Here is a 71671-nt window from a genome sequence, read left to right as displayed (position 1 = left end):
TATTGTGATGCTTCAAAATTAGGATTTGGATGCGTGTTAATGCAACGCAAGAAGGTAATTGCGTATGCTTCCAGACAATTGAAGAAGCACGAGGAAAACTATACGACTCATAACTTAGAATTAGGAGCTATAGTTTTTGCCCTTAAGATATGGAGACATTATCTGTATGGAAGTAAGTTTACTGTTTATACAGATCATAAAAGTTTAAAGTATATATTTGGGCAAAAAGAGTTAAATATGAGGCAAAGAAGATGGATGGAAATCCTGAGTGATTACGACTGTGATATTCAATATCACGAAGGAAAGGCAAACGTAGTCGCAGATGCCTTAAGTCGTAAGGATCATGAAAAGCCAAGGCGAGTCCGTGCTCTTAGAATAAATCTACAAGTAGATTTAATGGAACAATTAAAGGAAATTCAGGAAACGGCAATCAAGGACGATGCCGAAGGAATGAAAGGTTACATAAAAGAATTAGAACAGGGAAATGATGGAATTTGGAAATTCCACAAAAGCAGAATTTGGGTACCTAAACAGGGAAATTTAAGATCAAAGATTTTAGAGGAAGCTCATAAATCTAGGTATACTGTACATCCAGGAAACAATAAGATGTACCAAGATTTAAGAAAGAATTTCTGGTGGATAGGAATGAAAAAGGATATAGCCGAATACGTATCTAAGTGTCTAACCTGTTCACAAGTTAAAGCCGAACATCAGAAACCTTCAGGTCTACTACAACAGTTAGAAATGCCTGAATGGAAATGGGAACACATAACAATGGACTTTGTTACTAAGTTACCCAAAACCAGAAAAGGTAACGATGCGATTTGGGTAATTGTGGATCGATTAACCAAATCTGCTCATTTTCTACCTATGAAAGAAACCTTTAGCATGGAAAGGTTAGCCAAGTTGTATGTGGATGAAGTAGTATCCTTACATGGAGTCCCACTCTCCATTGTATCGGATAGAGATAGTCGTTTCACTTCCCGTTTCTGGACAAGCTTCCAAGAAGCAATGGGAACCCGACTCAATCTAAGCACTGCGTATCATCCACAAACAGACGGACAAAGTGAAAGGACGATCCAAACTCTAGAAGACATGCTCCGAGCATGTGTAATTGACTTTGGTGGTAATTGGGATAACCATTTACCATTAATCGAATTCTCCTATAACAATAGTTATCACTCAAGCATCGAAGCCGCTCCATTCGAAGCACTGTATGGACGCAAGTGCAGAACTCCTGTATGTTGGGCAGAAATAGGAGAAAGTCAATTATCAGGTCTAGAAATCGTGCAAGAAACCACAGACATGATAACACAAATCAAGGAAAGATTAAAGACAGCCAGAGATCGTCAGAAAAGCTATGCAGACAATCGCCGCAAACCACTAGAATTCCAGAAAGGAGATAAAGTACTATTGAAAGTCTCTCCTTGGAAAGGAGTAGTACGATTCGGTAAGAAAGGAAAACTGAGTCCAAGATATGTTGGACCATTCCCAGTGATCCAACGAATAGGACCAGTAGCTTATCGCTTACAACTACCAGAAGAATTAGCTGGAGTACATGATGTATTTCATGTATCCAATCTCAAGAAATGTTTATCAGACGAATCACTGGTAGTAACTCTTCGAGATATAGAGGTAAACGAAAAGCTGAAATTTGTTGAGAAACCTCTTCAAATTGAGGATCGAAAGATCAAGTTTCTCAAACACAAACGACTAGTTTTAGTCAAACTCAGATGGAATTCAAAGAGAGGAGCTGAATATACTTGGGAGCTAGAATCAGAAATGAAGCGGAAATACCCTCATCTATTTCAGTGAATCTCGAGGACGAGATTTTTCTTAAGGTGGGGAGGATGTAACAACTCTCATTAAAATCCGTAATTAGAATGATAATTACTCAATAAGGAAACCCTAATTGAGACACCCAAGTAATTCTACACTAACCCTAAAATTTTCGAAACAAATAGAATCAGGATCAGGGCCCCTAAAACTAAGGGGGGTGGGGGGGGGGGTAAACCCTAGTCATAATTATCTATAGAAAACGTTGTCAAAAAATTCGAAATAACATGAAACCAACTCAGCAAGCCTAACTGGGACACAAGGCTACCCTAGGGTAGATTGCTACCCCAGGCGAGTCGCGACAGGACCAGAGACATCTCCCGCGACACGCGGGAGGTACCAAATTCGGGTATATATAGGGGGGTCTGGGATTGAATCAGATTGCTTACTTCGACGTTAAAATTATAAATGTTCGCTGAGATATAGTCGAAATACTATAAATACACACACTGATCATGAAGTGCTACCACAATTCAGGGTAATAACTCGATCGCTATTACGATTCATTTTCCGACTGATCAATATATCCAATGGATGTTTAAGTGCCGCCCACATAGGGTTATACTTTGTCGTTCGTCGTTAAATCGATGGATGTTTAAGTATCGCACTTTGTCGTTCGTTGTGAGAATTTGATCTCGTGAGTTATCGTAACTGCTGTATTGATCACTAACCCGGTTTTGTGTGCATTATTATTAAATTAGGTTAACAAGGCTAATCCATATTCTGTTCGTGTTAAATCTGCAATGTGAGTCATTCTCTTTTTATCAAATGTTTTACAATACTCCAAATTATTTTCCAGAATTATAAATTACAGTGATTAAGTTTATGTAATCACCAAATTACAGCCAGTATGTGGGGTATTGTGCACATTACTACTGTTTTAATCACATTAGGTGGGCGAACCTAAAATTAAGTGATATACGTCATTCATTGGGGCAGCCAATGGTGATATGACCACAGTCACAGATCCGGTCGAGTGACAAATACTGTGGGTAGTTGGTAGATATCAGAAACATATGTAAAAACTCTTAATACTGTAAATTATAATAAACGAGTCATTTCAGTAAACTGAATGATTCACTCAGTATTTCCCGCTGACAAAACCTTTTTCAAACATGTTTCAGGTAATCTATTGTAATTCAGGAAAAGTGCTGGGGAGCATTTCAAGCTTAAGATAGTGGCTCATTATAAAATAAAGAAATATGTTTTGTAAAAATAAAGATTTCTCAGTAAAATCTTGTTATTGTAAATTATCGGGGTTTTATCCCGAATTGTGAAATAAAATAATCGGGAAAAGTTTTTAGCTTTAAAACGATCCTAATAATAAAATTCCGCTGCTAAAATCACATAAATAAATATCACGGGATTTCTGTCCCGCGGCTCCTGAAACGGGTCAAACCGGGTCGGGGGCCGTGACAGCACTTATGATGTGGCCGAGGAATTGCACCTCTCATAGCATTGGCTTGCAAACCCGATTCATGAGGTCCATGAAAGCCGCGGGTGCATTTGTCAGCCCAAATGACATCACGAGGAACTCGTAATGTCCGTATCGCGTGCGGAAAGCCGTCTTCGGCACATCTTCCTCTTTGACCTTTAGTTGGTGATACCCCGATCTAAGGTCGATTTTTGAAAACCAGTTCGCACCTTGTAATTGGTCGAATAGATCATCTATCCTCAGAAGCGGGTATCAATTCTTTACCGTGAGTTTGTTTAACTCCCGGTAATCGATACACATGCGCATGCTTCCGTCTTTCTTCTTCACGAACAGTGCCGGTGCACCCCAAGGAGACACACTCGGCCTTATGAATCCTTTGTCGAGCAGGTCTTGAATCTGTGACATTAATTCTTGTAATTTTGACGGCGCGAGTCGGTATGGTGCTTTAGCTACGGGTTTTGCGCTCGGAATCAATTCGATTCCGAACTCTACCTCCCGTTCGGGCGGTATCCTCGGTAAATCTTCCGGAAACACATCTTCGTAATCCCGTACTACCGGTACATCTTCAATTTTCAGTGATTCTTTCTCAGGCTCATTCGCGTATATCATAAAAGCCTTGCATCCTTGCTTCATAAGCTTCTGAGCTTTCAACATCGAGCATATTATTGGGTTACCTCCTTTTTCGCCATAGATAGTGACGTGTTTCCCGCTCGGAGATGTTAGCTTTATCTCCTTACAAAAACACACGACCTTTGCGTGGTGCTGAGATAGCCAATCCATCCCAACGACTACTTGAAATTCCCCCATCGACATCGGGATTAAGTCTATCAGGTATTCTTCATCATCGATGCTTAATTTGCAGCCTCGACAAATATCACAGACTATAAAACTTTTGTTGTCCCCTATTTCAACTTCTAAGGGCACATATAATTTCGTCAACACAAATGAAGGATGTCGAATAAATCCATGCGAAATGAAGGATTTATTCGCACCCGTATCAAATAATACACGTGCAGGAATTGAGTTTATCGTGAATATACCTGAGACCACATCGGGTTCTATCTTTGCTTCAGCCGCGGTAAGTTGGAAGGACCTAGCCTTCGCCTTTGGAGCTTCCATTGGAGATTCTTTTGTGTCTCGCTTTCCAACCAATTCAGGGCATTCAGACCTTTTGTGGCCGGGCTGATAACATTTATAGCAAACGGAAACTTTTCCGGGACATATCGATGCAGTGTGCCCCGTCTTCCCACATACTGGACACGACTTGTCTTTGAAGCGGCACTCACCTTTGTGCCCCCTTCCACATACCTTGCAACTTGGCGACCCGCCCTTAGCATCTACTTTCTTCCCCGATTCCCCAGTTCGAGCTTTCTTTGTAGGGCTTGGATTCACATCCTGTGCCCTTCGCTTGCCCCTCTCAACTTGTTTCTTCAACTCTATTTCCCGTTCCCTGGCGATGTTGATAATCTCCATGAGGGTTTCGTACTTTGACGGAGTCATAAACTCCCGGTATTCAGCACTCATCATGTTATAATAGTAATATATCTTTTGCTCTTCAGTTGTGACTAACTCATCACAGAATCTCAGCTTATCCATAAAGATGCCCGTGATCTTATCGATTGTTTCACCCTTTTGTCTTAGCTGGATAAATTCTTCCTTGATTCTGTTAATAACTGCTTTGGGACTATGGTGTTTAAGGAACGGCACCTTAAACTCATCCCAAGTCATAACCCCTCGCCACTTCGGCTCCTATTTCCTTCTTTTTATTGTCCCACCAATCCTTGGCTTGACCCCTCAATGGACCCATTCCGTAAGCAACAAAGTCACCTACTTCACAATGGGTCTGTTCAAACACCCCTTCGACATCACTTAGCCATCTTTGGCATATTATCGGGTCGACCTCCCCGTTGTAGATTGGCGGTTTACACGCCATGAATTCTTTGTATGAACATCCTTTGCGTTCTCCCGTTTTTTCTTTTATAAGGTTGACACTATCTTCCAACCTTTTGACTCATTCTTCAACTAATGATAACACCGTGTTTTGTATTTTGTCTAAAAATCCGGATAGACTACCTTCAATTGCCTTCCCCACTTCTTCGGCAATGATCTCTTTCATTTGTTCGGTGCTTGTCTGCACCGGATCATCATCGTTTCTTCTCGACATCTTGAAACTGAAATGTTTACACTAAATGTTAAACATTTCATTTATAACTTAGCTTTATTTACTTCGTTTAGCCAAGTTCATAACTTGCTTTGGCCGTTCACTTTTGGTGCACTTTCCGGGTTTGAGTGAATTAACACACTCTTCCCATGCACATCAATTTACTTCTCATTTGTTACAATGATATAATTTATTAAAATAATAAGTTAATTCTTACCGGACGATCGATCAAGCTTGAACCGAACACTTTGTTGACAACCTTAAGCTCTGATTACCAACTTGTAACACCCATCCATTTAATTCATTAATTAATCGTATGAAATGTGAAATTCATAAACAAAATATTTAACTAACAAAAACTTAGTTAGTAGACTAAGTTATACTTCATCATAGTGTTTAACATAGTCAAATAACTAGTTTCAAACATAAATCATTTAGTAGTGTTTACAAAACTACATAATTTAACTAGATTCATTTAGTGCGGAAGCGTTCAAAAGTTTCGTGTTCGGTTCTTGGAGCATCAACTTGATCGTCGTCCACATACTTGTAATACCTGAAACTGGAGATTTTAACAAAAATTTGTGTTAGAGTTCTTAGAAATATTGCTTAATCGAAACTACGCTTAAAACGGATTCGATTAGCTATGATATGCAAGACTTAGCAAAAATGTCCAGACTCTACCGTAACTTACGGTATCTACCGTAAGTTACGGTAGTCACTGGAAAACTTTGGTCTGCCGTAAGGTAGTAGAGATCTGCCGTAACCATTTTATCTCTACCGTAAGTTACGGTAGTCTCTGGAAGTTTATATTTTGATTGATTTTGATTATTTCACTCAAAACCCAAATAATGGATTCCTCATTTTTATCGCCCACGCTCCCATCACCGGTTTGCGTGTTTAATATTTCGCTACCCGTCGCTCGGGCTCAAAATCTACAAGTAAGTTACTACCGTTATTCGATCCATACCTTCTCTTGGTGACCCGTTTAGTTCACCCTTATGGACTTCATTATTCTAACAAACCAACACTCTAAATCCTCATATTCTAATATGTCATTTATTAAAAATCACAAATGACCAATTTACCATATTACAAAGCATTAGCAACACATTACTTGGTTATTCGACCCGTTTGGCTCATCTACGGAATCCTCCATTATGATGACTACCAACGAGACCTAACCAATTCTTGAACTATTTTTCAGTATAACGAACATTATCGCTTTAAATCAACACAACTTTTATTCTATAATTCAACTACACATATGCTAATTATCAATATTCACCCAATGTAACAAATCAAGTTACATACCTTCAAAGCGCGCCCGTCAAACGTAAGTCGCCATCGGCTTGTCCACTCGACGCTCCGGTATCTTTTCCAATAGAGTTCAATCACGATACGTTTAGAACCCCTTTTTCCTCATATGTCGCATAATTTGCCAAAACATCACAATTATGCGTTTTAACTCTAAATTTCAGTTTCGAGCCTTCTTTGAGGCATTTTAACGAACACTTTAAGGGCAAAATTATACATGATTACATAGCAAGTCCCTAGCTTATCATTTGGCCCGAATTCACATCAATCAAACCATTTTACGTAATTATTAGCTTCTGTAATTCTGAAATTGCTAACAAATACTAGAACAACCACTACAATCCTAGTGTTTATCAAATTTCACAAATCCCACTTATCACCTTTAATGGTGATTATGGATTTTACACAAATTAGGCGAAATTTCATCAAGTAATTGACTAGGGTTTATCCCTAGTTATTATCTCATTCCAAACAACTAACATGCAATCACCAATTCGAATTTCTTATGTTCATTCATAAATTTAAATTAGAATTTTCTACGAAATTAACATACCTTATGATCCCTCTCACTGAGGTGATTACAAATCTATGTTCGGATTTTGATTTGGGATTGAAATTGGCCTTCAATTGATCAATTATGTACAAGTTAGGGTTTGGTGAAGGGTTTTGGTCGCCCCCTGCGTTTCTGATCGACCAGACACACTTCTTGTATGTTTGGTTTTTATTTGTTTTATTTTTATTAATTTAAGTTTCAAGTTCTACAACATAGGTCACTCCACTTTTGTGTAACTTAAAGTTTGGTCATTTTAACCCTACTATCAGTTACTTCTAGACTTGTAGTTAACTAGATTAAAAATCCCTAGTTAGTAAATTCTTGTTTACTTATACTTTATAATTCTAATATAAAGTTTTATATTTTCGGGGTGTTACAGTAACATTCCGACCGTCGAAACAATGCTTGTAGGAATTTCTTTATGTTCTCTCGAATAGAACGCAAACCAATAATTGTGAATCTAATATTTGGGATTAGGGTTTTAAAACACTAAGATGGATCTTGGTGGCAATAGATGCAGGTGGCAAGAGAAAACTAGGCTTGTTCCCTGATTGGCACAAAAGACTTTAACGACCACTGATTCGTCTTGGCAAATGAAGGTGATCATGCGTTCGACGACAGAGCGGTTTAGGTGGCGACACGCTGCTTCACGAGACTGGTAGGGACTCACTGGTGGCTCGGAGTTGGTCTGCGAAGGTGTGGTGACGGTGGGTTGGTGGTTACTTTGATTTGAAGGCTAGGCATTGGTTGGGTTTAAAGTGGTGGGATGGCTAGGGTTTCGTTGCGAACCCATTTGGACGGCGGTAGGGAATGGTGGCGAGGTTAGGGTGGCGGAAGTGGTTATAATGGTGGGGTGGTAATGATACGGTGGCAGTGGTGAAATTGATGGGATAGTGGTAATGGTGTAGAGAGAGATGTAGTGGTGATAGATGGTGGTTGTGGTTGTGGTGGGGGGTGGTGTTGTATGGCGGTGATGGTGGTTGTTTTCTATATATATGTAGAGAGAGAGAGAGAGAGTAAAAGGGAGAGAGTGTGTGTATTTGATTAGTGTGTGAGAGAGAGAGAGAGTAAAGGTAGGTTTATATATTATTTATTTTATTTTTATGTTTATCAAACGTTTGGGGTATTTTAATCTTTTCACAAAAAACTAATATAAAATTTAAACGAAATTAAAAAATTGGACTCAACGGGTTAAAAAAAGCGTTTAAGGACTCAGGGCATTAAACATATTGATTTTGGACTAAAGTGGTTAAAACCCCTAAAACACAGGGACTCAAAAAGTAATTTTCTCTTGATATTTACATTGAGAATTCTAGATACTCAAGGCTAAATATCTTGGATATTTTCTTGGAATTCTCTAGGTCTCCTTTGATACTTTTGGGCCATGTATCCAGAAAATTTCTAAGTATAGAGGAGCCTTGAAGCTGGTAGAAAATTTCTGAATAATCAACATCGCGGTCTGAATTTTAAGCAAACTGTGACGTTTTCCCCACCTAATTCGTCGACGTCCTCGTCGAGTCTTCATGGTACTTCTTAATCTCGTCCTGGAACTGCCATAGTGAATCTTTAGTTTCCCAACTAGTTACGCTATCTGCCAAGTTCTTCCACTTGATTAAGTACTCCTTGTAACTTAGCACTCCTTGACGTCGGATGGCCTGATCGGATATGATCTCGACAACCTCTCGATCAAAATATGTCACAACTGTCCCCACGATCTAAGTCTTATACGTCGGCATGATAAGGCTTACGATAACTAACATGATAAACTTGATGATTTTTAACTTGGGTTGTAATTGAAGTCGGTATATTCGAAGGTGAGTTTCGGTGGATGATTTTAGGAAGTTAAAATAAAAATAACACAATTGTCTCCGTGGGAAGTTCATCCGGATCATTACAGAGTAAATGAAAATGTAAAGAACTTAAGATTGTTGTGTAATCAATCAAATGTCGTTTATGTTTTTATCAAAGGCTGTAAAGTATAATCATCTGTAACGTTGTTTGTGATTTGTAAATTACCTGTGCTAGGGTTTCATTTTCTTTTCAAGATGTTTATCCATGTATAAAAAATTTATTTATGGTTGTATGGAGTTTCAGGTTTTGTGGATATCCTTAATTTTATTTTAGAGTTAAATGCCATTTTAGTCTTTGTGATTTGGACCATTTTGCTAGTTTAGTTCAAAGGTTTTATTTTTCGTATGTGGGTCCAAAAAGGTTTCACCGTTGCCATTTTTCCACTGGGTTAACGTTATCCATTATTTCTATTAACGAGAAGGGCATTTTGATCATTTTATATGGCCGAATTGCCCTTCTAGTTAACAGAATTACATATAAAATGACCGAATTGCTCTTCTCGTTAACGGAAAAAATGGATGAAGTTAACCTAGTGGACTAAAATGGCAATGGTGAAACCTTTTTGGACCCACATGCGAAAAATGAAACTTTTGAACTAAACTGGCAAAATGACGCAAACCACAGGGACTAAAATGACATTTAACTCTTTATTTTATTTAGTAAATATATATTACCCCTTTGATTTTAGCAGCTACTCCTAAATATCTTGAATTGCTTAAAACTTCCATCTTCAATCATGGTAAATTATATTTCTAAGATAAGAGTCCTAATTTTTTTAACTGTGAATTTCATTAAGAAAACTAGCAAGAAACTAGAAAAATCAACAACCAAGATTACATGTTAAGGACACACCAGTCTTTCCATGAAAGATTCTTAAACGGAGACCTGTTTTTAATCCAAAGGTAAACTAAAGACTTTATATCCTCCAAAACTTTTGCTACACTTGCCTTCTTACCCGCGAAAATCACTTCATTTCTCACCTTCCATATGTACCATATAGCCATAAGAATCATACCATGTATCACTTTCTTTTTACGAGCTTCCATGTTTAGATTTTTATGTGCCAAGCAAAAATATCGAACATCAAATGCATATATAGGCGGAATACGACACTACGAGCTCACTCCTAATTGTTTGTCTAATCCTAATCAAAACTTGAACAATAAGTGATAACTAACAAATCTGGGTTGGCTAAAACTAAAACTTGATGTAGAGTAGTTATTTGTTCTTCCCTTTTTTTGTTACGGTTTAATGTAACTTTTCAACTATGTTGACTTGTCTATTTTCCGTCCTCAATCCTGAATGCAACTAAATTTATAATCATAGGCCTTCCTTACCCAATGATTCGTGTTGTGTATCATAAAATGTCAACACGATAGTATGTCTCGTGGATGAAACCTGTAATGTAGCTCTGGAATTTAGTAGAATTTTATTATATTTAACTTATGTTTGATATTCGAGACCCAATGAATCAACTATTGTGTCATACTATGTTTATAAAGGGTCGGGTTCCGCTACAAAGTCTATTTTTCCTACAAAGTGTACAAAGTTATAGAACACCACAATTTCAGCCATAAGACACACTCAAAACCCACAACTAACAGAGTGAAGATCACTAAAACACAATATCCAAACCCTAACAGTCCATAAAAAATTCAAACACACCGTCGCAGAGCTATGAATATAAAACACAACATGATAATCAACAGAAAACACACTAATGTTAGTCATTCGATAATCAAAGCCTTATCATCCAAAATACAACACAAAACCCACAATATGTCATTTTAGTAATTTTAGCTTTGTTATTTGTGGGTTTTGAGTGTGTTTTATAGTTAAATTATGGTGTTTTATGACTTTTTACATTTTGTAGGAAAAATAGACTCTATAGCCAACTCCCACACGTTTATAAATTATGTTAGAAACTCATATTTATACAAGTAATAAAATATAAATGCATCAAACAAACAAAAATGGACTTGGTGCTCTCATTGATTGGCACTTGTCTCGTAACATTTTTATTTATAATATATAGAAGATAGAAGATTATCAAAGCACAACATGATCATGGTCTAACACTTGCAACTTCTTTGTTAAAGTCGTGTAAACTGAAGATGGATATATGGTATTTAAGTAAAAAAAAAAACTTTTGGCCTCCTTACCCCAACGTTCGAATTTTCAACGCGTGAAGAGCAGGGTGATGGTCATTTCTAAACCACAAACTTGCTGGCTGAGAGAGAGTGGCACAGTATTCCTTATGTAACGCGCAGTCAGGTCCCCTCCCGGCTCCCGCAGTATAACGCTTTGCTTTATTAAAGATGGTGTTTAGTATTTTTAAATTCATATGCGGAATTCCAAAACATGATAGTTTGTTTTTGTTTACACAAATTATGATGTTGGTTTGTTATTTTCAACTTAAGCTATTATTTGTTAACCATTTTAATTCACTAGTACAAAATCAATTGATTTTGGGCGGTGTAAACAACATTTTAGGGGGTTTTAGAAACGCCCAGAAAGGTATCGCTGGAAAAAGGTAAAATGTATTTTGGGCTCTCCCTAAAACCGCCTAAAGTCAATATAATGTATTCTGGGCGCTCCCTGAAACCGCCCAAAATCAATTTAAACCGCTCAAAATAAGTATCGCCCAAACGAAGCCAAAACCGCCTAGACTGACCAAAATAATTGACTGACCAAAATAATTTTATTATGCAGCTAAATAATATTAATAATCCAGCATTACCTCAAGCACAATTCAAAATAATTAATCTGAAAAAAATAAATAAAAAATGAAGAATCCCAAATATAACTTAAAATATATAAATGCAGCCAAACACCAACATGAGTCTCATACTCAGTTTACAGAAAATGCAGCCAAACACCAACATGAGTCTCATACTTAGTTTACAAAAATTGTTCAAACTACAATACTAAGGTAGTCTCTAATTCTTGCTTTTATCATTAAACACAGCTGCAAAAAACCGACACATGATGTTTTCAACCAGCTTGTCGATTTCCACTCCAGTTATCTCTGTTGTGTCGTTCCACATCTAAAAAGACAAATAAAAAATAAGTGAGATACATACAAATATATATATATATTTAGAGAGAGAGAGAGAGTAACAAAGTCGATATATATTAAACCTAAATCTGCTAACATCCAAACCCGCGTAACCGGAAGAATATAAAAGGATTTAAATTCACATTGCAATATCGATTCACATTGTAAACCCAAATCTCACACTATTATTTCTCCTTTAAGCTTAACATAAATCTATTAAACGTGTAATTTAAATTCTGTCATTTAGTGACTGGAAGATCACGGTTTTGAATCACAAGGACAGGTCTATTTTGCATAACAAAAACAAAATAGCACATACAAAGAATCCCCCTTTAAATACCATTTCTTTTCCTTTATCGGGCTTTCGCGTCTGAATTAGAATGCCATAAAAATATTTTCCATTTAAAAAGTGCTCATACATAAGAACAGCCAAACAACTATACCATAACCAGTTAAGCACAATGGAAATCTGATGATGTTGTTTCTTCTCTAAGTCAAATAATACAATTGTAAACCTAATTAACACGAACAACACGCCTAAGTCAAAGAACGTAAAAAAAATAGAAAACTTACATTGTTTGGAAAACCGAACTGCCTTGAAATAACAAACTCGAACATGTTTCTAACTACTAAGAATCCACACTCCCATGATCCTTCTTGCTGCTTACACTACATTAAATTAAAAGAAAAATCAATTAATAAAATAACACTTAATTTTATAAAATGAATTATGAATAACATACTTTAACCATCTTCCAAGTAAAACGGCCTCCAAATGAAGTTTCTATTGCATTTGTTAGAGAATAATGACTTTTATTCTTCTTGCCCCTCAAATAAGTTGAATCCAAAATCCAACCTTTACGTTCCGAAGGGGAGACGATAAACAACACCCAATGACGACTTCAAAGAAGAAAGATACGGTCATTGCAAAAAAATCAGTAATAAAATAGGAAAATTAATTATTATACATTAAAATAAAATTATATATTACCTATATAAGAATGGAGCAAGAAAATATTTCTTTCCCTCATGAAGTTTGTAAACCTCGACCAAGTGTTCTTTAACACTAGGCAAATTTTCCTCACACTCTTTCCCGGTAATTCGTTGAGTATTGAAGTAGGCGACTTGAGTAGCATTTTTTAGACGATGGCCGAACAAAAACCTAATATCAATAAAGTAAATATTATTAAGTTGTGAGATAAAAATATTATTAAGTTGCAAGATAAAAATAATAATAATAATAATAATAATAATAATAATAATAATAATAATAATAATAATAATAATAATAATAATAATAATAATAATAATAATAATAATAATAATAATAGTAACTTACATTTGACACCAATGTATAAAGCTGGCATCAAGCAACCCGTTCGCTAGAAATTGCAACATACCCTCATATTCAACGTTCTCAACTCGAGGACTGAACTCGGTTTCTGGGTACATCCCATGAGGCCAATTAATCTCAATGCTCATATCGCCGTCATAGTGTTTTGTTAATCGGGTAGCCAATGAAATCATACTTTGAGGGCGCAAATTCTCGATATTCCACAAGGCGGTTTTTATGTCTTGTTCAAGCTTTGACAATGTAGGAGCTTGAGGTTGTTCAACAAGAACCTCATGCTGGGAAAACTACATTATTTGAAAAACAAATTTTCAGAAAAAAAAAACAATACATATATACGTATGATATATCAGTTTTTGAATACCATCTCATCCAGTTCCTCTTCTGATCCGTCAACATCATGTTGAGTGGAAACATCATGTGCGCCAAATAGAAACTACATTAGTTAAAAAAAATAAATTATTACTACATTGATTCTTTTATATATATACACACACATAGATACATATTGAGAGAAAGAGAGAGAGTTATGAAACAGATTATTAGTACATGATTACCTCATCACCAAAACTTTCAATCATAGTCGCATCAATTTGATAACATTCATGACTTTCGTCTTGTTCAATGGGAACCTCCAACTATAAGAGCCATTAAAATTGTTATATTATAAACCAAAATTATTAGAAATTATCTACTACCCGGACCCGAGAAACCCAACCCAACACCAAACAAGGATCCTAACCTCAGGCCGATAACATGTGTTGTCCTGAGCTGGTTGCTTCAATGCTGGATTCTGAGAAGTTGCTTCAGTGCTTGAAAGCTACAATTTAACAAACATATTAGAAAAGTCTTACTAAGAATAGAAACAAACTATTATATAATTTGTATACAACAATACCTTTACCAAAGAAAGTGGCCACTGAATAAACCAACCAATAGCATCACCTATATATTTAAGTGCATCATAGCGTGAAAGTTCAGGAAGAGACGTTTTCTTGTACAACTGATAGATTTCAACTACTTGTATTTTCACGTAGCCCTCGGCCATAGGTCCCGTATGTATAGTCCTACTTGGACTAGGATGAAGATACGCCGTCCCGACTATTTGTTCTCTTTTAGAAGGGGATGGGTGTAACAATTCACATAATGTTGGCTCCTGCAAAACGACATTACATTTTTAAAAGAAATATTATATATAAACCATTTTGTATACTAAACATCATACAAATATAATCACCTCAATTAATGGATATTGAATATGACATCCACCAGATGTATCATTCTCGCCACAACTATTAGGGCTAGAGTCCAACCCACTGTAGCTTCTTGTTTGATTGGAAGGCATGTTATCTTGATGTTGTTGTCTACCGCCTTGAAACAAGCCTTCCCGAACCTGTGTACGTCCTGTAATCGATATAAACACCTAAGTATGAAATGGGAATAATATTCCAATCAAGTGACTAAAACATATATTCAAACATGTTGAGAACAAATTATAGACATAAAAAACAAGTTGTGTTTTTATATTTACTGCTATAGACATAAGTTCAGATGCTATTAACCATAATATAATGTTAAAAATAATATCTAAATGTATATGACGTCCAATCAGCCAGATTATAAAGTCAAATATGAACATTTAGCTATTATATAATACAATCATTATATCACAAATAAAATTACCTATAATATTAGAAATCGTACGCGACCGGCCTCCGTGCTCAGGTCCTAGTAACCTGGTTAGTGGATCCTCCTTGTTAGAAAAATAACTACCATCATCAATCATTTTTCTTTCGAAAACAGCCTACAAAACATATATACAATTATTAGAACATTTGACATTAATATATATTATTAAACAAATAAACATTACTTACTAGTTTAATTGACTCTGCTCGCGTGCTTGCACATAGTGAATACAACTTAGTTTTCCGATTTCGTTTTGCTCTACTAACAATATACCTTTTGGAGCGATAGTCTTGAACATTTTTAAGGAAAGAATACACAGGTACAAGTTGCGACCATATTTTCTCAAGGCGAGGACTCAAAGCCGCAAACCCGGTGCGTCCTAAGCGAGTTGGGTTTTTGTTTGCCTTCGCACTTGCTCTTGCTTTTCGACTTTTTTTCTTCACATTAATAAACAAATTGTTATTATGTTATAGTTACATATATATAACACTAGTTATAAATCATAATATTATATGTAACTCACATATACCTCAAATTCCTTCCCACTCCTTTGGGTGACGAATTCCTTCCAATGCTCTGAATCGAGATTCTTATACGTCTCAAAAGGAGTTAAGCCTTTCCTTACGAATTCTGTTGTAAGGTAACTCCGCCAATTTGTATGACGTTTTTTAGCATTTTTTAGTATGAATTTTTTAGGAGCTTCGCTACCAATATGCCATTGTCTCTGCATATTTATAAAACAAAAGATTAACAATTATAATTCATATATCTAACAAAATATAAATTTATATACCTTGATATCTAGCCAAAGTTCTTCCCATTTTTCCTTTCCAAATTTACCAGACGGGATGTGATAAGAAAATTCAGCTTTCAATTTCACTCCTAACCATGAAGTGAAGTCATTGGCATTTCTGCCAATTGGTTGCATTAGCTGATTGAGTTCAATTGTGAACTCACAATCCTTCTTGGAAAATGTGGCTGCCCCACGTTTCCCACCCTTCCCACGATTTGACATCTTTGATAAATTATACAACAAAAAAGAAATTAACAAACTCATTAGTATTTTAACAACCTAAGGGATAAAGAAATTATAAATTGTTTTGTTAATGAAAAGGTTAATATGTAAAACAAATGAGTGAGACGAATCTACTTGTAAATAGAACTTGTTTTGTTGTACATATAGCAATGCCAGGTGTACGCGATATTAGCGCCTCGTGCCTTTGCCTTTAGAACCTAAAGGCATCGGTCTCATACTTTTTTGACAAATAGACTTACAAAACAGTACACAAATAGTAATCTATAAACAGCTGTATCATAGAACGTACAAGGCCGCAAGAATGAAGTGTTCAAGTTCAAAGGGAGATGTATCAAACATATCTAGAAAAGGGCAGATACAAACTCATCATATATCAAAGATGGCAGCCTACCTTAAATGCCCAAAAAAATATATAACCTATCAAATATGCAACTTACAGAAGGGTTCAGTTGGTCAAATGTGAATTTATTATAATATGTCATATTTAACACCTCATCTATCTATCTGGAGAGTTAAAGTCCAACAAAATATATTATTAATCACAGTGGACAAGGAGAACCCAAATACACAATCGACAAATTCACATTAACATACATGGAATCAAGGGACCACAAGATACTCTTAAACCCCACAAAATCCAACATAAAGACACCACACGTGGAATCACATTCAACAAAATCTAACATATATTCAACTTTAACTACTTCTCAAAGAATATGAACATAAACATGTATATTCAAAAATAGTGAATTTTAACTAAAAGCTTGCAAAAAAAATTGAAGATTTAAGCAAAAAAAAAAAAACAAGGGTTCTTACTGAAAAAAGGGGAAGACGTAATCTGTAGAAACTGCGCGATGGAGATGAATGACCAGAAAGATGATGGAGGTTTTGTCGATGGAGGTTTATTTCATGGGTTTGATGGAGGTTTCCAAGGGGTGGGGCGGGCTGGATTTTATGATTAGGCGGGCTGGGTTTTGCTAAAATTTCGATTTTGGCGGGCACTAATTTTACTAAAATTTCGATTTTAAGAAGAGAATACAAAGATAAACAACAACATTTAAAAGCTCCCTTAGATTTGTCTGGAACTTCTTTGAAGAAGAAGAAGAGTAAATATTAAGTGAAGGAAATTAGAAAAGAGGTTATAGTTGGGGTGGTTTTCCATATTCCCAAAGCTATGTGTAGGGTGGCTTCATGTTCCCAAAGCTCTGTAGGATGGCTTGAAAAAAAAAATGAATTAGTCTATTTAGTTGGATAATACATAGACACAACAAAAGTTATTATGCCGTTCAAAAAAAAAAAAAAAAAACAAAGGATAGCTTGAAAATAACTTGGTATTTTCATGAAATATATTATGAGAATACAATAATTTTATATGAGAATTATAGTAAAAGTAAAATTTTAAAAGTGTAATTTCAAAAAAAAAATTTAATGTCGGATGAATGAACTATTGGGAAAGTATAAAAAAATTAAGTAAAATTTTATTGTGAGGTTTTAATTTAAAGACACATGTGTGGATAGGGGTGTGAACTTTTGATACGGCCTGAAAACAAGACACGAACCTAACACGAAATTCGTGGATTTAGGTTTAGTCTAAACGGGTTCGGGTCAGTTTCAGGTTGAACCCGCGAATCTGTTTAGCTAAACGGGTCAGGTTCGAGTCAACCCGGCCGAGTTAACGGGTTGACCCGTTTAACCCATTTATATTATATTTTATTGTTTATAGTATTTTTATGTTATAAATCAATTTGGGTGTGTATTTTATGCATAATTATAACTTAAAAATAGAGATTGACATAATGTTTTATAATTAAATGCAATTTTATATGTATATATTTGTGTTTTTTAAAGTAAAATTTTAATTTTAACATATTAATTTGCGAAAAGAAAGTTTAAAATTCAAAATTCGGGTTGAACGGGTCCGGTTCGGGTCAACCCGCTAATATTCGGGTTATGGTCGAGTTCATATGTATGGCAAGATAGTTAAAACATAGTTATAAAAGTAACGATCTTTGCAGCGACACTGTTCAACCGAATAAAAAGTAGACATAACAACGTTGAACCAGGCATGCGCATTGCGGCTTGTTAAATCGCAAAAATTAGACTAAAACTTAAAATAAAGAAAAAAAACAACTAAGTCGATTTAGGACTCGTGCTTTACAACGGGATCGTCAAACAACAAAAATAAAAATATTGATCAAAGAAATGTCACTAAACGAAAAATTCCTAGAAAAATTGACTATTCTATCCCGTATACTCGAGCCACGTCCACTTCCACGTCTTGATTCAAAATCCTACAATTATTTAAAAAATAGAGTTAACGACTACAAATTAAAGTTATCATAGAAATAATATATACATATCAAACCTTAATCATTGAGTTTAACTTGGTGGGTCAACATACATCCCATCGGTGTGGTCGGATCGTGAGTAGGTGGCGCCCCTAATTGGCTCAACTAACGGTTGAATACCAACAGAAAATGGCGGTAGGTCGTCAAAATGGTCGTATTCTTCCTCGTCGACGACATTATCAACACCAAGGATACGTCGTTTGCCTTGTAATACGATGTGGTATCTTCGTTTACTCGGGTCATTTACATAGAACACTTGTGTGCAATGTGAAGCGAGAATAAATGGTTCAGATGGATAGCCATTTGTTGCAAGGTCAACAAGTGTAAAGCCATATTTGTCAACTTGAACACCTGTACTGTTGTTCACCCACTTGCATTTGAACACAGGAATAGTGTAAATGCTGTATTTTAGCTCCCAAATTTCTTGGATGACACCGTAATAAGACTCTTTGGCGATTTCTAACCTTACATTAGGATTCGTCCTATCGTATCTACTGGTTGATGCTATTACTGTAACCCCGCTGTTCTGCATTGTACTTTTCCCGTCTTGATCTTTTGTGTAAAACGTATACCCATTGATGTCATACCCTTGGTAAGATTTTACTCTATAGTCCGGACCTTGCCCCAATTGTTCCACAAGTGTTTCAACAATTGATTGACCATCAGTTACCTTTTTTTTCATCCATGAAGAAAACTCTTTGTTATGCTTAATTTCATGCCACATTTTGCTCTTGTGTGGGTAGGTTGATTGTATTAACTTCAAGTGTTCATTAACATACGGAGCAAGACAAGTCATATGATTTAAGACAGAAAAATGTGCAAGTTCTAAATCTTCCTTACTTGGGTTCAATATTTTCATACCCACGCCTCCTACCCCTTGTAGTTTACCGGAGTGACGAGATTGTGGGTGACCAATACTTTTGACACCTTCCAAATAACTTGTACAAAATTCAATCACCTCCTCGTAAGCATATCCTGTAACAATACTTCCATCAGGCCGATTATAATTTCTTACAAAAGATTTTAAGACACCCATATATCTTTCAAAAGGGTACATATAACGCAAAAATACAGGACCACAAGCCTTGATTTCTCCAACGATGTGAATCACCAGGTGAACCATAACATCAAAAAAGGACGGCGGGAAGTACATCTCTAGCTCACATAGTGTGATGGTAATTTCTTTTTGCCATACATCTAGTTCCTCGGGATCAATAACTTTTGAGTGAATCATGTTAAAAAACAAACAAAGTTTTGTGATTGTGTGTCGTGTGCTCTCTGGTAACAATCCACGGATAGCAATAGGAATCATATGTGTCATCAAAACATGACAATCATGAGACTTCATACCAATTAGTTTACGGTCTTTCAACGACACCAACCTTTTAATGTTTGCAGAATAGCAAGATGGAACTTTAATATCATGTAAACAATTACAAAACTTTGTTTTCTCTGCCTTTGACATTGTATAACACGCAGGTGGCAGATAAATACGATTACCTTTTTCTTGGGGGGCAAGCTCTTTACGTATACCCATTTCTTCCATGTCTTTACGAGCATTGATACCATCTTTAGTTTTTCCAGGAATGTCTAATAATAAGCCGATCAGGCTATCACATACATTCTTTTCAATATGCATAACATCTAGACAATGTCTAACTTGTAAATGCCTCCAATATGGTAAGTCCCAAAAGATTGACCTTTTTTTCCAAATGCCATCTTTATCAACACGAGTTCTTTTTCCCAAAACAGTATCTAGATTTTTAACTCGTGAAAATGCATCAAAACTCTTCGGTGCTTTTCCAGTCTCGGTATTTCCATTAAAGTTCGTCATGTTATTCCGATAACTATGACCCTGCGGAAGGAATCTTCGGTGTCCCATGTATACCATCTTTCTGCAGTTGTTTAAATACACCGAACTTGTATCGGCTTCACAAACTGGACAAGCTTTTTTACCTTTGGTAGTGTATCCGGACAAATTACCATACGCTGGGAAATCATTTATGGTGCAAAAAATCATGGCACTCAATCTAAAATATTCCTTCTTATAAGCATCATACACATTTTCACCAGTATTCCATAGAAGATTTAGATCATCGATCAAAGGGGACAGATAAACATCAATCTTATTACCAGGTTGTTTCGGACCCGGAATCAACAACGACATCATTATGTATTTTCGTTTCATGCATAGCCATGGTGGAAGATTATAAATGCAAAGAAGAACCGGCCACGTACTGTGACGACTGCTAGCATTTCTGAAAGGATTGATTCCATCAGAACTAAGCCCAAACCTTATGTTTCTAACCTCATTACTAAATTCTGGATATTTCCTATCAAAATTCTTCCATTGAAGTGAATCTGCCACATGTCTTAATTTCCCATCATTTATACGCTCGTCTGAATGCCATCGTAATAATTTTGCTTCTTTCTCGTTTGAAAATAATCGTTTTAGTCTCGGTAGAATTGGAAAATACCATATTAATTTAGCTGGTGGTCCATTTTTTGTCACATCGTTATCGTATTCACCAGTTTTACTTTTTCGCTTGTACCTAGATTCACCACACATAACACATTTATGACTGTTCTTGTACTCATTTCTATACAAGATGCAATCATTCGGACATGCATGTATTCTTTCAACTTCCAATCCCATTGGATTCATCATTTTTTTTGCTTGGTAAAACGAAATTGGTAACTCATTATCTTTTGGAAGAATGTCTTGCAAAACAACTAATAGATCTGTGAAACTTGTATCACTCCATCTATTTTTTGCCTTCAAGTTAAACAACTTTAACACAGCTTCAAGTTTTGAAATATTAGAATCGCTATATAATGGTTTATCTGCATCTTCAAGTAATTGTTGTAATTTTCCTTTATCGCCGATATCATTCTCTAAATCATTAAACATGTCATCTAAATTGTTATCATTTGAAATGTCCTCATTTAAATCGTCATCATTTAAATTGTCCTCGTATTGGAAATTTTCATATTCCTCATTGTCTAAATTAACCGATGTCGTGGCACCATCAACCCGTGATTCCCCATGCTTTGACCAACAAGTGTAACTAGGCATAAAACCATTTGCAAGCAAATGATATTCTATATCTCTAATATTTTCGGTTTTTTGAAAGGTTTTACAAATCATACAAGGACACCAAATCCATTTAGAGCCAACATTTCTTCGATGAGCTTCAGCAACCCTAAGAAAAGTAAAAACGCCTTGCGTATATATTTCAGAAGGACGCCCACTTTTGTACATCCAATATTCTCTATCTTCCATCTGAAAATTAAAATAATCAAATAAGTGATATCCAGTTTATGTACAAGTTGTTAATAGGTACTCTAAGGCGGTGGATCCTAACCCACTTTTTGAATATTCTATCTCATATGTATACATTTTAACGAGTTAACTATTTAAGAAAAAAATCGGCAGCGTTTCCCCTTAACTCCCCAAGTATGCAGTTAAACCGCAAACCCGAAGGAGTAGGGGAAACAACTGTCGATTCTTTCCTTAAATAGTCAACACGTTAAATGTACACATGTCCTAATGAGATAGAATATTCAAAAAGCAGTCCCAACGGGGACAATCCAAAATTTATCTCTATTAGATAAATTTTGGACGGGTATACTCTACAAGGTTATCTTCAAATGCATAGGTATTCATATATGCACACACACTCGCACAAAAATATCCAACATACTAGGGGTCTTCACGGTCCGGTTTTGACGGTTTTTAGGTCAAATCGTGAGCGAAACCGTTAGTAACGGTTTATGAAAATCAAAATCCAAACTGTTGAAATTTAAAACCAGACCGCTACTTACGGTTTGGGTGGTTTCACGGTTTTAAACCAAATCATGAACACCCGTAATACATGCATATAAATAATCTTATAAAAATAGAATACATGAATATAACTTTTTTTTACCTTTACTTCTTTGAATGATGAACAAAAAAGGTCAGAATAATTCAGTTATATCTACAAATAACAAAAATATAACCAATTAATATATTATAAATCAACAATATATATACATGTATAGATATGAATAATAAATATATGTAACTATACCTTGATATTGATGGAGGATTGAACAGAGAAAAAGAAAATGATGAGAGGAAGAAATTAGGGCACCTGATTTTGATATTTTGTTTGAAAGTGGGAGGTGGAGAGTAAGATTCGTAGGTAGTTTGTTGTAAATTCGCCTAAAGTAAACAATAAAAAATGATAAAACGTTTTTTGGGCGATTTTACACATATTCTAGGCGGTTTTGTAGTGTTAACCGCCCAAAAATGATTCAATAAACAATCAAAAATAATAAAAAAGGTTTTTTGGGCGCTTTTACATATAATCTGGGCGGTTTTATAGTAAAAAAAATATATAATAAAGATTCTGGGCGGTTTTATAAAATGAACCACCCAAAATACATTCACAAAACGCCTAAAAAAACTAATTTTCTACTAGTGATTCAAAATAGGAAAAATTACAAGTTTTATCCTTTATCTTTATACCACTTTTCAGGCGGTGTCCTTTTTAACGAATGTTGATAGGCGGTGTCCTTTACTAGGTATTTTGTTGCAAGTTTAGTCCTTTACACCCAACCCAGTTAAAAAACCCTGTTAATTTTTGGCACGTGATAAGCACATGAGGGCATGGTTGTAAAACAAGGTTTACAAGGCCAAGTACTCCCCGAGTAGTCGCTACAAGGTATGCTGCCGAGGCGACTTTCTGCAACTCCGACTAATTACTCGGAATTGATCAAATGCGGTCAACATTGGACAAAATCAGATCTAGTTGGTCAACTCGGGTCGAGTTCTACTTAAAATAAAATAAAATATAATTTCTGTGCCTATCATATTAAAGAATGAATATCAATTTCATGTATTTTGTTATAAATATTAGTAAATTTATGTTATTTGACATATATTTAATTTCCGAAAACTAATTTCTTTATAATTTGGCATCTGCGAGTACTCCCCGTGTACTCTTCGCCTAGGCCGAGTACTCTCAACTCCCCGGTTGACCGACTAGTGAGCGCCTGGCGACTTTTACAACCATGCATGAGGGTAATTATGTCTTTCCCCCCTACCACTTCATTTCCCCCCTTTTATAACCCCCAGAAACCCTAATTTTGCAATGTACAGCATAAAGTCTTCAAATTTTAGGGTTTCTCAATGTGAATTTAGGCGATTAATCATAGTGATCTGCCAATGTGGGAAAGAGGCTGTGATCGTAACATCATGGACTAGCAAGAACCCTGGTCGTCGATTTTATGCATGCCCTGAACCCGTAAGTACTCTGAATTTGAACTCATTGTGATGGAGATCATTTATACATGTTATGGTGTGTAATATAGGGCATCAATTGTCGATTTATTGGCTGGTACGATCAAGAAAGGTGTCAAAGACGCATCGATATCATACCTGGTTTGCTAAGGAGGAAGAACACATTGGAAGAATCTAACAGGTTGCTTCATCAGGCCAACATAGTTGTTGAAGGCAAACATAAAGAAAGTGAAGCAAAAGCTATCAAATTGAAGAAGTTTTTGGTTCTCAGTTGGGTCTTGTTCATACTCTATGTGTTGTTTGTTTAAGTGCAGTAGTATTTAATACTGATGTAAGGACATGATGTAATGTATGTTGTTTTTTTTTATGTTAATGAAGTAGAAAGGTATTATGTACTTTTGAAATCTTATGGTGGTAGATCGTTAATGCATTTTTTTGATGAATGTCGAAAACATTACGACCAATGTCGAAAACATAACGACCAATGACCAAAACATAACGAGGACCAAAACAAAATGACAACTTCATTACCTAATAAGCAATGACCAAAACTAAACGACCAATGACCAAAACATAACGACCACTTGAAAATACCATAAACCACATCAAAAACCATTACCATTACAGTTATAATCCTAAATATAATGCTGCATCAGTTTGCATACATAACCATACCATTACATGTTCAAAATACATAACCATAACTGCTTACATGTTCAAAACACACAAAACGTGTAACCCTGCAAACAATAAAGCGTAGTCTATCAAGCCTTTCCACCCTTTGCAGCCTTCACATCCTTGGCAACCTTCAAACCTTTTCCAGTTCTAGCCTTCACACTTGTTCCAGCCGTCGTACTTTTCCCCTTGCAGGTCCTCGAGTTGTGGCCTGTCTGCTTACACTTGCTACATGCTCCTTAAGTGTGCTTTTTTTGTCAAATTTCCGGACTGTGTCATGTCTTCAATTTCAGCCGCATACCTCTTCCTTAACTTCGTTGGTCTTCCCACCTGATTATTGATTATGATGCTTTGGTGGTGTGATAATTGTTGGAAGTTCAATTTTTGTCCACAAAGCCCTGCCATTCAATGGGTTTATCTTGTGAGAATACACCAGCCTCCATCTTTCCATTGTGTGCACTGGATGAGCCCAACTCTCTATTGCCCCAACCCTTCCTCCGTTTTCAGCCATACACCAAAGTGCAGCGACAGCATGTCTACAAGGCAACCCTGTGAAAAAGGCATATAAATTATACCATACACCATATAGTTTGACCCATGAAACTATAGCAAACAGTTTCTTACTTGTTATTTCCTAACCCCTGCAACTACATGTTCTTGTAGCCAAATTCACACCGATTATTGTATAAGCAACTGGGTATATTCCATTGTTGCTGTCCACACTGACTGCAGTTAGCATCTGGCCTGGGAATGGCCCTTCCATAAAAGCCCCATCCAGTCCCAATAAATCCCTACTAAGTGCCTCAAAACCCTCCTTTAAAGCTGCAAAACATATATAGATTCTTCTAAACTGTCTTTCTTGGTCCCTGGGATTTTTACCCAACTCAAGCTCTATCTTCACAGTGGCACCTGGGTTTTTATTAATTAATCATTGGCATAGTCCCTCAGTAAAGAATATTGAGTTGCATGGTCTCCTTCAACATTTTTCTTGGCTATTACCTTAGCTCTATAAGCTTTCATCCTAGAAATCCCCATAGAATATTTTCTTTGAAACTGTTCTTGAACCGCCCTCACAGGGATGTCTGGGTTTTCTTCAAGCTGATTTACCATTTCTTGTGATAGAAACTTTGAGGTACAAGCATAATGTTTTCTGGTTGGTACACAAGTATGGTTGGTATTAAGTGTTTCACCAACCAAGTCTTAGATTCTCTCTCTCTTTTTTTTTTTTTTTTTTTTTTTTTTTTTTTGAAATAAACAGGACAAAAGGGCATTGATATTGATGTGGGTTTGTCTTTTTTCCTCTACCACCCAGATTTACAGAACTGCTTTTTTCTTGGGCCCCTGATTCTTTTGATTTTTCCAAAACAACCCCTTTAACTTTTTTTCCTTTGATTTTGCCCTAGTTTCTCTATTTATTCCTAAATCAGCCTCTTTTCCTTTATCTTTGCATGTAGATGTCTGTGCTTGGCTGGAAACATGCACACCACTATCATCAACCTCAAAATCTGTCTTTGAACCATGACAATAAGCCCTTACCCTCCTTTTATCATCCTTGGTTATTCTAATTACTCTTCTGGTCTCTACAACAAGTTTTTTTATCAGTTTCTTTGCTTCTTCTTTGGTTCCAAATACTTGTCCAATATAGAAGTTTGCCAAGTTTTCATTTGATCTCCTAAGTTGGTGCAAAAGGTGTTTCCTTTTGCCAGCCTTATCACCATCAGAATCAGACCCATTGTCAAACCTATCATTATCTAGCACATCCCCATCTTCAGTTGGTTGGTGTGGCTCATCTAAGACATCCTCTACTTCAGTGTCAATATGCATCCTATAATCACTCATGTCTACTTCATGATCAGACATGGTATTCTCCTCATCTAAAATATAATCACTGTCACTATCATCATTTGCATCCATGTCCTCTCTTTCACCCTCAGTTTCATCTAAACCATCACCCTCAGTTTCAAGTAAAACATCACCCTCTGTTTCATCTAAACCATCACCCCCCTCAGATTCATCTAAACCATCACCCTCAGTCCCACCATCAACTAGTGTTTCAACCCACTTTGCATTTTCTACAACACCACTAGATAACCTAACACCACTAGATGACCCAACATCTATATTCTAATTAACTTGAATACTTATGTTCTGCCCAACATCAAAATTCAGTTTACTAGGGACAATAGCATATGGCCCAGCTTCATCTATTTCTTCAATAGCAATAGTAGCTTTAGCTTTACTTGGTGAGGAAAACAGTTCTTTCATATTTTTTAATCCAAGTGTAATATAAACATTGATGATCTTATGTTCTCCCACATATTTAGCCAAGTTAAGACAATCCTGATTACTGCTTAGGTGTTCAAGACCATTGTCTAAGTCCTTTTTAGGGTTTAAAAACATATAATACATGGGATTATGCTGTTATATCCTAACAGGTCCAACATAAGATCAAGCTCAATCACAGGAAACTTATCTATGTCGATCAAGTCCATGTAATCTACCCTGCCTCCTACATACTCACGTCTTGGAGGTACTGTCAGCCTACCACCATGATGAATCCAGAAACTGAGGATATGGGGAAAACCATCTGCAAATAATCAACATTCAAAGCATTTATCAACTAATACACTACTACATTGCAAAATGCACAATTTTTAGCTCAAAAAATAAAAATAGGGTTTCAAATTTAAGTTGCAGCACTCACCATACAGACCAACAACCTGATCGTTGTCTAGATGGTCTCGAATGTACCATCCTTCATCGTCCTGCAACATCGTCTTCTTTGATCAGAACTTTTGTGTGGTAGAAACCCTAAGAGTGAAACCTGAGGGACGATTGGGGGTGAAAGATGTTATGGCAAGGGTTTCTGGGGGTTATTAAATGGGGTTGGTGTAAAGGGATGGGGGAAAAGACATAATTACCCTCATGTGCTTATCACGTGCCAAAAATTAACAGGGTTTTTTAACTGGGTTGGGTGTAAAGAACTAAACTTGCAACAAAATACCTAGTAAAGGACACCGTCTCTGTCAACTTTATTAAAAATGATACCGTCTGAAAAGTGGTATAAAGATAAAGGACAAAACTTGTCATTTTTCCTTCAAAATATTCTGAATATATCCATACCATCTGTCTATATCTATAATTTACACAGAAATTTTTTTTTTCAATCAAATATTAACTGAATATCACTATTATTTCGGTTGGTAATTACCAAATCTACCCTTAGACCTTGTCTTTGGATTTGGATATGGATTTCCTCACACTCAACAAACACCCACTTCACTTTCAGCAACCAATCATACAACACATATCATATCTTCCTCTCCCACTTCAGTTTCTTGATATGGGTTTACTGTTTCTTGCATAGTGAAAAAAAAGATATTTTTTTTTTTTATTTTCAAGATATGCTTTAACTGCAAAAGTTCTTCTAGACTTCTAGTTCTGATACCTCACATGGTTAGTTGGTTTCTTCTTAATCTGATTGTGTTTTATGATTATTTTTTCCTGCTTAAACATGTGTCACTTATTGAGTTTTGCATCAAATCTGTTTATTACTCAGTTATTTTCTTAACTTCTGGTTTCTTGGATCTAGTGATTTATTAGTGTTTTATTAGATTTATGCTATCCAGGGTCCTAAATTTTAACTCCACAAATGTGGGAAATCAAAAAAGTTTTCATCTTTAGGGTTCTTGATGATTTAATTTATTCAAACTAAAAGTAGGTTATATGATCTAATGTACCCATTTGAGAAATTAAAAAAAGTTTTCATCTTTAAGGTTTTTGATAATTCAGTTTGTTTAAACTAAAACTAGGGTTTATAATTCAATATGGGAAATCAAAAAAGTTTTCATCTTTAGGGTTCTTGATAATTCTGTTTGTTTAAACTAAGGGTAGGTTACATAATTCAATGTACCCATTTGGGAAATTAAAAAAGTTTTAATCTTTAGGGGTCTTGATAATGCAATTGTTTGTAGTGTGTATTTCATTTAAATATGGACTTAATTATTATTATTATTATTATTATTATTATTGTTGATTAACTTGCAGAATTTGTGACTGTTTATATAAGTTTCTTGATTGGTTCAAGCATGGGTAGGGGTAGAGGAAAAGGGAAGAAGTTTACTTTAACAAACAGCAATGATGATACCGCAAGCGGAGAAGACGAAAAAATCCCTTCGCAGAAGCGAAGGGGGAGGCCTCAAAAGCCACTAATGGATGAAGTTGAAGAAGATGTTGAAAAGATTGAAGAAGAAGAAGAAGATGACGACGATAATGATGACGAAAGTGCAAATTCTTATGTGAATGGGAAGAGGAAAAGGAACAAAGAGGGAAAGGAAAGGGGCAAATTGGTAAAAGACGAAAGCCCGAATGGAACCCAGTCTAACGGTTTTCGCCACACGGGGAGTAGAAGGAAAAACAAACCTCATCGAGCCGCTGAAGCCGGTGTCGAATGCAAGTGAGGAGGAATGACAAATTCACACCATGTTTGAGGCCTAGTGTCGGTTTTTGTCGTGTTTTGTTAATGTTATGTTTGTTGTTTTTTGACCAAATATTTAAGCCTAGAATCGGGTTCTTGCATCGTATTGGTACCACATATGTTGGTTCCTATGTTCTTCGGGTGGATGAGAATCTCCCATTATTGTTTCGGGTTTTTCTTCTAAAAAATCTTGTGACATTATGCATGTTCTTAGTCCGAGTCAAATTTGTTGGATATGAAATATGGGCACGATAACATGGGCCCACCTTTTATAATATAGTTGCTTTCTTGTTTAGAGCATTGCCAATCGCAACCTTCAAAAACGCCACCACATCAGAGCTACTGGATTGCACTTCAATAAACGTGCTTGGACGCCCCTCCCCCCCTTTCTCATAGAACCCATTTGAGGGTGTTTTCCTCACGAATGCCTCTCCTCTACATCAGCGGCATCTCTTCCCTTTCTCCTTCTCATGGGCTTGAAAAACCCTCAAAACCGGATCGTCAAAGATACTCTATAACCTTACGTTTGGTCAAAATATATATATCTAAAGTCATGAGTTGTATGATAAGTTATATGTTTGGTGATTAAGGTTGTAATTTAGGTGTAGAGGTGAGTTAGTAGTTGCCAATTGGCACTTAGTTGATGTGGTTGAGATTTCATACTCAACTATGGCCTAAACTAGTGGGCTGAGGCCCTGTTAGTGATGTGGGCCAACTTGAGGTACTTTTTGTCGCCTAACCCATAATAGTCGTGTGGCCCTTGTCGAGTAAAGTGGTTACAGAAATTATAAAGTTTTAATGAGTTGGTTGTGTACTTCCATAGTTGCATGAGGCTTTAGGCTCAAACTAGTGGGCTTCAGCAATTATGGGGTTGGTTGCATAAGGCTTGTATTTTAATTTTCTTACATGCAAAATTTAGTTTTAAAAGTACAATTGCAATTTCAAAAAAAAAAAATTATATTTTAAACTATTTATTGAAATGATGTCATTAATAAAATTTAACTCGTTTAAGAAAAAAAACATGTCATGATCGAGTTGATATGTTTAACTCATTTTATTAAGAATGTCATTCCTTTTGATTAACAATTTAATACGTCAACCGACCACCCCATTTATAGCTTGTTTAATCTTATAACATGTCAAACAATTAATGACCCGTTTAACACGTTTACATCTTGAGTAACTCATCTACATATATAAAATGGTTTCACTCGTCTAAATAAATGGATTAAAAGGATAGTGTTTAGGTTACACTAAATTTAAGTGCGTTGGAGTTAGGGTCGTTGCTTTTGACACGAATAAATATATAAGTAGTGGTCGTGATTAATAATTCAAACATGCAACCTGAAACTGTTAACCTAAAACAGACTACCGCCACTAGTGATTACTTTTCAAATCCTGAACATTTTTTTTAAATAACTTATACACATAAATAAAGCACACACACATGCACATACATAGTATATACGATTATACATAATATATACATATGCGGTTCTACACACATATACACAAATGATAAAAAGTAGGTAGAGCATGCATTTAACTAAGGTAGATAGGACATGCATTCCATTGATCACAAAAAAATCCCACGTTTCCTGAGCTTCTATATCAATAATTACTACTTATATTTTGGAAAACAAAACTAGCACTAGTATTTCTCTTTTGACTTAATTAAATGAGTTATTTGTTATTTCCAAAATTAAAATTTATAGTTAAATCAATGTACAACCACTACCAGAAAAAAACAATTTGAACTTGCATAAGTAAATATTATTACCATACATGCTAAATTTGAAAAATACTAGTATTAGTAATTAAAATATGAACAATAGTAATATTTTAGCATACATGTTGGATAATATAACCCTAGTTAATACTTACAAATAATAAATACCATATGAATATTCATCGAATCACTCGATTCATTGTTTACAACTCAATGTTGTGTGTTAATAGTCGGATTAAAGTTAATGACTTGTTTTTTAAAACTACACAACTGACCTAAAAACGAGCCTAGAATTCCATCCTGCTATATGTGAGCGATCGACAATCCTCAGACTCCATAACTCGTTAAAAACTCAATACGGGCTAATCAAAATGTCATGCGTCTTGGTTGTCTAATAGAAAAAAACACTATAAATATGACATAACCTCCAAGCATTTGGTCGGCTATAGATACATATTCTAATTAAGGAAATTAAACCAGTGATTAAAAATGCATTTGGAAGCCAGTGTTGTGTTCATAACAACAATTATTTATTATGTGTCTTCAATTATTAAAGGGTTGGAAGCAATTTCTAGTGTTGGGTTACCACCCAATTGGGCTTTAGCTACTATCAACCGGTCTAGTTTCCCTAATGATTTTACTTTTGGTTCTGCCTCTTCTTCATTTCAGGTGATTTAATTAGTTTTATATCTATGAAATATTAATGATAATTATATAGAGTTATAACTATTTATATATGTTTATGTACAGAATGAGGGTGGAGCAAATGAGGATGGTAGAGCTCCAAGTATATGGGATATTTTTGCTCGAAGACATCCTGGTTTTTGTTATTCATATTTTTTGTTTTATATATATGTACTGCGCCAAAATATATGTATTTAACGACGAACTTATGTGTTTGTTTTAACGATTTTAATTTTAGACAGGATTGCTGATCACAGTAATGCGGTTATGGCCACCGATAGTTATCATCGTTACAAGGTTTTCCCCCTATAAGTCTTTGAAATAGAGTTAATTATACGCATTTATTAAGTGTTTTGAAAACTGAACCGGTTTTACTCTGGTTTTATTTGTTTCAAAGTTCAAACAAATTCTGTTGGTTTAAATACACATGACACCGACAGTTTTTAGTTTACTCACTCCACTCCACACCAAGCAGCCTATCCGGTTTTGGAAACACTGGATTTTATATACGGAATTTGCTGCGTTTTTTTTCTTTTCTTAAAATGCGGTATTATATGTGATTTTTTTTTTGTTCTTAAAATGTAATATTGTATTTGAATTTAAAGGAGGATGTGAAGATGTTAAGGCAAATGAGCATGGATGCATACAGTTTCTCAATCTCATGGTCTCGAGTTATACCACGTAAGCAAATGATATTATGATTTCTATTTAATATTTCTTATCCACTTGGGAATAGCCCAGTGGTGTTGGTGAGTTTAGATAGAGCTTAGGATAGGAGAGGTCAGGGGTTCAATCCCCATGGTGTGCAACGTTAGCCATTCAAAAAAAAAAAATTAATATTTCTTATTGTAATATTATTTTCTTGAATATATACTTTAAGTGAAGTGTATGTAGACAAATGGATCTTAGTGTGCTAAACGGGAGAAGTATAATAATTTTATTTTGTTAATTTTTTTTCCATCTATTCAATCATGTTAATTGTTGAAAAAAAATAAAATATAGTTTACTCGAGTGACGGATCTAGCCCAAAGATTCAGGGGTATCCAATTTTTTTTTTTTGGTATAAGGGATATCCTTTCTATAAAACCGAATATTTTTTTACACTACGGAAACGGTACGAAGACAAGGTGGAGAGGTAGCGCGGCAAAAGGCAAATGAGTTGGTGATACATTGGCAAAGACAAAACCTTTAAATACTTACGTTTGTAAGGGGAAGATTTTGGATTTAAGTCTCACAAAGGACAGAGACTAAAAGAAATTCGGCGTTAAAAAAATAAAATAGTAATTATATATATATTTTTTCAAGTTTTAGAACTAAAAAACCTGTTTGACTAGATGGAAAAAAAGAATTCCCTTCACCTCTAAGGTTTAACACATTAAGATCCATTTATCCAATAATCTTACCCTATATTTTTGTATTAAAAATGTAATGTTACTGTTATGTTGCAGTTGGGAAAATAAGCAGCGGTGTTAATGAGCATGGAATTTCATACTACAATAATCTCATAAACGAATTACGCTCAAATAGTTACAATTTCAATCCTTTTTTATTAAAAAACATTATTTAAATTATTTATATCATAACCATATAATTAATTATTGTGTTCTTCGTGATACATAGATATTGAACCCTTTGTTACTCTATTTCACTGGGATCTGCCTCAAGCTCTTGAAGAAGAATACGGTGGCTTCTTGAGTTCCCGTGTTGTGTAAGTATTTAACCTTTAAAAAAATTATTTGTGACATGAAAAAAATAAAACCTTAAAAAATCATGCTTTTGAATCGATACTTAATAAGTAAGTAACAAGTGAACATGTAATATATAAGAGTTAATTACATAGTTAGTCCTTGTGGTTTGCATAAAGTAACATACTTAGGTACTAATAGTTTAAGATCACATTCTAGGGTATTAACTTTTCATTTTGTAACGTTTGGAGGTATTAACGTTATTTGTAGGTTTAAAATCACATTCTGATAGTACCTAAGTATGTTATTTTGTGCAAACCACAAGGACTAACTATGTTAATACCCAAGAAGTTAATACCTCCAAACGTTACAAAATGAAAAGTTAATACCCTAGAAGGTGATTTTAAACTATTAGTACCTAAGTATGTTATTTTATGCAAACCACAAGGACTAACTATGTAATTAACTCAATATATAATTTAGTGAGCCCAAGATTTTTTTTAGCTTCTCTATTTCACCAATTCGTCTATTTCTTAATTTTAGAAAAGTTAATTAAAAAAAACAACGGTAATAAAACACAATATTTTCTAAATCTTCGTTACTAACTATTTAATATTTGTTTATACGTAATTTCAGTCATATCTTATCTCAGAAAATAGTTTTATCATCCATATATCTTTAATACTAACTATTTAATATTTTATTTATTACCCGTGTAATAAATGAGTTTGTAAACTAGTTTGAAAATATAAAACTAATTACATGCATCATGCATGCATGCAGCAATGATTTTCGTGATTTTGCTGAGCTTTGTTTTCGAAGATTTGGTGATCGGGTCAAGTACTGGATCACCCTAAACGAGCCATGGAGCTATAGCGTTGGAGGTTATGAAAAAGGCTACTATGCCCCTGGCCGGTGTTCGCACTTCGCCGGTAACTGTTCGGCTGGTGATTCAGGAATCGAGCCGTATATTGTTGCTCATAATCTGCTTCTTTCCCACGCTTCAGCCGTTAAGTTGTACCATGACATTTACAAGGTTCTTGTTTTTCTATAATCTTTCTGACATAAAAGATGTCATTACCTTTTATGTGACATGTCTAAAAACATTCTTAGGGACCTCAAAAGGGCAAGATTGGAATTTCACTCGTGACACGGTGGATGGTACCATTCTCTGATGAGAAATTACATCGTGACGCTGCACTTCGCGCTATTGATTTTGAGTTTGGTTGGTAGGTACCCGTTACTAGAAAACTGACTTTCAGCGATAAAAAATCACCTAACATTTGTTTTAGTGATAAATTGTGTATAGATGAATTTTGTTGTTACGATAACTTGACAGGTTTATGAATCCATTAACGTTTGGGGAATACCCTGAGTCTATGCGAATCAACGTCGTGAATAGATTACCGCGATTCACAACAGAAGAATCGTACACGTTGAGGAACTCACTAGATTTCCTTGGATTAAACTACTTCACCGCAAATTATGTTCAACATGTTTCTGAGGCTGTAACTGATAACATGACTCGATCTTCCGATGTTCAAGCTCATTTATCAAGTACGTACGACTATACAATGTAATTATACACATATTTATCATGCATCTTATATTTAGTGGTTTGTTTTTTGGTTTAATTAACAGTTGAAAGGAATGGAGTTCCAATTGGTGCCAAGGTATTCTTTTTGTTGAAACTTATTTCTTTTTTGGAAAACAACATGAAAATGAGTTGGAAACCCTAACTCGAATGCAGGGCGGGACAGAGGGTCTTCGATCTTACCCACAAGGGCTGCATGATCTTCTCGTATACATCAAGAACAATTACAACAATCCCACAATTTATATTACAGAAAATGGTATGTAGTTAGTAATTACTATACTCTAAAAAGTGCATACTATGTGAACCTAAAGCTTAGTTTTTGTGATTATGTTGATGCTCCTAAAGGAGTTGACGAGACTAGCAATTCATCGTTATCCCTTCGAACGGTTCTCCAAGACGATTTCAGGGTTCAATACTACGTCGGACATCTCCAAAAGCTTCTACAAGCTATCAAGTAAACCACTTTGACCAAAAATGAACCATGAAATAGATTTGTTTAAAACTAAAATGACACAAAGTTGTTGGATGAATGTAGTTCAGGGGTGAATGTGAAAGGATACTTTGCATGGTCGTTATTGGACAACTTTCAATGGGAACGTGGCTATGCAGTTCGCTTTGGGCTACATTTTGTAGATTATGGGAACGAGTTGAGACGATATCCAAAGTTTTCATCCACTTGGTTCACCAATTTCTTGCGCATTCGAGGCTAGAAACCAGAAGACTAAATTTTCTTTTATTTCTCTTTAAATAAGAGATGGATATCCTATTAAGGTTACCAATGAAAATCAACAAGAATAATGAATTAAACTTTGTTTATTGTTACATAACCGCTTATTACATAGTTTTAACCTTATTAGCACGCGTCAAACTTTAAAATCACTAGTATACAAATGTGTATGAAGTAACAAACCACTATCATGTTTATTTGAAACTTGAGGATAATTAGATAGATATGCTGTATGGAACACCCTTTCCAGTCACCCCAGGTTCAGAAAACGGTTTGAGAAGTTCATATGGCACCAACCCTGCCCCTCTTCGGTTCCTTAAGTTAGTATCACGGTTCCTTGAGTCTATGATAGTTTCAATCGCCTTCATCTCACCACTGAACTCTTCGAATGCAGCCTTGATAACCGGCTCAGCAGCCCATGCAGGCTCTATGTTAGTACCAATGTACTCCTCATCCGGTGAATGCGTTGATAAAACAGCTAAAATCGACATTACTCTAGTAGCTTGAATTTGAGTAGGGAAAGAATCCAACAACACATCCTCAGGCTTGCTTATGAAAGCTTCCCATTCTTCAACTGTTGGATCTTCATTAGGCATTTTAGTTCTTGCAATGGTAGGTCTGTTGGGGAAATAACCGGCGAAATCATATTGACCAAAGTTGACGGCTGAATGGTGGCCGGAACACACCCACATGATTGTTGTGACGACTTTGATAAGATCTTGTCGTGTTTTGAGTTGTGGCCACCATGGTTCGTCTTTTTTGTCTCCATGTCCAACTGTCCGGATTTCGGTCCACCATGCTTGAAGTTCTGTATCGGATTCTACAAGGTTTGGTTGTGGGTAGTAGTGGTTGACGTATGTAGTAGCCCATCGCGTAATGGCATCCCAAAGAAGTAGACCATCGTTGGCGAACGGATAGTCCTCAATTGTTAGTTTTATGCCATGTGGTGCACTTTCATCTTCCACAGCCATTCCCCTATTGATCAAGGAAAATACGAATCTTAATTCACTGCTTCTAATATACAAAAAAAGTATACACCAAATTTATTGGAAGGTTTTTGTAAGGAAAAACCAATGAATTAACCTATTTGACCGAGTGGGCATTCCAAAATAACCATTTGACAATGTTTTATTTTTAACACAACAATAGACTTTTGACTTCTCAACAAATTTGTCAAGATTCCACATTTAGTTGATCAAAATAGGGGTATTTTTATAACCAAGTTTTGTGATTGTCTCATGTGTACCACTCGAAGGCTGTCCTTTTAAGGTTTAACCACTCATATTTAATGTTGTGCAGTTTGAAAAAAATAATGACTCGATATTTGTACCATTCGTATACTTGAAAAGGTAGGGATCAAATCTAAAATTTTGATAAATCACAAAGACCATCCGTGTACGTTACTCTAAAAATTAGAATAACCCTGGTGGAACAGTTCTAAAACTTGGTAACTATTAGTGACATTTTCCATTAAAAAAATATTTAACTAAGGTTCAAAATGTGGTAAAAAAATATCACCTGCTAACAAGATCAGCTGGAAGTGCCTCATGATCAAAACGCCAATCTCGAGCATATGCATCAGAGGAAAGTTGCATAGAGTATTTTTTGGGAGAGAAAGATGTGTTGATTGTGCCACTAGCATTAATGAGTGCGAGTCGAGCGAGGCTGTTAATTTGCATTGTGTATCTGAGATGAGGACATAATAGTCTATGTATGGGGTGTATTTTGCTAAGGTGGCGGTTAGTAGCAATTATGTAAGGCTCAGTAGCACCATGAGTTCTTAACCTACAATTATTGAAACAGCATATTCAAACATACTAACATACAATAAAGTATAGACTTTACTAAATACAGATAGGGCTGCAAACAAACCAAGCGTTTGACGAACAGTTCGTGAATCATTCGGCATGAAATTCGTTTGTGTTTGTTCGTTTATTAAACAAACGAACACGAACAAGAAACTTTGTTTGTTTAGCTAAACAAGCGAACATGAACAGATGTTGTGTTCGTGAACGTTCAGAACGTGTTCGTTCATGTTCGATAGTTCATTAGCATTTTTAGTTTTTATATTTTATTTAAATACCTTAAAACGCCAACAAATAAAATATTTCATAAGTGTCAGTTATTATATATTATGTTCATGAACGCTTGTTTGTGTTTATTTTTTCCCATTTGTGTTGAACATTAGTTTGTGCTCATTTGTATTCATCAACGTTCGTTTTTGTAAGTTGCCTAAAATTAACAAAGAAACACAAACGAATACGAACAAGTTCATTTACTTAACAAACTAACACATACATAAAATCTCATTTGGTAAATGTTCATGAACAGTTCGTGAACACAAACAATGTCTTGTTCATGTTCGTTCGGTTAGTTTACAGCCCTAAAAATAGATAATATGAAGCAAAGAAGGCTACTAACCAATGGCTAACAAGTTGGTGATAACCGGAATCATGAGCAAGAACATGCGCCTTGGCTAGCTTCCAGAGCCACGCATCTGTAGCATCCCTAGAGGGTGTGTACACATGCTTCCATTGCGGTTTCCCATTGTTTGGTGGCCGAGTTAATTCAATGGCTAGCGGTCTCAATGTTCCGGTTGATGTGAGAAACATTAAGGTTCTTGAACCATAGAGAGTTGTCCCTTCAAGCTCTCTTACTTTGTTCACATATGGTAAGAGGAGATCATGGTAATCCAGCAAGAATAGTTTCTTTTGTTCCAATGCCTTTTTAGAAGAAAAAAATGTAAAGTTAAAATGATATAAAACAACATGATTTCAGTATGAATTTTTCTCTTATATTACCTCCTCCAGAGTCATGAAACCTTTTATTTCTTGCTCTACAATCTCTTTGGTAATTGCTGACTCAGCTGGTCCATAAACTTCAGGGTCTAGTTTGCTAGTCAATGGCCATTCCTAAAGATTTTGACCACACAATTAGCTTCATGATACTCACAATTCTTATCCATACACTATTGTTTTATAGCATACATTTCCATGATCTTGTATCTTATCTTAAAACAAATTCTCTTTTGATCTAAAACTGGAATACTGGATTGTATTTATTTTCATAACTTAAAATCTTTAAAACATAATAATGCAAGAAGTTTGTTTAGAACATACCGTGACCAATTGTATGCTATATGGATTGAGACCAGCAAGTGTTTGTCGACAAAATTCCTCATCCCGAAACCACGAAAAGGAATCCCCTACAATCACAACCGTTAACGCGCGAATTCATTATAATCAAACATACATGCATACATTTAGTTTGTAAGGATATCTTGCTTACTCTCTTTCATTCGAGGAGTTTCGAATTGTAGATAACTTTTTGTACTATTAACGATTGTTTGGATAAGTCTTGGTACCGCACTTAGAAGTCCATTATTAGATGGAATCATATTAACACGTTCAGTATAAAGCGATCCAATATCCATGAATGATGAAAAACCCAAGCCCGAGTCTGTCAATATTGACTCTAACATCGGTATAACTCCATCCAATACTGAAAACAATGTCGTCGCACCAAATGTTACCTCTTTTATCTCCGAAAAATCTTCATCTCTCGGCACATAAAAAGGAAGCGTCGTCCTTGACTCCGACCAAGGTTCTGAAATTTCATAAATTTTGTAAATTTCATCAAACATCATAACTTTTATGCAGTCACAATGGTTGGTTTTTGCTTGTAACATCTCTATAAAAGAGATGTATTCTTTTCATATCTATTTCATATTATGTCATAACTCCTTGTCCCTAACTTATATTATTCTAAGCAGGTATAAATCATCTTCTCAATTTATTTTCAATATTTCTACATTTCCCAAATTCTAAAACTATATATTCAAAATTGTTCGATACAAACAACTTGTAACTCAAAAGTAATAGTTAATTTCAAAAAATATATATGATAGTTAATTTCGCAAAATATATTTTTTACTTGATGCATATGCTTATTCCCAAATTCTAAAACCCCAAATTCAAAACTGTTCAAGTAGAAACAACTTTCACTCCATACTCAAAACTGATAATTAGTTTAGCTTTATCTATTCTACAAATGACCAGGTAGTCGCTATTGGCATCGTCGCTATAGGTTATGCCTATAGCCACGACAAGCTAGCTGTCACGATAATGTTTAAAAAAAATATTTAAAAAAATATTTAATCACCTATAGCGACGACAAATTGTCACGATAATGTTTTAAAAAATATTTAATCACTTATAGCGACGACAAGCTGTCACGATAATGTTTTAAGAAAATATACTAAAAAATGTTTAATCACCTATAGCGACGGCATGTTGTCGCTACAAAAAATGATATTAATTTCTTATCTTTTTTTTTTTTAATTTGTTTTCCAAATTTTTGAACAATATATGATAGCTAGGGTTACCAATTTCGAATGTAATACTTAATCGCAAACATGTATATTATAAAACTCCATGAATGAATATATATGAACTGAGTTATATGATACAAAATAGTAACACAAAAGATGTGTATTTGTATGTACCTGTGGAGGTCATTGGGCGACCGGTTCGGCAACGCCTAGGGTACGGATGCTGATCGCCACCGAGAACCGGCCGAGAAAGATCGGAATTAGCATCCGGATCGCCGATATCATTATACGTATCGTAATCATAAATCCTTTCAAATGTTTTTCGTTCTCCTTCTCCATTGCCACGAAGGGTTTCGAGATCTTTCTCCCGTAAAGACTTCAGACCCACCGGTGTCTCCAACGGTAGATATGACTGTTCAGACGAACAAGGTGTTAGATATTATTTTGTTATATTTTGAGTAAGTTCAAAACAAAATGTTTAACCTACTTACTATATAATATTTAATATTTAAAAACTAATAGTAATTCTTTATATTTTTATAATTACTTTTTAGCATATTTTATTTTTCGTTTATAACTTTTAAGATACGATATTTATGAAATTCTGAGTACGCGACAACAGTATATGCCTTTTTATCTACGTCTCGATATAACCTTTGCTCAAAATAGACATGTGCATAGTAACACAAGTGATCGAAACACAAACATACATATTATTAAAGCTTGTCTTTCTTGTTATTTTAATAATATAATATAACATTATTTCATATATAAATAAGCAAACTTTTTGTGCATAACCACTTGTAATATGTGCTTTGAGAGTCTTTCAAAAAAAAAAACTTGATTTTTTAAATTTTAACCCAAAGGTTTTTACCTTTTGCATTTTTAACTCTACATAATTTGTTTTTTTAACTTTAACCCAAACTTTTTATTACTTTTAACTCAAAGGTTTTTACCTTTTGCAATTTTAACCCTACATAATTTGTATTTTTTTAACTTTAACCCAAAACTTTTCATTATTTGCAATTTAACTTCACAACTTTTGTCACTTATACTTTTCATCTTTGGCAAATTTTCGGTTTACGTATAGTTCTTAATTCTTCGAGTTAATACGACGCAACGTACAAGTGTGGTTCAATTTTTTTATGTTTTATTTCAAATTTTGCAAGTTAATACGACGCAACGTACATGTGTGGTTCAACATTTTTACCTCTATTTTTTCATGTTTGACAGGTTCGTCGTAACACGTAGACCCTAGGTCGAGTCAGTGTTGGTGGTCGATAACGGTTGTGTGACATTAGTACTATTTGACACTATTTTACGCCATGCCGCAACGTGGCGTGTGCTTTGGGGGTTTTCTAAATAAAAAATCGTTATGCATATGGTTGTCGTAACCTTGGCTTTGGGGTTTCCAAAAAAAATTTGATTTTTTTTTACATTTCATCCAAAAACTTTTTATCTTTTGCAATCTATCCTCACGACTTTTTTTACTTTCAACTTTGGTCCTTTACAGTTTTCATTTTCCACAAATTTTTCGCTTTATGCTTGGTTCTAAATTTTGTGACTTAACACATGGCAACGTGCGTCTTTGTTTTAACTTTTTTACGTTTCGTTCTAAATTTTGCGAGTTAACATGACGCAACGTGCGTGTGTGGGTAAACGTTTTTACATCGTCTATTTTCCACGTTTGACAGGTTTAACATAACGTGCAGGTCCTAGGTCGACTTAGTCATAACTAAAGAATTCTCGCCGTATTGCGGCGGGTCTCAATTCTAGTTTTATAAAATTTTGGATACACTTTTGCGACGTGCTTATATTTATCTACGATTCTATAAAATTTTTATTCGAACATGTAAATATAGTAGATTTTTCTTTAGCGTGAGGAACCGAATCGATACCGTCTGAACATCGGTAACAATAGCGTATTGGTTTTGTATGGTTTACTTGACATGGCGGTATAAAAGTTGTTGAAAATGGAGTTTTATTCCCAATAGAGTATTTTTTGGTACTGTAAGCTATATCGAGTACCGGTATGGTAACAGTATCGTAACAAATCGAACCGATAGAATTCGAATAACATCAGTACCAATACCAGTATTCGTTTTTTATGGTTTCGATCGATGTAAAACACGTGTCGATATCCTTTTGGACATCTCTTTCGTTTGTTATACTGAGTGCTCGTATAGTGCCAAACTGAACCGATGCCGATCGAAAGCCCGCTACAAAGTACGGGTAATCTCACTGGTTAACATTATTTGTTTTTATTATTTTAACAAAAAAGTTAGAAATAAGTAAATAAATTTAATATGCCCTTGGAATAAAAGATTTTAATAATCCTAATTATTGTCTTTTGGTGAAGAATGGTAACTTAAAAAAGTAACCTTTTTCTAAAAGTATTTATTTCTTCCTACAAGTTTATTTATTTCCCTATCATTCGACATACAGCGACTATTCTTAAATAAATATTAATTTTTATAACATATATATGTGATGGTGTGTGTACAACATTAATAGAGAGTAACCTTTTGAATAAAACAAATATATTTCTTCTACTATAAAAAAAAACCACATGTTGTTTACTAGGTGGTATCAAGTTTTATAAGTGTGTAAGATTAATAGAGTACCTATAAATGTGTACATGACATATACATTTATGTGTATATTTTTGTACACATATATCATATAGAACAAAATGAAAATCTTTCCTTTTCTCTTTTTGACTATGTGGTTGTTGGTGTTTCAACTTTTAATATATTAGGTTGTTACAATCACTACTTTATAGTGTTAGAAATAACCCGTTGATGTGGCCTTAGGGATCATTTGGTAACATTACCAATATGACATAACTAGTCCCCGACAATTACTTGATGGTAGTAATTGTAATTATTGATTAGTATTAAGGGGCAATTATGATTTCCCTTTAGGTATCATTAATAGAGAAAACATAGAGTTTTATAAGTGATCACCATTCATGACCATTATTGATTGATCTTTATATATTGATGATAAGTGGTGATCAAAACTCTCTAGTAGAACACCAATACTAAAATTCTCTCTAAGGTGATCCATCAACCTAAGGTACCATAACGGGAATCATGGCCTTATCTTCGTCTTCAAAGATGACCACTCCCACAAGTAAGTGTCTCTAACTTGGTATCTATATTTACGTTATGATTGAATAAACATGATTAGGTTCTATATTTTGACCCATGTTTAAAGATATAATCAACATGTGGTATCAGAGCAATGTTGATTATATCGTTCGATTATGTAAATTTATTGATGATCATTTTTTATCTTGTTATGCTCAGTTTACATTTTTCTGTTTGCAATGTAATCAGCGAACAAAATATTTTAGCAGATTTTTTAAAATGATATACTCTGCAACTAAACTGAAAGGATCACTAATGCATCATGAAATTGATGCATAATATATAGTTTTTTTAGTTGGATTTATGAAGACATCGTTGATATTGCCACTGAAGTTGAACAAAATGTATATAATAAAATAAAAAAAAATCTATTTACAGAAGTTGTTTTTCATGGAATCAAGCTTATCCATATTGCCAAAACTTTTGATGTTCTAATCGTTTAACCTTTCTTATGTTATAATGGAAATTAAAATCATTAAGGTCTATTTATTGTGACACTCGAGGTTTTTCCGAACGAACACCTTGTAATATTTTGTGTATATAAATATTATTAAATGGAAACGTGATCTTTATTTGCTTAATGTGTGTTGAATGTACGTATTATATATAAATGTATGCGAGTCGAGACCATGACTCGCAACCGGGCGGTTGCGAGTGGGCCTTTGGGCCGTAACCGGCTTGGGCCGAAACCCCAAGCCCAAACCGAAACATCCCTTGGTATATATACCCCACCTTCCCCACTTTCCTTCACTTTACACAAACACACACTCCTCCTATTTTTCTCTCAACTAGAAACCTTCAACAACAACACCACTCTTCTTCTCTTTTCGGTTCAAGCAAGGATCCCGGACAAGAAACTCGGTCAAGACTATCACTCGGACACTTCATCTTCTCTCATTTCCTTCCTTTCTTTCGGCTCATCCTCCTTCTTCACAACCGGTTAGTGTTGTTACTATGTGCATGAGATTTATGTTTGTTGTATGAACAAGAAATGCTTGGATAGTAGTTTTTGTATAATTTTTAGGATGAATTGTGGAACTTGACTATATGTGAAAACCCTTGTGAACAAAGCTTGATAACATGTTTAAATGACTAACAAATGGTAGTTCAAGAATGATTATGACTAACCATACTATGCTTCCTTATTCCTTGCAAATAATGATGTTAAACTTAAGATTCGGATATATAATGTATGTTTTGCATGTTGATCTTGCTAAAACATGTGATTTTGGTTCATAAATATATGATTATGTTGATATGAAAACCCTAGAAAATGATGAACATAAGATGAACTTGTTTGAATATGACTTGAAGATGTAAAAATGGCAAAGTTTGATCTATTTTCATTGCTGGTCAGTTTAGGAAAAGTGTTAGTGAAACCTTATTGGTTGTTTCCTAATCTGGGTCTGAATACATGGTACAATTTCGGACTGTTGCATCTGCATCATCACGTGTACGTGAAAGGGGCAGCTTACGACTCGCAACCGCGTCGTTGCGACTCGCAACCAAGGCAAGACAACTCGAGACCACGTAGTTGCGACTCGCAACCACAGCATGACTACTCGAAACCACGAGATTGCGACTCGAAATCACGCCGTTGCGACTCGCAACCAAAACATGATGACTCGAGACCACGGTTACGACTCGCAACCACAGCGTGACAAGCCGAGACCACCTGGTTGCGACTCGAGACCAGCTGGTTGCGAGTGGGCTGTCCATTCTGGTTATTGGGCCATTCTGTGTTAACTTGGGCTATCTGTTAAATGAACTATGTGTTGCTGTTGACTGCTTAATTATTTAGGCCGGCCCATTAACCCACTGTTTACTTATATGCTTGATACATGTTAGTTATGTGTAAGTTTTACGTGAATGCTTGTATACCGAACCTGACCTATACCGGTAACCATGTTAGGACGTGGTGACCAACGTGATTGACAAGTAACCTAAACCTACCGAGCAACCCAAGGTGAGTTCACAACTTAAAAGCATGCGTCCCGGTGGTTTGGGACACGAGACTAACAACCCTATCCCCTGGTAAAAGGGGATACCATTTACATACTTTCCCTGGTTATTGGGAACAAAACTTACTTTTCCTTCCCTGGTATTGGGAAACCTTTTGGACAATCCTATCCCCTGGTAAAAGGGGATACCATTTACATACCTTCCCTAGTTATTGGGAACAAAACTTACTTTTCCTTCCCGGGTATTGGGAAACCTTTTGGTTAATTACTGTTTATACGGATTGCAACTAACGGCACTAAACGAAACTCTATCACTCAAGTCCCTACTACAAATACCGATTAGTCGCCGGGTTAGGCGAGCGGGTTATTAGTTGATAGCGCTATTTAGGTGTTTACCAGCCTCACACCGTGCCCTGGTTTGGGACGGGCGTGAACTAATAGACTCAGAAATCCGTCAATGATGATAGAACATTGACATCGGGGCATCCTGCGGATACGCAACGGTTACCTAGTGTTCGGTATTGGAAAAACAGTTTAGTCGCTAACTTTTGGGGTAGCTCCCCAGGGCATGTATAAACGGATAAATTAACCGGTGAAACAAAGTTTTTGGTAATTAAAACTGGACAACTAGTGAACTCACTCAGCATTATTGTTGACTCCTTACTGCATGCTTTGCAGGTAACCAATGATTCAGGAGCTGCTACTTGGGGAAGTGTAGTGTTCGTCAAACCCGGGTGTTGGGATAACTGTTTTGATCAATGAACTGTCTTTAAAACTATTTTGGTTTATGCTTCCGCTGTTTTGTTAAACTAATTACCGAATCTAAACTCTAATGTTGTTAATTACTTCGGATTTTAAATATTTCTACTATTAATTAAATGCTCAGTATAATTGGTGGCTGGATCCTGGTCAGTCACGCCCCCGAAGCGGGCGTTATCCGCAGGTGGGTTTTGGGGGTGTGACAGATTGGTATCAGAGCCATTGGTTATAGTGAACTTGGTTTTAAAAAGGGGTAAATCTTTTTGGGGAAAACCAGACTATAACCCGTGACTCGTGACGACACTACACTCCAAGTGCAAGGCTCAACACTTTTGACCTCATAGCTCAGACCAGTGTTTACTTGTTTGCTTACTTTATGTTTCCTGTTTCGCTATACGTACTAGTATGCCTAACTAGTGAAAGCCCACATACGATATTGCATGTGATTGCACGTTAGCACACCAACATGAATTTATGTACACTTTCTCGTATCATGTGATTGATAGGGTGGTAATTCCCTAAACCTCCATGACTTACACTACTTGATACTCTTTGAAATCTACTCGAGTGTGGGGAACCATTTGACATGAGTTAAGAGGAGCTGAGATGAACATGCAAATCACAATATTATTGTGGGTGCACACATAATAATATAGTGGGGTGGATGTGAGTCCCAGTGAGGCTTAACAAGTGAAAAAGGGGTTCCGTTTCGTTATCTGTATGATGAGAGACACAACAGTTCATAGGAGCCGTAGCAATGATTGCCTCCTACTCGAACACGATCTTTTCACTTCTCCCTGCACCCCTTTCGAACCTCGATGCTATCGAGTATTACCTGAACACCCATATGAACGCCTAGCGAACTGTGTAGAACATTAGGTGCTTGTACGAGCATCCCCGGGATGGGTGTTGAAACGACAATGATTGGTCTATATCCTTCTCACCTTTCTTCGCTTACTGGAACTTAACGTATTGACGTCTTAAATCCCGAAGTGCGATCACTTCTGCAACACTATCTCAACATACCGTGTATTACTCAGTCAAGAGGGTAGACGTAGTACCTTACTGGCTTCAGCATTTGAACGACCCTAGTCACCAACAACGAGCATCAGCGAATTGACTCCAATCGAACCCTTAACCCTAGTCAGCGGCTCATAGGAGCCAGCTCTCACGAATCAGTCGGGCCATAAGCGATGACAATTGACAATGGTGCGGAAATGCGTAACGGCCAGCTCAATAAGTACACCTTGGGACGCGGCACGGAAACGTGACAAGATGGACTTGTCAGTGAAGGATCGTAGCGCACCATTTCAAGCAACGACATCAGAAACAACAGTCGCGACAACATCAAGGTCAACAACCAGGGGAATGATGATAGTAATGGAAATCCTCGCAACCGTAACAACAACATTGGAAATGATGCTCGTGGAAGGGCATTTAGGATTGGCGCCGGCGACGCCAGGCATAGTAGCAACATGGTAGCTGGTATGGGTAGTTGTTTGCTTCATCTCTGTTCTGCTTGACCCTGATACTTCTTGAAACCGAACCAGATGCGGAATCGACTGATGGCAAGTCAAATAGAATCTCAAGAGTTCGTCAGGATGTAAACACGACCTTGTGGGACGAGTGTCCGATGTCGACCTTCCTTCTACCACACTCGATGGTTACAACGCAGTAGTTAGTGTGAATTGGTTACCCAGGAATCGCGCGAATATACCCGGTGAGGAGAAAACTTTGTGTGGAGAATCGGCAATTGTTCTAAAGCATCAGAGTAGTTCAATAGTTAGCGCCATCTCAGCTGTGGAGGCCAGAAGTGTCTACAGAGAGATTACTCCGCTGTGTTAGCAACCGCTACGGATGTTAAGGCTAAGGAAAAGTGGATCGAGGATCCACCAGTTGTTCGTTGTTTCTCTCGGCGTGCTATCCGAGGAACATTCAGTTTTTCTTCCGAAAATTTGTTAGGCGGATTCTCAGTTTGATCTCACGTCTGAGGCAGCCCTGATTACTTGTACTTTTACCATTTTGCGCCAGGAAGGTCGCAAGATCTATCAAAGCAACTATAGGAACCGTTGGACAGGAGTTTTGTAGGGTCTAGTTCTTCGCTTTGGGGGAGCCCCACTTATCCTAGGGAAGATGAGCCTTTTCGTGTGTATACTGACTATTAAGAGCTCATCAAGGTGACAGCCCAAAACCGTTTGACTCGATCCTGTATTGACAACCTGTTGGCCAGTTACATGGGTCATGCTCCTATGTGAAGATTGAGTAGCGAACGAACTAACATCAGATGGAAGTCCAAATGGAGGATGTTCCTAAAACGGCATAGCAAACGCAATAAGGCCATTTCCAGGAAACACCGAATGAATCATTCCATGACCTTTTGGGGTGAACAACCCACCAGCTGCTTTATGGATCACACTGCAACTGTGTTTATCTAGTACGTTTTGAATCACTTCTAGGAGAAAGGGGCACCTTGAACAACACTTGTATTCCATTGTAGAGCTTCTAGGGGAGGAGCGTCTACGTGCGAAGTCTACCTAAGTATGACTTCAGGATTCGGGAAGTACACATTTTCTTTTTATCAAACAACGAAGTGGGAATACACATGGATCTCGCTAAGATCCATTTTGTTAGGATCTGATCAACATCAAAGATCCCTTCGAGGATACAGGAGTTTCTTGGTCCCACTAGATACTATCGCAGCTTAATCACAAGATTTTCGAAGGTCGCACAACTTAAGTCTCGTTGGCACATCAGGGTGTTGTGTTCGTGAAAGACCAAAACAGGAGGACGTCTTTTCAGCTTTCGAATCCCAACTTTGTAATGCACTGAGCATCGTCTTCACCCTAGGGTACGGGTGATCTAGCGGTATACCATGATGCTTCGAATCAGGATCCCAGTTACACACGGATGCAACGCGAGAAGGTTATTGCTTGCGCCTCTCGACAACTTAGGACGCACGAAAGGAACTACACAACGCTTGATTTGGAACTGGGAGCAGTGATCTTCACACTTAAGTTATGACGGCATTACCTATACGGAACCAAGTGCGCCATCTACACCGACCACAGAAGTTTAGAACACATATTCAAGCAGAAGGAACTAAATATGCGACAGCGACGATGGGTCGGACTGCTGAATGATTACGAGTGCCAGGTATCACCCGGGCAAGGCCAATGTAGTGGCAGACGCCCTCAGTCGGAAGGACACTACGCCTTAGCGCGTAAGAGCTTTACAACTCACGATCCATTCTAGTCTACCTTCGCAAATACGAGCTGCTCAGATAGAAGCACTGAAACCAGAGAACGTTAGAGCTGAAGCCCTACGCGGGTCAAGGCAACGCTTAGAACAGAAGGAAGACGGTGCTTATTATGTAACAGGACGCATTTGGGTCCCACTCTATGGCGACTTACGAGAACTTGCGATGGATGACGCGCACAAATCTCGCTACTCAGTACACCCTGGTTCGGAAAAGATGTACCACGATATTAAGACTACGTATTGGTGGCCTAGCATGAAGGCCCACATAGCAACTTACGTCAGCAAGTGTTTGACTTGTACGCGAGTCAAGACGGAATATCAGAAACCCTCAGGCCTACTCCAACAACCAGAGATATCACAATGGAAATGGGAGCAAATTTCCATGGATTTCGTTACTGGCCTACTTAGATCACAGCGCGGAAACGATACTATCTGGGTGATCGTGGAGCGACTCACGAAATCCGCACACTTCTTGGCAATCAAAGACAACAGATAAAATTCTCCACTCTGGCGAAGATATACCTCAAGGAAGTTGTTTCGAGGCACGGGGTGCCCACCTCTATCATCTCTGATCGAGATGCACGTTTTACTTCGGAACTGTGGCAAGCAATGCACAAGTCTTTTGGCTCACGTTTAGATATGAGCACAGCGTATCACCCACAGACGGACGGGCAGTCCGAACGCACTATGCAAACATTAAAAGACATGCTTCGCGCTTGTGTAAACGACTTTGGCAACAGCTGGGAAAGGCATCTGCCACTCGTGGAATTCTCGTATAATAACAGCTACCACACCAGCATTAAAACTGCTCCGTTTGAGGCATTGTACGGACGTAAATGCCGGTCACCTCTTTGTTGGGCAGAGGTGGGGGATGGTCAAATCACTGGTCCAGAACATGTGGTAGACACTACTGAGCGGATTGCTCAAATACGACAACGCATGGCGGCCGCTCGTGACCGTCAGAAGGCCTACGCCGATAAGGGCAGGAAACCACTTGAGCTCCAGGTTGGGGAGCGGGTATCACTCAAAGTTTCACCCTGGAAGGGTGTGGTTCGTTTTGGTAAACGAGGCAAACTCAACCCACGGTACGTTGGACCTTTCGAAATCCTTGAGAAAATAGGCAGGGTGGCCTACAGACTGAACTTACCAGCAGAACTCGGTGCAGTTCGCAACGTTTTCCATGTGTCGAATCTGAAGAAGTGTCTGTCAGATGAGACGCACGTAGTTCCTCTGAAGGAACTCACGATCGACGAACAGTTGAAATTCGTCGAAGAACCTGTCGAAATCACGGACCGGGATGTTAAGGTCCTCAAGAGCACTAGAATACCTTTTGTTCGAGTTCGTTGGAACTCACGTCGCGGCCCAGAGTTTACCTGGGAGCGGGAGGACCAGATGAAGTCCAAGTATCCCCAGTTATTCCCAAACGAAAACCCCAGCACTGAAGCTACAACCGAATTTCGGGACGAAATTCCAAACTAACGGGGGGATGATGTGACACCCCGTTAAAACACGCTAGCTTGGCAGTGGCTGCTTCAACTTTCGGGACGAAAGTTCTTAAAACTTGGGGATAATGTGACACTCGAGGTTTTTCCGAACGAACACCTTGTAATATTTTGTGTATATAAATATTATTAAATGGAAACGTGATCTTTATTTGCTTAATGTGTGTTGAATGTACGTATTATATATAAATGTATGCGAGTCGAGACCATGACTCGCAACCGGGCGGTTGCGAGTGGGCCTTTGGGCCGTAACCGGCTTGGGCCGAAACCCCAAGCCCAAACCGAAACATCCCTTGGTATATATACCCCACCTTCCCCACTTTCCTTCACTTTACACAAACACACAAACACACACTCCTCCTATTTTTCTCTCAACTAGAAACCTTCAACAACAACACCACTCTTCTTCTCTTTTCGGTTCAAGCAAGGATCCCGGACAAGAAACTCGGTCAAGACTATCACTCGGACACTTCATCTTCTCTCATTTCCTTCCTTTCTTTCGGCTCATCCTCCTTCTTCACAACCGGTTAGTGTTGTTACTATGTGCATGAGATTTATGTTTGTTGTATGAACAAGAAATGCTTGGATAGTAGTTTTTGTATAATTTTTAGGATGAATTGTGGAACTTGACTATATGTGAAAACCCTTGTGAACAAAGCTTGATAACATGTTTAAATGACTAACAAATGGTAGTTCAAGAATGATTATGACTAACCATACTATGCTTCCTTATTCCTTGCAAATAATGATGTTAAACTTAAGATTCGGATATATAATGTATGTTTTGCATGTTGATCTTGCTAAAACATGTGATTTTGGTTCATAAATATATGATTATGTTGATATGAAAACCCTAGAAAATGATGAACATAAGATGAACTTGTTTGAATATGACTTGAAGATGTAAAAATGGCAAAGTTTGATCTATTTTCATTGCTGGTCAGTTTAGGAAAAGTGTTAGTGAAACCTTATTGGTTGTTTCCTAATCTGGGTCTGAATACATGGTACAATTTCGGACTGTTGCATCTGCATCATCACGTGTACGTGAAAGGGGCAGCTTACGACTCGCAACCGCGTCGTTGCGACTCGCAACCAAGGCAAGACAACTCGAGACCACGTAGTTGCGACTCGCAACCACAGCATGACTACTCGAAACCACGAGATTGCGACTCGAAATCACGCCGTTGCGACTCGCAACCAAAACATGATGACTCGAGACCACGGTTACGACTCGCAACCACAGCGTGACAAGCCGAGACCACCTGGTTGCGACTCGAGACCAGCTGGTTGCGAGTGGGCTGTCCATTCTGGTTATTGGGCCATTCTGTGTTAACTTGGGCTATCTGTTAAATGAACTATGTGTTGCTGTTGACTGCTTAATTATTTAGGCCGGCCCATTAACCCACTGTTTACTTATATGCTTGATACATGTTAGTTATGTGTAAGTTTTACGTGAATGCTTGTATACCGAACCTGACCTATACCGGTAACCATGTTAGGACGTGGTGACCAACGTGATTGACAAGTAACCTAAACCTACCGAGCAACCCAAGGTGAGTTCACAACTTAAAGGCATGCGTCCCGGTGGTTTGGGACACGAGACTAACAACCCTATCCCCTGGTAAAAGGGGATACCATTTACATACTTTCCCTGGTTATTGGGAACAAAACTTACTTTTCCTTCCCTGGTATTGGGAAACCTTTTGGACAATCCTATCCCCTGGTAAAAGGGGATACCATTTACATACCTTCCCTAGTTATTGGGAACAAAACTTACTTTTCCTTCCCGGGTATTGGGAAACCTTTTGGTTAATTACTGTTTATACGGATTGCAACTAACGGCACTAAACGAAACTCTATCACTCAAGTCCCTACTACAAATACCGATTAGTCGCCGGGTTAGGCGAGCGGGTTATTAGTTGATAGCGCTATTTAGGTGTTTACCAGCCTCACACCGTGCCCTGGTTTGGGACGGGCGTGAACTAATAGACTCAGAAATCCGTCAATGATGATAGAACATTGACATCGGGGCATCCTGCGGATACGCAACGGTTACCTAGTGTTCGGTATTGGAAAAACAGTTTAGTCGCTAACTTTTGGGGTAGCTCCCCAGGGCATGTATAAACGGATAAATTAACCGGTGAAACAAAGTTTTTGGTAATTAAAACTGGACAACTAGTGAACTCACTCAGCATTATTGTTGACTCCTTACTGCATGCTTTGCAGGTAACCAATGATTCAGGAGCTGCTACTTGGGGAAGTGTAGTGTTCGTCAAACCCGGGTGTTGGGATAACTGTTTTGATCAATGAACTGTCTTTAAAACTATTTTGGTTTATGCTTCCGCTGTTTTGTTAAACTAATTACCGAATCTAAACTCTAATGTTGTTAATTACTTCGGATTTTAAATATTTCTACTATTAATTAAATGCTCAGTATAATTGGTGGCTGGATCCTGGTCAGTCACGCCCCCGAAGCGGGCGTTATCCGCAGGTGGGTTTTGGGGGTGTGACATTTATTTTATTTTTTAATTATGGATGAATGAGATTCCATCCATAAATAATATTACTGTTTCCTCTAATGTTTCATTATTGTTTATTTATCCACATTTAATGTAATTAAATCAAATGAAACTCTTGATGTGTGTGTTTTGTGGGCACTATTGTCTTTATGAGATAATGATATTCCAAATTGATTTTCTATGAAGAGAATGCTTCAATATAAGTTTATAAAATCTTTTGGTATATTCACATTAGACTTTTTATTATAACCATCTAAACGATACAATTAATGCTTGGATTTATATTTATGCAAATCTTTATATTTTATTTAAATCTACTGAGATATATTTGTTTTTAAATCTACTGAGATAAATTATGTCTAAATCCTTACAGTTATTATATTTGACTATATGGGATTCTATTATGTTTTGGGTTCATCACACTAAGCGAAATTAATCTTTTTACTTATGTCTTGAAATCTATTTGACATACGAATTTGCATGTCTTGTCTTAACTTTTGGAAGCCTTATTTTATTTGGTTTCGTATGACCATAACTTGGGAATGACCCAACTTTAATTTATGTCATTTTATGTTATTATGTGTATTATTGGATAATGAACCCAACAACTAATTGTTTAATGACATACATAATGAATTATTAGCCTAATTTACATAAATATTTCATTTCTGGCCCAAAGGTGTTATGTTATATTTATGTGTTTTACCTTATTGTGTATGTATGTTCATCATGATACATGAATTTTGGTCAAAGCCAAAACGAAGCTAGAGTTCATGAAGAACATTAAGACAGTCTATATTTATGTGTGTTCATAATATGTGAATTGTGGTCAAAGCGAAGCCAGAGTTCATGTAGAACACTAAAGACGGTCTATTATTTATATCGTTCATAATGCTGAATTTTGGTCAAAGCCAAAGCGAAGCCAAAATTTAGGTAGAACATTAAGCTGAGGTTTATTATTTTTTTATCGTTCATAATGCGTGAATTTTGGTCAAAGCCAAAGCGAAGCCAAAATTCAGGCAGAACATTAAGTTGGTTTTATTTATTTATGTTCATAATACATGAAATTTGGTCAAAGCCAAAGCGAAGCCAAATTTCATGTAGAACAATAAGTCAGTTTATTATGAATGTTCATAATGCATAAATTTTGGTCAAAGCCAAAGCGAAGCCAGATTTATTATAGAACATCAAGACAATTTGTTATTTATGTACGTTCTCTTACTTTTGGTCAAAGCCAAAGCGAAGCCAAAATTCAGGTAGAATCTTAAATTAGTCTGTTATTTTGGTGTTATAGTAGACTATATCTTCAATATAATAATTTGTGTATGCCTTACTTGATTACCCCATAATGTAAATCACTTCAAGCTTCTTCTTAGGTTTGTATCTCATCTATTCCATCCACTCTAATTTCAAAACCTAAAATGTTTTGCTTACTAAAGAGTTTCTACAAAATTTGCTCTTGTTGAATTGTTGATTATTTCTTAAGATATGATGATCCTACTGCTCTTTTCTGATAAAAAGTATTACAGAAGAAAACTAGAGCATGACTAGTGGGATAAGTCAACCATTATATCTCTTATGATAATCAAGAACTCATTTCATTATTGCTATCATGGGAGCTATTCTAGATTCTAAATTTCCTAAGACTAATTTGTTTTCTTTGGAAGAATCAAAATAACTCCTAAGCCGCATGCATTACTCTAGATTCTTACTATAAAGTTTATGGCATATGTGAATACATCATAATGTACAATACCATGACCCATAATTTAAAGGTTTACACATGGAAATCATTACACTTTTCCGGTGCATTACATATAACTTTTCCATTAATACCATAAGTTTCCTTAAGAATCAACTATAACACTCAAGAGTACCAAAGGAAAATGAGTGTGTTGATTAGCAGCATATGTACAGGAAAAGGAATGCATGAAACTGGAAAATTAGATGATGTTCATCTCACCGCCACTAAACCCGAAAGGAGGATACTTTTAAGATTCAGAGATAGTGTACAACTACTACTTCCAGCTATAAGTTTCTTCAAAGGAAAGTCTCACAGCAGGTTTATGCCATTAAACTAGGCATGAGCATCGAGACTATCCATAATTCAATGAAACAGCTGGCTAAGATAAGTAGTAAGATATTTATGATATTTAAGTCTGCTAATGGTAATATTTTAACTAACATATGACCGGTTGATTCTAGTTCTATGTGTTTCCTTACCAGAAATCAACAAATAATTAATATGAGAGTTAGTGACAAAATTTTATGTTAAGACTATAAGAACCATACAAACTGTTTTATAATTGGGCTTAATGATACCTTATATATTCTGTAGATTATTCAGAATTTAGTATCAATATAAAAGCTGCATTATGAAAGTTGTGAGGTTTGCATGGTTAAAACAAAGTCACTTTTACCTTAAACTCTCATATTATTTGTTATCTCAATTTGGATAGAAACCTTATAAGATAGAACTTGATGATGCTACATTTTTCACAACCTTTGTTATCATGAAAATGAAAATTTAACAAAAGAAAAATGAGACTTACAAATTTCATCCATTAAGACCAAATTTCATGAGAAATTATGACTAGGTTAATGAAGGATGAAATATTATCAAATCTCATTCTTAGTGACTTATGAGCATGTGTTATAAGCCTTAATATTTAAATGGCTAAGGGAATAAATTAAGTTCCATTAGAAGTTATATTTCATTGGAACTTATCCCAAAATGGAATATTCAGACATAATTCATTTATCATAATATTTACTTGTATTGTTATATATGAATTAAGGTATTAAAGAAATTAATTCATATATACTATGATTCCTTCTAAATATGTCCCCAAAATTTTTATAACATATGGACATTAAGGAAATCAAGTCTAACATATATGACATGTTCCCACAGCACATACATCATTGAAACTTATCTTGTAGCATTCCAACAGATCTAAAAGGTTAGTGGGAGTATTAAGTGTCTTAATCTTAATTTGTGAGAGTTGCAAGAGGTGGGGGAGTGAAAACTTGTTATTACCTCAATTTGCACCTCTTGTACAAGACATTGCTCCTTCACAACTTTTCTCTTTAAGAATATACTGCTACTCTAACAAAAGTTTCATTGTTGCTTAAATGTGGGCACACTCAGATTTCTTGCCAAAATTGTAATCCTCAAACAGAGAAACTACAATGAGTAACTTCTTTAATTTGTTTCTCTATTAGAATTTATTGGTCTTCTAATGTTGACCATAAGTATGCTAAATTGTTAAAGATTTCTAAGTCAGTGGGAGCAGTAAAAGTCCTTATCAGGATTTGCCAGAAGTGCAAGAGGCGGGGGGAAGAGACCTATTAAATTTTACTCCGATTACACCTCTTGCGCACACTTAGAATTTTGAAAGTGATAGCAACTTAGGCAAGAGTTAATCCATAAAACTGAAACTCTTAATAAACCTAATAATCAACTAAGGAGGCCATCTAGGTTTAAAAGCCTACTAACTTTGATGATTATGTATCCTCCTTGACTGAAGTTGAAATGGATTTTAGAAAGTTTACTGATCCTACCTCTTCTAATTAAGCCATTAGCATCAATCAATTTTCTAAATGTAATAAAAATTGTTATTAGCAAATTTGATTTTATGTGTCAAAATAACGTTTGGGATTTGGTTGAATTACCTAAATCCAAATGCAAATGTTAAGACACTAAAAGCAAGATTGATTGTTAATGGTTATGCTCAGAAGAGAATTATTTATCAAAGAATCATCTTACCTTTCTTACAAAAGGTTTCTTTGAGGATCATTGTTGTTCTAGTAGCTTATAATCTTTTGTAGCTACATTAAATGGATATTAAAACAATTTTCCCTAAACAAAGACTTACATGTTCAAAACAACCTGAAAGTTCTAAACTGAAAGGTCAAGAACACTTAGTTTCTAAGTCGATGAAATCCATATATGGGTTGAAGCAAACATCAAAATGTGACGAAATCTTAATGCGATTCTTTTCATCACGAATTAAGTGGATTTATGTGTACCAACCTCAGGATGAGTGGGAGCAACTAATGTTAACTTGTCCTTATATAGATGACACTCTTTTGATAAGTATATGTTACATAAGTCAAATAATTTCTCACACATATTTTGATATAATGAATCTCGGAAATACCACTTACGTGAGAGATATCAAAATATACCAAGATAGACCCATTGGGGCATTAGTTTCGTGCCATAAGCTTTACTCTAAAGTGGGTCCTTACATATGTAACAAACAATATTGCTCTCATTAAGAGGATAAGATGATAAATGAGATTACTTCCTTATGCTTCATTAATTAGAAGCCTTATGAAGGTTCAAGTCTATACTCGTTTAGATATTGCTCACATTGATGAACATTATATCACTCTAGATTATTGTGAAGCATCTTACAATATCTTTAAGAAACGAGAAAGACCATAAGAAGAGGTTGATTATTCTTACCTTGATTTTATGATGTTCAAAAGAAACTAAAAGTCAATTTGGGGTAATCCTTGTGTCTGCGGACAAATCTATCTCATGGAGGAGTCATGAGAAACTGTTAACAACCACCTAAATTATAATGACATAATATGTTGTTAATTAACAACGCAATTGTCACTAAATGTTGTTGAAATTTTATCAGTGGACTCATAAACTTATTAACTCCATATAAATACTATATTGAAGACTTGCTGTGAAGAGTCAGCTACCTTATTTTCTCGAACAGTAATAGTTCGAGAGGTGCTGCATTAAACTTCGATACAAAATTATTGTTCGTTTATGAACAAGAAGAGGAACCTAAATACTTGTATCGAATACATTTACATTCATGATATGCTTGCGGATCCGATAACTAAGGTCTGCACCCAAAGTCTTTTTAAGAGCTCATAATAAAGACGGGTTTTACTAAAGGCCTTACATAATAGCATATCGTACATATGAATGATTAGTTATTATTTTTCCTCAATTACACAATTTGTTTGTCTATAAATACGTATGTGCACCTGATGACGTATAGACAAGAATTATACAAATTAATTTCAAAGGGCTTAAGTCATTTTGGTCTTAAATTTACGTACGTTTTGATTTGGGGTTGTAACATGATTAATGGGGGTCTTGAGTTGACAGTAATTCAATGACTGTATTTTTCTGTTGCAATTTCAACTTGAAACATTGATTAATGTTTTAACTTGGCCAAACTTACTTATACTTATCACAAATGATCACTCAGCCAAGTGGGAGAATGTTAGAAATAACCCGTTGATGTGGCCTTAGGGATCATTTGGTAACATTACCAATATGACATAACTAGTCCCCGACAATTACTTGATGGTAGTAATTGTAATTATTGATTAGTATTAAGGGGCAATTATGATTTCCCTTTAGGTATCATTAATAGAGAAAACATAGAGTTTTATAAGTGATCACCATTCATGACCATTATTGATTGATCTTTATATATTGATGATAAGTGGTGATCAAAACTCTCTAGTAGAACACCAATACTAAAATTCTCTCTAAGGTGATCCATCAACCTAAGGTACCATAACGGGAATCATGGCCTTATCTTCGTCTTCAAAGATGACCACTCCCACAAGTAAGTGTCTCTAACTTGGTATCTATATTTACGTTATGATTGAATAAACATGATTAGGTTCTATATTTTGACCCATGTTTAAAGATATAATCAACATGTAGTTCTTCCAAGACTTCTAACACTTTCGTGTAAAGTTCTTCCAAGACTTCTAACACTTTCATAGGCTTGAAATTCAATTTCATAAGAACATATAAAAAATAAAGGGATATTAGCTAGATTTAAATAAGCTCAACTTTCACCAATTGGCCGATAGCATCCCTAACTTTCGATTTGTACCACACCACTCTCAACTTTCAACTTATTGTCCGATAGTACTTTCAAACTAACCCAACACAATAAAATGTATGTTTTAGAATATTAGACAACTAACCTTGTCAGTGAAGAAGATTCGTTTATCAGGATTTTCATACTTAGAGTGAACCCAAGATTCACAAGGAAAGATCATGCTCCCATCATCAAGAACAATATCTTTGATGTATGCCTCTTGACGATGTTGATTCTCAACTAACACTGCACCTATATCTCCAAAGTCATAAGGAACCTTAAACTCACACTGGTATTTGTGCAGCTTACTCCCATTGTTTAACGGTCTTGCATACGCCTTAATGGTCTCCTTCTCTTTCCCTGATGCTGCATAGAAATGTAAACACAAATCATCAACGTCTTGTTAAATCTGTATATATGTTATCTTAAGGGGACCCGGGGTGGAAGAACAAAACCCCGTGATATGGGCTTTTATCACGCGTGGAAATTTTCAAAACACCACCGCCACCTCCATTTTTCACGCTCCCATTTTTATAACGCGTGATATTTTTGAAGTGTGATGGGGTATTGGGTGATGAGGTAAATTGTTGGTTGTGGGGAAGTTGTTGGGTGTGGTGGTGAGTGATGGACATTTCCACTAAAAAAGGTTGTGAGTGATGGAATAATGGTTGATAACATGACGGAACTTGATTGGATGTTGTGAGTGATGAGTGATCACCACCCCTACCTCCTAATGGATAATGTATGAATAGACCAACCAATTGTATTGAGATTTCTTTATTAAATATATTAACTTTACCAACCAATTGTATTGAGATTTCTTTATTAAATATATTAAGTTTACTTTTTAAGTAAGCAAAATCTATGTATATGGTTTGTTTTTTTTGTTTAAAACAAATGTAACAAAAAGCATACAAGGATATAAAGAAAAGACAAGCATTCTAGTTTTTGTGTTAAACTAATAAGTTTCCCCCTTAAAATGTTACGGGAGAAATTATTAGATTTAATTGTACATTGGTGTTTTTGTGTAATAAAAAGATAAAGTTAAAAAATAAAGTCGTAATATGCCTAGAAGAATATTAACATGCGGTTTACATTCATCGAAAATCACAAAAGGGAATACGTGGTTCCGATAATATTGATAGCGGTGCCGATTTTTTCGGTTGGTATCGGTTCGTTACCGGTATCGCAAATCGACATGTGTTTTACATTAACTGAAAATCATAAAAACGGATACCAAAACCGGTTCTGATAATCCCGGTACATGCGTCGATGTTAATTAGTCGGTATCGGTTCCGGTTTGTTACGATACTGGTATCTGATATAGTTTTCGATATTAAAAGAACATTTTATTTTGAATACAATTTCGTTTTTAATAAAACTTACATCAGAATGTTGATGGGAAAAAATACTCACAACTGCATATTTAGTTTTTTTAAAAGGTTAATAAAGTAAAAGAAAAAATTACTGAATAAATACTATTTATACTCTTATAGTATATGAGAGGTGATTCTGAATTAGTAAAAAATAAATTACTGAATAGTATTTATACTCTTATAGTTACGGAAGTGATTCTGAAATAAAAAAAAAAAAAAAAAAAAAAAAAAAAAAAAAAAACCCGTAAACATATATTGCTTTTTAATAGTTCGATACAAAGATTCTTTTTTTTCTTTTACCTTTCCATGGGTAGACGTGTTTTAATTATTTTAATGGCTATAAAGTAGTAAAAATGAAGTAAACAACGTTTATATAGGGATGGCAAAAATACCCGAGTCTGACGGGTATATCCGAAACCTGACACAAATGGGACGGGTATACCCGATACCTGACAGATATTGGGCCGGGCATGGGATTAGTTTTAAAAAATTTCGCAAGTATGGGTCGGGTATGGGATTAGGTGATACCCGACCCGATTACCCGAAACCACATACCCATTTACCCGAACTATATACCCGATTATATACCCGAATTTTTTTATTTATATTTTTATTTTTCATTAACCTTTGTCTATTAGTGATTTATTTTAGTATATGAAAAAATAATTTTTTTTTTGCATATGTACTTGATAATAGTATTTATATTTTATATGTTGTGAAGTATATACATGTAAGTGTATAAGTATTACAAAGTAATTATTAATTTATGATATAACTTATATGTATGTAATGTGCATTTTTTGTTTATAATAGTTGTATAAATAAAATTATATAATAATTATAATAGTAAAGAAATGTATTTGGAAATCCCAACGTATATCTTTTAACAAACTAATGGGTATACCCGATACCTGACGGGTAATTACCCGACAAATACCCGCCAGGTATGGGACACGATTTTACAACCGAGTATGGGTATTGGATTACCAATACCTGACCCGAACCCGACCCATTACCATCCCTACCTTATAAGGTTTGCATTATTTTTGTTGGAAAAATAATAAATGTTCAACTATTAGTTTAATTTAAGTTAATTAAAGTGTTAAACAAGAGAGATTATTATATAAACTCATTTATGTTATCTTCATTCTGCTGATAATTTAGTTGTGTTATCCCCTACCGTTACCAACGTCCAACGTCAACCTTCGTTACGTGTGATTTAGGTTAAGAAATTTAAATTTTGCCTTTTTGGTCTTGGATTTTATTTTCAACACTTTAAGTGATTGGCAATGTTTGATGATTTGCAAATGATTGGAGGTGACACATGTTACATCTTATAATATACATGTTTGAAAGTAATAGGCCTCTTTATAGAGTACGTTTTATTAATTATAAAATAATTAAACTAAACAAGTTAATATTTGACTCAATAACCAGTGGCGAAGCTTGAATTTTTCGGTCGGTGGGGGCGAAAACGTATATACGGCAAAAAATTCTATAGAACCGGGGGGGGGGGGGGGGGGGGGCGAAAACGTATATACCCACAAATTTCTATACGAAAACTACATATATAACACTATTGAGCGAAAAATTCGAGGGGGGCGCCTTTTTGTCTTAAACTTAATTTGTATGAGTGCAGTGTGTGCATATTTTGAAGCCTTTTTGTCTTTAATAGAAACGCTTTTCTTTTTCTTATTTTAGTAACCTTAAATAAACTTTAAACGATCAGCTGATCATATATTGATAAAAAAGTATTTTTGGAAATCATTTGTTTTTTTTTAGCAAGGACCACAAATGATGGAAAACTATTGTAGACAACACTGGTCCACAATTACAATTTCCTTTTCAACAATAATGCAAAACTTAACATGTTGGTACACATTAGCAATGTTTTAAAAACCGGTAAATACCGGTCGGTTATACCGGTATTAGTGGCGGAACTAGAAGAAATATTCAGGGGTATCCCAAATTTTTTTACGATACATTTATAGAACATAATTTTTTTACCAGCATTACGGGGCAGGGCTGATCCTGAAAATTTAAGTGCCCTGGGTGAGCCAAAAAAAAGGCAGTTAGGCCTTACCGAATTAAATTTTATAAACTAGATTTTTTTAAGTTATTACTATTTAGGTTAACGAATCAATATTGAGCATATCACATTTGGGCTAGGCTTTATGAATTAATATTGGCAATAAGTTTTTAGATATTAGATTGGGCTAGGTTTATTTTTAATTTTTAGATCGAAATTAAACAATTCAAGAACTCAAGAAGAAAAGAAATAAAGAATACTCACAACTCACAATCACAATTAGCACAACAATCTAATACACTATTGGGTTATTATTTGGTTATTTGGGCTAATTACTATTGGGCTATCATTTGTTTTTTTGGGCTAATATAATCAGTATTATTTGGGCTTTATTTCAGTTTGTAAATTTTTTTTCAGGTGTGTCCTAGTACTTGTTGAGGGGTGTCCTTAGTATAAAAATCGAAAAAAAAAATAAAATTTTACACTACCGGAAAAAAGTTGAGCCGTAGCCCGTGCTACGCCCCAACCTACATTAGGTCCGCCCCTGACCGGTATTACCGTTTCCAAATGTAAATCCGGTACGAAACACCCCGGTAAATAAGTGAAACGGCATAAGGTTTGTACCGGCGGTAAAATTTGGTATACCGGTTTAAAACGTAATACCGGTACCGTCCCAGGGTTATTTTAGTTTGGGTTGTTACTTATTTTTATTATATATGTTATTTATCTTACGTAATTTTTATATATTATGATTATTCGTAACTAAAAATTCTTATTTAATATTGTATGAAACGAAAATAGTTATCCTCTAGTTGATGAGTATGACGATAATAGTGAATTTCATCTTTTATGCGATCGTAAAGTATATGTATTTAGTACTCAAATGTCTTAAACATATCGTACACTTTCATTTAAAAGAGTTTGTTAGAAGATTTTTATTATCTTTTGGATTATTTTTTATTACGGATTTACTTTTGGATTATCTTTTAATATGTAATCATGCATTTTTGGATTAACTTTTAAGTTGATGTTGTAATTTATAAAATTATACAGTTAGCTAGTCAACCTGGTTGAACCGCTCGGTACAATCTGGTTCAACCGGTTGAACCATTTTTTCGCCTAATCCGGTTTGATTTAAAAGCCGGTTTTTAAAACATTGCACAATAGGCATATAAACTTGTATGTGTCATAAATTTAAATCTGTATATGATTTTAACAATCTGATACACAAATAACGATCTTTTTTTTAATAAGTTAATATTTCATATATAGATTGGCCGAGTTACACAAATAACGATCTTTATGATGATGTAAAATTATTATATGTATATTTTTTTGGATTTCAAAAAAGATATAATGCACTGGGTAGAAAGAAGAAATGAAGAACCGAAGGCTTGTGAATTTCGTAGTATTATTAAGAGAAAAATCAATATACAAGAATACTAAAATTGTTTAAAATTAAAATGTTAAAATTAATCATATTAAAAATACTTTGGATGATTATATAAAAAAATAAGAAACAAATCTAAAAGATGACGGAAGCATAGCAGTTGACACCTCTCAAAGAACTTTATATATTTTCAATCGAAGAAACACTCACACATGTTTTATATTTAAACATTGAAACGCTCTATAACCTATTTTATTTATATATTTTCCTGAGAAGAAACATTCACACATGTTTTATCTTTAAAACGCTTTATAACCTATTTTATAAACAAACAAAATTAAGTTGTGAAAGTTCTTTTGTAGTACTAAAACCTTTTTCTTGAACCTTCACGCAAAAATAACATTGTGAAGGGATTTTAAAAAGATAATAATTTTTATAATAAACTTGCGAAACATGATATTCAAAGCAAATCTTGTAAATTTCTAAAAAGTAAAAAAAGTTAAATTTGAAGTCTAAACGTACAAGGGTGCTCTCTGCATATGAAATGTTCCCAGGAATAGTGTTTAAAACATTATGCACAAAATCTGACTTATTTTCTTCAAAACCATCAGTATATATTGTTGGTAAATCAGAGTTCAAGCGCACTACTCAACACACGAGATTTGTACACCTCATGACTCTTTCTAATTATGTTAATCAAACGGAAAACTGAACCAAAAATTACACTATCCTTACACCTATATTTATACTAAAAACTATCATTTCTAAACAAGTTATCTAATTAAACTCAAACTATAAATCTAATTATCCTAAACCAATACCAATTCTAATACTTAATTAACCCATTAATAAAATAACTAGATAACCATATTACTTCAAACTAATAATTATCTTTAACTATTTAAATTATCCTTTCCCATATCATGATTAATCCTTCATATATGTATACATAACGGTAGGATCAAATAAAAAATTTATTTTGTCTAAGTAGGATGTAAATAAATCTTAACCTTTCATTTTTCTAATCAATGGTTAAAATGAAAATATAGGAAAAAAGAGAGGTGTAAGGGTTCTTTGAAAAATCTTATTTATTGATTTTCACTCTCCAGATGCATATTTCATCCGCAATTTTTAAATGTTCATAACTTTTTTATACGACATTATTTTTTAATAAAAATTTTACTATAAAATCGAAGATAAATGAGTTACATATAACTTATATATGTATTTAGTCTAAAATATTATAATTTACATGGACTAATTAACAACACTTTAATAATTAATACTTATTTCAAGATCTTTTTTAAACAAAAAACTTTATGTCTTGTTTCGGGTTTACATTTTAATCGAAAAAGTGTGTAGACAAAAGTACTAGAAGAGTATCTACTCACAATCAAGATCAGTAGAAACGAGCTCCAACAAAAAAGACTTTCCAAAAAGATCAGAAACACGATCTGCTACAGTTCCTATAAGACCCACAGTCACACTAGTAAGTACACCGCTAATGGTTGGTTGAACACTAATGACACCTTTCACCATTGTGAACTTGTCAACAGAAGAGGTCGAGATCATGGTCGCCTTTGTGGTAGTACTAGTACTCATGTTTCGAATACTTCCACCGCGGCGTTTCTTTACCAACACCTTACGGGAGATGACGGTGGAGGAGGAATGTTGATCGGTGATGAAAGGTGTGCTGAGGGGAGGTAGGCTAATGGAGTTTGATACTTGGTGTATGTGCGATTTCAACATATTTATTTATCTTTTTATTTTGAGCAAAGTACAGTTTTTTTCTATTTTTATTCAATGGTCGCCTTTATTATATATGGACAGTTTTGTACCAATAATTTTCATATGTCAAACATTTAGGAAATCACTACCACTCGTTTTAATACAAGAGACAAAAGTCATGTCAAATGAATATGAATTTATATAAATATAATTAATTAAAAAAATACATAAATAATGGAATTGAATTTACCCAAAAAAAAAAAGTTTTTTTTAACAATGATGCTCATGAAACAATTGTCAAGTTGGTTTAATATGAATTTATATAAAATTAATTTTAAAAATTCAATAATCATGGAATTGAATTTATATAAAAAACATATCTTTTAACAATGATGCTTATGAAACAATTGTCAAGTTAGTTTATACCAACAAAAAAATACTTATATTAATGCAACTTATATGTAATGCATCCTTTTAAGAAGAAAGCCAACTTGATTCATATATTCAAAACGATGGAATTTTTGAAAATTTGTTGTTTTTGTGTAGGTCATCAACTTGAATTTGAGTTTACATTTATCATTTTGTTCTATTGAAATTGTTGTTTATGATATTTTTTTATAAGAAATTTTGGGAAAAGAAGATAACTACGTTGAGTTATTTTTAATTGACTTGTACACAACTAAAATCGTCAACTTCTGGATATTCTTTTAACCTTCCCTTTTATCTACGTTAATTAGCATATGATAATTCTACTAAATCAAGGTATGTTCATAAATGACTACATGATTGCTTTATGCATATCATGTTTTTGTCGCAACACATGTTTTTGTTGCGTATTGTCGATCCGCCGCAACGTACGAGTTCCCCACTAGTAATTATATATATTAGAAAGCTACGTATTATAAAAAAAAATTAAATAATTATTAATGAATTTATACAACAATATATTGAGATAAGATATATCTACAAAAATAGAAGATAGAACACGAAGAAATGAAATAAGAGAACCGAAAAAAATGTTTCACTCATAAAAACATGAAATTTCGTGTAACCAGTTAATTATTTATTTATTTATTAGGTATAGATTTAGAACCACATGAATAATAAACCACTCAATAGATTTTCTTCATGTGTTTTTACCCTTTATATTATAAATAATATACATTTTTAACCCATTTATTTTTTTAATAATATTTCACTTATCATTTAAGTTTATATTTCTTTAATAACTTTTAAGGTTAGGTTTATTAGTGAAAACATCCTTATTGTAAATACTAATGAACTAATCTTATCCATTGATTATCAATACACAAGTGTAAATCAATGGGCATGATTTGATGATAAAAATAAACTAGTGTATTTTACGATTTGATGATGTAAATCAATGATCAGGATTTGTTCACTCAGTTCACAAATACACTGGTATTCACTCTTGAATCCCACCCTGTATATGCTAAATATATAATTATGTTTAATTTTTTCTTAAGGTTCTGGTATAAATTTTATTGAAAACGACGTTGTATTAAGAAAAAATTATTGTGTCGTAAACAAATTTTGTAGATGCTTTAATACCGCGTTTTCGGTTACGATACGAGAAGGTTTCGCTATTTTTGCCTTACCGGTGCCAAAACCGATACAGATCGATGTAAAACACATCTAAATATATTCTTTGACATATTACTACTTTATCTTTTGGCTACAGAATAACTTTTATTGGAAAAAACAGCATAACTGATTCTATATAAATATCTAAATAAAAATCTATATTTGAATAGTAAGCCTATTTAGTTGTTATCAAGGGATATGTTCCCAACTTGCAACACAAGCCAAACAATCCTTTTCGATTCATATGGACCTTTCTAATTTTTAAATTGCCATTCATGCACCCATCTAAACAATCCTTTTCGATTCATATGGACCTTTTCTAATTTTTAAATTGCCATTCATGCACTCAAACATGTTTTAGAAATATCATATATATTCGTTGAAGACCTGTATTTTAGAAGCATATGATATTTTACAATAACATGAATGATATATATGTGAATTTTTCTGTATTGTATGGGATTTGAAATTAACACATGTATAAAAGTGTCAGGTTCGATTAAAAAAACGTTTAAGTGACCAATTAGGTATAATAACTACTAGGTCATATCTTAAAATCATTTAGTTTACATATTACTACCATCAATTAACCTTTGGTGTATTTGTCTAGTTTCTGTTTTGGATTATGTATTTACTTTAACTAATTAGACTAGTTAACATAAACATTATTTCTCCTAAAATTAGAAAGTCGTAGGAAGAGTATCAAACAGAATCCTGTTTGAACTCATTCTAGATTAGAACCGTCTCATCAAACTCCACGATCTTAGATTTTCGGTTTTGGATTTTGGATTTTTGGATTTTTAGATTGTAGATTTTAAAATTTTTTGTTTAGATCATTGTGTCTTTTTATTTGGTATTGTGTGTTTTTTTTTTTTTTTTTTTTTTTTGTCATTATGTCTTTTTTCCTCAACATTGTATTATATTTTGCGATCTATTGTGTCTTTGTACAGTTCCTAGATTTAGGAGACTATGTAGAATAACTCATATATATATATATATATATATATATATATATATATATATAGAGGAAGGTTAACGTACAATAGCTCCTTAATGTGCGAAGCGTACGCGAGTAAATTATGCATATTATAAAATTCAAACACTAATCACACGTACAAAATCACACATGAACAACGCACAGAAAATCACGCATGAAGTAAAAGCTAATTACGCATGTTATATGTATAATTACGCACATTATTTTGTGGTCGGGTATGCTTCGCATGTTAAGGGCCTTTTGTATTTTAAACTTTATATATATATATATATATATGCACACACACATATATATATAGGTATATATAGGTTGAGTGTAGAGGAAAAATTCATATGAATTCAAAAAAGTCAATGAATGAACCACATGTTGCCACGTGTTACACGTTTTTCATAATTCTAACACGTAACAGTTTTTGTCAGAAGAGAGAAAAAGTATATGTAACACCTTTTTCATCTGTTACATATATGTAACATCAAATGTTACACTTTCCTTTTGTCTTCAACAACATATTTTTGCAGGTTTTACGAAGTATAACATCTTCGAACTTAGTTTTTACGAGTTTTCAATGTGTAGTGCATGTAAAAATATGTTACATGTATTATAGAAAAACCAGATAGAAAAGTGTAACAGACAAAACCAGTTAAACTTTTTGTGTCAGACAGAAAAGTGAATAAAAAAAATGTTACATTTACTTTTGTTAGTCTATTACACATGTCAGGAAGTTGTTTTTTTCAAACATCAATCTCAACCATAGATATTTTTGATGGATGATGGAGATTGAGTTTCTTAAATTCAAATGAGTTTTCTCCATATCCTCATCCTATATATGTATATATTTATATATTTATATATTCGTAGTTAGTACTAAACGTGACCCTTTAACTTTTATTTTTATTAAATTACCTAAGTTAATATATTTTAGAGTTAATTGATCGGATAGTCCCTATGGTTTCACGTGTAGTCCCCACCTTTTGGAAATAGCAGATATGCTCCCTATAGTTTGTTATTTTGTTACTCGGTTAGTCCCCTGAGTAAATGTCAGTTAGTTTGGTCAGTTAAGTTGGTGTGAAATTACTAAATTGTCCTTACTAAACCTAAAAGTCTGATTTATTATTTAAAAGAAATATATATATATATATATATATATATATATATATATATAGAGAGAGAGAGAGAGAGAGAGAAAATGTACTATGCAATATCCCTTAACGTACGCTTCGCAAGCGATGTGAAATCGCATGTTATAAAATAGCATGTTGGTTTTTGTAACAATTTCGCATGTGATAATTTTGATGAAATCGCATGTTGGTTTTTTATAACAATTTCGCATGTGGTAATTTTGATGAATTCACATGTTAAAAAACCAACATGCGAAATTGTTACAAAAATCAACAAGCGATTTCAATGTGGGATGAAGATTTGACGGCTGAGATGAGCGCGTACATATTGTACGATAAGGGATATTGTACGTTAACCTAACCCTATATATATATATATATATATAGGATTAGGTTCAAACGTGAACAAAATCCCAAGAATGAACTGCGTGAACTGATCTGGGCCCTTGATTTTTATGATCTTGAGATTAAAGTGAGTGGCATGATGGTAATTATTTGGTTAATTTTTTTCATTTAATTAAATACAAAAAGGGTATATGTGTAATTTCAATCTTAAATTGATTGCATAAATATCTCACAAATCAAGTAATCAATTATCCTCTTAAATTGATTGCATAAATCTCTCACAAATCAAATCAAGGATTAGGAAAGATGTAACTTAATTCAATTATTAAAATAATTATTTGTTTAAATGCAATGTACACATGTGTATTCTGATTTTGCCCTCTTTTTAATGCGATGTACAGATGTGTATATCGTATGTTTTTGTGATATCTCAGAACTTTTTTGTATTGAATGTTGATGTACACCTGTGAATTACTGTACACATATGTACGATGCTGAGTACACATGTGTACTGTTCTATTTATATCCAAGTACACATGTGTATACCGTTGAAATATGAAGGTTACGTGGATCTTAAAAATCAAAATTTGAATTCTGGTGATGAAATCTGAAATAAAAATTAAAATTGAAATCTAGTGATTTGTTGTTTGTTTTGATAATTATCTTATTAATAAATAAACATAATGTGGATAATGAATTTAAATTAGAAAAGATGTAACTTAATTCAATTATTAAAATAATGATTTAAATCTAATTTTTATATAATTACAATCCTACCCTTAACATCTAAAAAAGAAATCAAGGGTCCATATCTGTTCACGCAGTTCACTCTTGGGAGGTTGTTCACGCTATATATATATATATATATATATATATATATATATATATATATATATATATTAAATGATTTAAGTGGGACCCACCCACCACTACCCAACAATCCCCCTCCTCCACCACCACCACCACCACCACACCACCACCACCACCACCCACTAAGCCTCATTATCCACCTAACGCACACGTACAAACACTTCATATTCCAAATTAACAAACATTATCACCTACAATCCCCCCCCCCCCCCCCCCCGCTTTTAGCCTTTGCTGGTGAAGAAATATCGACGGGTGTAAATGAGACAATCAAAGCTTGTTATCACTTCTTGTGTCGTTAATGAGGATACATCAAAAAGAAAATGTGTACAGTTTGGTGAAATCTGGTGGATTTGACCTTTCTTCTTTGATCAAGAATCTCCTTTAGAGAAATCTGCTGAGATGGATCCTGGATGCCTCAATAAATTGCAAAGATTAGTGCCTGAAGTTGTTAATTAGCTCCCTCATTCTAGGCCTAGCGATGATGCAAATAACAATGCTTCCATGTCTGATAGTGAGAAACGAAAGGCAAAAGCACGCGAGAGGAAAAAAATGTAGGTGATAATGTTTGTTAATTTGGTATATGAAGTGTTTGTAGGTGTGCGTTGGGTGGAGGATGAGGCTTAGTGGGTGGTGATAGTGGTGGTGGTGGTGTGGTGGTGGAGAATGAGGAGGATGGTTGGGTAGTGGTGGGTGTGGGTCCCACTTAAAGCATTTAATATATATATATATATATATATATATATATATATATTTCTTTTATATAATAAATCAGATTTTTATGTTTGGTAAAAATAATTTAGTAATTTCACACCAACTTAACTGAGCAAACTAACTAACATTTACTCAGGAGACTATCCGAGTAACAAAATAACAAACCATAATGTGAAAAAACGTGAAACGACAGGGACTACCCGGACAGTTAACTCTATATTTTATTACGACAAACTTATACACTCACTAATTCTATTCTTAAATATTATAGCAATATATCTAGTAAACTTATACACTCACTAATTCTACACCACTTAGGTATCTGTAATGGTTAATGCCTTAAAGAGACATTTTCCGTCACATCAACATTATAATGCCTTTTAAAAAAATATGTAATGGTTAATGCCCTTAATGCCTCCATTCTATCATTACTTTCCAATTTTGTTTTCCTCATTTGGCAGTATACTAGAAATACCCTCCCTCTTCATGCCCCTATAAAACCCACGTGGGTAGTGTTGGGGGGCATTATCAAACCACTTCACGCCTCTATAAGAGCATGCGTAATGGTTAATGCCCACTAAGGGGTATTTTTAGCCATATCAATATCATAACGCCCCTTTAAAAAATATGTAATAGTTATTGCCTCTTAATGTCC

The 71671-nt window shown here is 35.1% G+C and overlaps 5 protein-coding genes and 2 long non-coding RNA genes across 11 annotated transcripts; 2 read left to right on the top strand and 5 right to left on the bottom strand.

Annotated features, from left to right (window-relative positions):
• Positions 1-5782: 5782 nt before the first annotated feature.
• LOC110902980 lies at positions 5783-6811 on the bottom strand. The gene is made up of 2 exons (XR_002571569.2): positions 6744-6811; positions 5783-5991 (listed from the first exon to the last, which is right to left on the bottom strand). It is a non-coding gene; the product is annotated as an uncharacterized LOC110902980 (long non-coding RNA).
• Positions 6812-11956: 5145 nt separating this feature from the next.
• LOC118485696 lies at positions 11957-14611 on the bottom strand. The gene is made up of 9 exons (XM_035982090.1): positions 14458-14611; positions 14302-14379; positions 14117-14197; positions 13924-13995; positions 13548-13846; positions 13200-13370; positions 12952-13108; positions 12782-12877; positions 11957-12197 (listed from the first exon to the last, which is right to left on the bottom strand). Exons 1-9 carry the CDS (start codon positions 14605-14607, stop codon positions 12090-12092), a joined length of 1212 nt encoding a protein of 403 aa, XP_035837983.1. The 5' UTR covers positions 14608-14611; the 3' UTR covers positions 11957-12089.
• A 3909-nt stretch (positions 14612-18520) lies between these two features.
• On the bottom strand, positions 18521-21780 carry LOC110901302. The gene is made up of 2 exons (XM_022148138.2): positions 18686-21780; positions 18521-18575 (listed from the first exon to the last, which is right to left on the bottom strand). Exons 1-2 carry the CDS (start codon positions 21778-21780, stop codon positions 18521-18523), a joined length of 3150 nt encoding a protein of 1049 aa, XP_022003830.2.
• Positions 21781-21823: 43 nt separating this feature from the next.
• On the bottom strand, positions 21824-23094 carry LOC110902981. Its single transcript, XR_002571570.2, has 3 exons — positions 22706-23094; positions 22562-22612; positions 21824-21915 (listed from the first exon to the last, which is right to left on the bottom strand). It is a non-coding gene; the product is annotated as an uncharacterized LOC110902981 (long non-coding RNA).
• A 4761-nt stretch (positions 23095-27855) lies between these two features.
• On the top strand, positions 27856-29276 carry LOC110898669 (nucleolar protein 12). 3 transcript variants are annotated; one of them, XM_035982089.1, is made up of 2 exons: positions 27856-28050; positions 28664-29276. In XM_035982089.1, exon 2 carries the CDS (start codon positions 28683-28685, stop codon positions 29052-29054), a length of 372 nt encoding a protein of 123 aa, XP_035837982.1. In that variant the 5' UTR covers positions 27856-28050; positions 28664-28682; the 3' UTR covers positions 29055-29276. The 3 variants fall into 3 exon arrangements, with proteins under 3 accessions (XP_035837982.1, XP_022001177.1, XP_022001176.1); XM_022145485.2 differs by having other exon boundaries at positions 27857-28050; positions 28682-29276; XM_022145484.2 differs by having other exon boundaries at positions 27857-28050; positions 28642-29276.
• Positions 29277-31173: 1897 nt separating this feature from the next.
• Positions 31174-35619, top strand: LOC110898668 (beta-glucosidase 24). 3 transcript variants are annotated; one of them, XM_022145481.2, is made up of 13 exons: positions 31179-31469; positions 31551-31620; positions 31723-31781; positions 32090-32165; positions 32933-33010; positions 33105-33192; positions 33953-34205; positions 34283-34398; positions 34509-34726; positions 34811-34842; positions 34920-35022; positions 35112-35220; positions 35307-35619. In XM_022145481.2, exons 1-13 carry the CDS (start codon positions 31290-31292, stop codon positions 35515-35517), a joined length of 1593 nt encoding a protein of 530 aa, XP_022001173.1. In that variant the 5' UTR covers positions 31179-31289; the 3' UTR covers positions 35518-35619. The 3 variants fall into 3 exon arrangements, with proteins under 3 accessions (XP_022001175.1, XP_022001173.1, XP_022001174.1); XM_022145482.2 differs by having other exon boundaries at positions 31192-31469; positions 35302-35588; XM_022145483.2 differs by lacking the exon at positions 32933-33010 and having other exon boundaries at positions 31174-31469.
• On the bottom strand, positions 35503-65445 carry LOC110898667 (lipoxygenase 2, chloroplastic). Its single transcript, XM_022145480.2, has 9 exons — positions 65034-65445; positions 58954-59213; positions 39998-40235; positions 38782-39099; positions 38613-38698; positions 38295-38405; positions 37915-38216; positions 37012-37278; positions 35503-36468 (listed from the first exon to the last, which is right to left on the bottom strand). The coding sequence occupies exons 1-9, from the start codon at positions 65389-65391 to the stop codon at positions 35709-35711; spliced, it is 2700 nt and encodes an 899-aa protein (XP_022001172.1). The 5' UTR covers positions 65392-65445; the 3' UTR covers positions 35503-35708.
• Positions 65446-71671: the final 6226 nt, after the last annotated feature.

This window comes from Helianthus annuus, chromosome 13 (assembly GCF_002127325.2).
Source record: "Helianthus annuus cultivar XRQ/B chromosome 13, HanXRQr2.0-SUNRISE, whole genome shotgun sequence".
In the NCBI taxonomy this organism is placed as follows: domain Eukaryota; kingdom Viridiplantae; phylum Streptophyta; class Magnoliopsida; order Asterales; family Asteraceae; genus Helianthus; species Helianthus annuus.
This window is presented reverse-complemented; position numbering and strand designations above follow the sequence as displayed.

Excerpts from the sequence above, each read along its gene's own strand:
- LOC118485696 (XM_035982090.1), bottom strand. The coding sequence starts at position 14,607 with ATGGCCGAGGGCTACGTGAAAATACAAGTAGTTGAAATCTATCAGTTG. Across the intron at positions 12,878-12,951 it reads TTACTTGGAAGATGGTTAAA|TGTAAGCAGCAAGAAGGATC; the intron begins GTATGTTATTCA and ends AATTTAATGTAG. Across the intron at positions 12,198-12,781 it reads AGTTCGGTTTTCCAAACAAT|ATGTGGAACGACACAACAGA; the intron begins GTAAGTTTTCTA and ends TTGTCTTTTTAG.
- LOC110901302 (XM_022148138.2), bottom strand. The coding sequence starts at position 21,780 with ATGATTTGTAAAACCTTTCAAAAAACCGAAAATATTAGAGATATAGAA. Across the intron at positions 18,576-18,685 it reads TCCGACCACACCGATGGGAT|GATTTTGAATCAAGACGTGG; the intron begins GTATGTTGACCC and ends AAATAATTGTAG.
- LOC110898669 (XM_035982089.1), top strand. The coding sequence starts at position 28,683 with ATGGGTAGGGGTAGAGGAAAAGGGAAGAAGTTTACTTTAACAAACAGC.
- LOC110898668 (XM_022145481.2), top strand. The coding sequence starts at position 31,290 with ATGCATTTGGAAGCCAGTGTTGTGTTCATAACAACAATTATTTATTAT. Across the intron at positions 31,782-32,089 it reads ATAGTTATCATCGTTACAAG|GAGGATGTGAAGATGTTAAG; the intron begins GTTTTCCCCCTA and ends TTGAATTTAAAG. Across the intron at positions 34,206-34,282 it reads TGTACCATGACATTTACAAG|GGACCTCAAAAGGGCAAGAT; the intron begins GTTCTTGTTTTT and ends AAACATTCTTAG.
- LOC110898667 (XM_022145480.2), bottom strand. The coding sequence starts at position 65,391 with ATGTTGAAATCGCACATACACCAAGTATCAAACTCCATTAGCCTACCT. Across the intron at positions 39,100-39,997 it reads TCGCCCAATGACCTCCACAG|AACCTTGGTCGGAGTCAAGG; the intron begins GTACATACAAAT and ends ATGAAATTTCAG. Across the intron at positions 38,406-38,612 it reads ATAGCATACAATTGGTCACG|GAATGGCCATTGACTAGCAA; the intron begins GTATGTTCTAAA and ends CAAAATCTTTAG.